Source organism: Cupressus sempervirens, chromosome 2 (genome assembly GCF_028749045.1).
Source record: "Cupressus sempervirens isolate cs-2001-9-10 chromosome 2, ASM2874904v1, whole genome shotgun sequence".
Lineage (NCBI taxonomy): Eukaryota > Viridiplantae > Streptophyta > Pinopsida > Cupressales > Cupressaceae > Cupressus > Cupressus sempervirens.
This window is the reverse complement of record NC_143119.1, coordinates 629,963,263-630,035,351: the sequence shown is the minus strand read 5'-3', so window position 1 is coordinate 630,035,351 and position 72,089 is coordinate 629,963,263. Positions and strand designations below refer to the sequence as shown.

The 72,089-nt window shown below is 33.7% G+C and overlaps 1 protein-coding gene across 1 annotated transcript; it reads left to right on the top strand.

The window, feature by feature from the left end:
* Window positions 1-27,636: 27,636 nt before the first annotated feature.
* LOC149574944 (cysteine-rich receptor-like protein kinase 15) lies at window positions 27,637-42,563 on the top strand. Its single transcript, XM_089814789.1, has 7 exons — window positions 27,637-28,760; window positions 29,564-29,716; window positions 29,921-30,057; window positions 39,875-40,085; window positions 40,550-40,784; window positions 40,860-41,010; window positions 41,730-42,563. The coding sequence occupies exons 1-7, from the start codon at window positions 27,956-27,958 to the stop codon at window positions 42,090-42,092; spliced, it is 2,055 nt and encodes a 684-aa protein (XP_089670915.1). The 5' UTR covers window positions 27,637-27,955; the 3' UTR covers window positions 42,093-42,563.
* Window positions 42,564-72,089: the final 29,526 nt, after the last annotated feature.

Here is a 72,089-nt window from a genome sequence, read left to right as displayed (position 1 = left end):
AAATAGAATTAATATTAAAATATCACTTATAAGGAAATAAGTAGTATGTATTTATTTAATTTTCAAAATAAATAAATAATATTTAAAATTTTTTTTAGTGAAATTAATAATTAATCATATTTAAAAATAAATCCAAAAATTAAATTATATTTGTATAAAATAAAAATAAACATGCAATTAGTATTTTCGCATGCTCTTGATCTCTCAAATCATACACCCATAATATACTTAGTTTTCTATCTTTAGTATATTTATTTTCACATGCACATACAAGTGCAACCTAAGTTGGCCTAGTGGTGAATCATTGTGCTCTCGAAAGAGAGGTCACAAGTTCAAATCCCATAGGGGGTAGGGTATGTAGACCTCATTTGTTTTGTAATTAGGTACCTTCCGCAAGGAGTATGAGGTTGTCCCATGCATTGTCACCTTATATTAACCCATACACTTATGACTGGTGTCGTAGACTATAAAAGCCCCCTTTCTCAATTAATCTTTTACCTTTTCCAATAAATTTTGCAACTAAATTATTTTAGATATAAGAAGAATATTTATCTTTATTTAAAAAATTCATGATAATCACATGGTTCTAATGGAAAATTTAAATTTGAAACCCTAACTGTTCAATTTGTTGTTTCCTTTCAAATTTCTATAATCAAAATTTCCCTAAATTAGAAAGGGTTTTAAAATAATACAATCATTATAATTTTCTAAATTTTTTTGTCAAATATTCTTGATTAATAAGTCTTCATTTACAAAATCTACAACATAATTCTACATCCAAAAATCAATTAAAAAAAAAAAGCATTATAAAAGCACCAAGGAAGACATGAAGTAGATTAGATCTTTCAATAAAATTCTACAATGAGTTTTCAAACCCTACTACAAACCTTCTAATAAAGAACCATAACCCTAACTAGAGTTTTTATTCCCCAATTACTAAAAGTCACAAACTTTATTAAACAATAATTACTTTAATTATTTAATCCTTTCATGTACACATAAATAACTTTTTAAATTAAAATATTCTTTTATTTTATTTTCCTTCACTTTATTAATTAGTGAAAGCACTATTTAAAGCGTAGTTTATTATTTAAATTAATAATAACAATTAAAGCTCATTATTTAAATGCAACTTGAATTCAATTATTATTAATTAACTAATTATAATGAGCAATATTAAATCTTTATCTTTTAATATTTTAACTTTTTGTTAGTCCAACTTCTAAGCACTATTTAAAGCATAGCTTATTAGTTAAATTAATAATAAAAATTAAAGCTCATTATTTAAATGCAACTCTAATTCAATTATTATTAATAACTAATTATAATGAGCAATATTAAATATTTATCTTTTAATATTTTAACTTTTTGTTAGTCCAACTTCTTAATTTAGACTTTTTAATTAAATATTTTAAACAGAAGCACATATTTAATTAATTAAATATCATCATATTTTAATTAATTAAATTTCTTCATATTTTAATATTTTATTTTTAATCAAATAATATTTAATAATTCTCAATATTATATGATTAACTCAAATATTATAATTAAATTATTTACCAAATAAATCACATAGCCAAATCTACATAAAAATAACATTACCAAAACCGACCAACACTCAAAATCAAACAATACATGCAAAGATAAACTCATGGGTTTAAAAAGGGTGGAAATCAAATACATGTCCTTCTCAGGACAAGTAATTAGGCTGTGGTTGGGATTGGACGTGAACATTATCTCCCCATTCTTACCATTGAGTTATTGTGACAGACAATACTCATCTTGGCAATTCAGGGAAGTCGATGCTCAATGTCTGCAAATCTTTATAAAAGATGAGCATGTACATGTGCATACATGCTTACACTAAATAGACAATGGCGGGTAGTGGTACATCATGTAGATCCCAACTAGCAGGTGACTACAACTCCCTCCCTCAACCATATCAGACAAATAATACATAAATATAAAATAGACACATGCCACACACATGCAAGCATGGGGTAAGTATAATAGTAAATCCTAAATATATATAACATCATATTCTAACATGAACATCTCATCATCACGAGAACATAATAAACATCATTCTAAGACACATCACATCACATCATCATAGAAGTAATTTCATTAACTAACTAAGAGCAATTAGAGCATCATCACTGCAAGTAGGAAATTGTTACAACTTGACATAATCAATTACTCAACATATCAAAGTATTGCATTTCAAATATTGAATAAGAGCTAACACATCTATAGAAGAGTCATACAGAACTTTAACAACTGTCTACAATGATAGCAAAGGAGGGGTATTACAATTTAATTCATGTTTTAATAAATAAATAAATTTATGTTCATATGAAACATTGACAACATGTTATTTCCACATAAAGATGAGCCATAACATGTTTATGTATGGGGTATCAAATGATTTTGACGGGATATTGAACAATTTTTTGGAAGATGTTGAATGATTTTATGAAAGTCACATCCTAATGCAATAGTAGCAAATTCAAAAGTTAAATTAACAGAGCTCACAAGTAATTAAAGGTGGAGTTTTTAAATATAATTTTTTTGAACAAATTAGATTATTAATAATATTTGATTTAAATAACATAATATTTTCTTTAAAAATTTAAATAGATAAATAATAATCATTTATTAATTCAATTAATCAAATATGGAAAAAATAATCATTTTAAGGAATCCCATCAAAAAATCTATTATGAAAAATTAAGAAGACAAATAAATAATAATAATATGAAAAAATACCAATGTCTATAATAAATATTGTATTGACTAAATAAATTATAGAAATTAAAAAATAATATTAAAAAAAAAAAGTAAACTAATATAAAATATAAAGTAAATTCATTTTAAAAGTGAAATCTAAATCAATTTAAAAAAAAAAAGTTGAATAATAGAGCTCACAAGTAATAAATGATGATATATATGATTCATTTAATAATTTAATGTTTTATGTTTGTAATTTAATACCAATATAAAATATAAATGTAAGTTCATTTTAAAAATGGAATCTAAATCAATTGAAAAAAAAAAAAACTTGAATAAATAGAGCTCACAAGTAATAAATGATGATATATACGATTCATTTAATAATTTAATGTTTAATGTTTGTAATTAGGAGGTTTTTTGGGTTATTTTATGAAAAGTTAATACCACAACCATCAAATTATTGTTCATATATTTGTATCCAATATGTACATTATTTAGAGCATACAAATTATACCATTTTTAATCAGTTGTTTTTTATTAAGTCAACAAAAAGAGGGCTTTGATCCTGCTCAAAGAGACACATTACATCACTATAACACCAAAGCGCAACAACATGTCATTACAACCTAAAATCTAGGAAGCTGACTACTAGTAAAATATAAAAAATAGTTATCTGAGAGAAATATCTAAAAATCTACATACTATCATTGGCAACCAAAATGTAATAAGTCGATCTTAATCTAACTAATAAAAGGTTGAGACTATTAGTATTACTATAAAAGTGAATTCTATCACTACCAAAGGCAAAGTTCATATTCCCTTGTATCAAGATAGTGAAATAATTTAAAAAACTTATCAAAAATATCACCGAAACTAATCCAAAATATATACCAAAAAATACATATCCTATAGAAAAATATATAACAAATCATTTGAGGGACTTCTTTTTAGAGACATGAGATGCTTTAAAATGGGTCATGTGGCAACCCAATGTGGGTTAGAGAGGGCTAAGACAAAATAGTTTGCTTCTTGGTGGAAGGGCACTTCTTCTAGATATTATATGATTTAAAAGAAAATTTCCTTGATTATTGTGCACGATTCTCCTATTGGTGAGAATCCTACTACTATTGGTGTATATTTTATTGGAAATATTTTAGTTGGGTTTGTTGGTAATGTTTCTTTCAAAGATGGGATTGTTGATATCACTTCTATTGAAAATGTTTCTATTGAGTCTGCTGATAAAGCTTCTATTAGATCCGTTGGTAATGCTCTAGTTAGTTCTCAGTTGGTTGTTTCTAATGCCACTTCAAACACTCCTTTGTTGACCATGGATAGTGTTTCTTCCAAATTTTCTATTTTTCATTAGTTTTATTGGGCTTGGTATTTTTCCTTTTCTAGAAAAAGATGGCCTTGGTTGTATTATCAGTGTTGGCCATGAGTTGGCTTGTCCTGAGCTACTTGTGACATCTTTAAGGGATGTTGGGCCTTTGGCCCTAGACTCTTTGTTTCTGCTAAAGTTGAGGATGGATGGATCACTGTAAAAAAATTGACATTTTGTTTGTCACATGTTTGATATGAACCTTAGGTCCCACGAGAAGGGGACTAAAGGTAAATCATAGTGGGGTTTTGTGGTTCTAGGATGTTGACTCTTCATTGTTTCATCCACGACAATGTTTAGTCACTTCTTTGATTCATTTGTACTTGGTTTTGGAAGGCATGTTGCACATTTTGGGGAAGCTTAATGCCTTATTTTCCAATTTAATCTTTGTACAAGGTTTTAGGTTCCCTTAAAACCTATTTTTGCATTAATAAAAACAAAATCATTTGAATTTAGTAATGGCCCCCCAATTCTTGGTGAGATGTTACAAGTCTTTCCATATTTTAGCTTCTTTCTCTTGTTTTGAGTCCTCCATCTCTTGCTAATGCTTTTTTTAGGTGCAACCAAACAAATATTAATAGTAGTTTTTAGATGGAATGAATTACCTTAAGTTTGCCTTCTAGTAGCAATCAAATCTCCTAAGCTTGCAAGTATCTTGTATACAACTCCATTGAATTCTAGGCGATATCATTTGTCATTCAAATGACCTATACCAACAAATTATGTTTCAAACCTTCTACTAAATAAACATTATATGCATTACTTTTTCCATTCAGAGAAATAGAACCTTTACCTTTTACCAAACAAGGTGAGTTATTTCTAAACTTGATCACACCCACATCAAAGTCTTCTAGCTTAATGAGCTTGCTTCTATCACTGGTCATATGATATGAGCATCCACTATCAATGGCCCAATCATTATTGTGATCCATTTGTAAAACTAATGCCTTCGCACCTTCTGAGATCTCTTCTTTTGTTGCACTAAATACCACCTCTTCTTCATTATCTTTAGACTCATTAATTACACCTTCATCCACTGCAACATAACATTTCTTCTATTGTTTTCCCTTGAATCATGTTATCTTTTCCTTTTGATCTTTATTAGGACACATGACAACAATATGTCTTATCTTATTGCATGAGAAATATTTTAGTGGTAACTTGACTTTGTACTTACCAATACCTCTACCTAGTCTTCTTGCAAGTAATTATTCGAGTGTTGGAAATGGAAATGAGTAATCGAGAGGGGAGGGGTGATCAATTACTAGAAAAAATAAATCCAAGTTCCTTTTAAGATGTCAACACAATATAAAACCAAATCCTATGTAACTCGGTTAACACTGAATACACTACTGTAACTCAGTTAACAATGAATACACTATTGTCACTCGGTTAGCACAGAGATAATTATATCTTAAGATATTAATGTGATTAGCCTTTATTAACTTAGCTGCAGAAACATAAAGAAAATAACATGAACACAAGAGACACTAAGATTTAACATGGAAAACGAATTTGGGAAAACCACCAGTTGCAACTAGTTACTTTTTTTCACTCTTCTGAAGTGAGCCCTATTAGGAGCAAACCTTGTTCAAGGTTACTAAACACACTGCTATGTGTGACCTTGTTAGAGGATTTAATTCACCATATTAGGAGTGGCCTTGTTAGAGGTCTTCAAACACTTCAATCTAGAAATGACACCTTGTTAAATGATTTGCTGAATAGTTGTTAGGCTAACTCTGTTAAGAGATTTGATTCACTACTACAATTATTAGAGAGTAATAATGACTTGACCTGATTTTTGATGCAATCGTCTTTGCTGATTTAGATCTCAATTTTGGCTTGATTACTTGATCCTTCTTGATGAGAATGTTCTTTCCATCTCAGTCAACTTGGATGCTTTGCTCTTTACAAATATCCTTCAAATTTACTTCCTTAATTCATCTTCTTCAATCCCACATTGCAATCCTCAACTCTACCTTTCATATATATGATTCACCTTGTCAAGTTAGCTTGAATACTATTTTAAACAAACAATTTATCATACCCTAAGTCAGCTTGTATTAACCAATAAATTTATCAAACTTAATATGGTGATAGTTGGTAATACATAATTGAGTACTTAGTCAAGACAAATGATCCCTTCATTATCGACCCAACTCAGTTAGAACAAGAGTTCTAATGTTAACCGACCCAACTTGGTCAATACTAAATTCATTTCATTAACCGATTGAGCTTGGTTAATATTGTCTCTAAACTTGGTTATAATTGAGCACTTGAGATGTATAGGAAATTGCCTTTGATGCTCAAGTGAGATCGACTATCACTGATTGCTCGATAAAGGCTTGACATTTTGTGTAACATCAAAGAAAACATACAATTGAATAATTATTTTCAACAATCTCCTTCTTTGGCTTTGATGGAAACACCACATGTCATAATATAAAGAAATTTTAGAGCAAAACATAAGTAAGGATGATATCCTTAGTTTCATTCTGATTCTCAACCATGAGAACTCCCTCTAATATCAATCTCTCCCTCTAACTTACTGATCTCTTCTTATGCAAAATGAACTTGCTGACACAAAATTTCTTTGAAATGAAAAAAAACTTTCCCTCTTTGACATCTCATGCCAAATATAACAATCAATGTATTTTCCATGTACTTGATGTACTAATTCATGTGCAATCTGCTTTGACAATACTACATCAACTTGACTGATCTTCAAAATGCTTGGTTGATGCATCACTAAACATTGTTTAGTAAGCTTCAAATAGGGGAATGACCCCTAGCTTACCTCTTAGATGCAAAAATGCATCCTTATGTAATGGATTGGTGAATATGTTTGCAATTTGTTCCTTTGTATTCACATATTCCAATCTAACCTCTTTGTCTTTCACTAATTCTCTTAGAAAATGACACTTTATTGTAATGTGCTTTATCTTGGTATGCATCACTATATTCTTGGATATATTAATTACATTGGTGTTATCACAGAAGATAACTATTGGATCCTTGATTTCTTCCTTCATACCTAAAAAGAGTTGTTTGAACCAAATGATGTTGGAACAATTAACTGCTGTTGCAACATATTCTGCTTCTTCTGTAGATTGAGAGATGCAATTATGTGTCTTTCTTGTCCAAGACACTAGCCTCTTTCCAAGAAAGAATGCTCCACCACTAGTGCTTTTTCTGTCATCAATACTTCATGCCCAATCAATGTCAGTGAAGGCTTTGAATTCAAAGTTGCCTCCTTTCTCATACCGCAAGCCATAATATTTAGTACCTTTTAGATACCTCATTATTCTTTTTATTGCCATCATATGATTTTCCTTTATATTAGCATAAAATCTTGCCACCATACCAATTGCTAATGCAATATCAAGTATTGTGCGTACCACATACTGAAGTATCCAATCATTGATCTATATGTAGTCTGATCTACCTCTTTGGAATCATCATTTTTGGAAAGCTTATGTCTAGTAGAAATAAGTGTTCTAACTAGTCTAGAATCCTCCATTCCAAATTTCTTCAATAACTTCTTTGATTGCAACTCGGCTTCTTTTGACTGAGACTCGGTTATAACTATTTCTAACTCGAATTGCACTAGCTCTAACTTGGGTTGCATTGGCTATAACTTGGTCTCCTCTATCACTGACTCAGTTCTCTCAGTTTGTGCTAGCAAACATGTAGATTTAGTGAAGTCTAGATGGAACAAATTATGTACCTTTTGTCTGACTGCCTGTTCCAACTAGATTTCCTTTTCCATCCAACAACTTGGACTTCCATTCATGAATTCTACCTTGAATCCAATGTTGTTCAACTATGCCACACTAAGTATATTGTGTTTAAGTCCTTCAAACCAATAAACATTGTCACATTTGAGTTCATTAGTCAATATAATGCAACCTTTTCCTTTTACATAACAAGGTTCATCATTTCCAAATCTGACACTCCCACCATCATAGTGTTCCAAGTGCTCAAATTTTGATTTATCACCATTCATGTGGTGAGAACAACCACTATCAATAATCCATGTGTCATTCTTGTTAATATGAGAAATGAGGGCCATCTTATCATTTTCATCATCTAATTCATCTTTAATAGCAATGTGAACCTTTTTATCTTCATCACTACTATCAAAGTCTTTTTCCATGTAACAAGATTTGTTACCTTTATCCTTTTAGTCTTTGTAGCTTTTGAAATCTTTCTTGCCTTTGTACTTGTAATGATTCTTTTCTTCTTTGCCTTCTTTGTTTGGACACCTTGCAGCAATGTGACCAACTTCTTCACAAGAAAAACATATTAGAGGTATTTTCCCTTTGTACTTTCCTTCACCTTTATGGATTCTTTTTGCAAGCAGGGCTTCAATGACTTCAAGGTCATCATCAAAATTATCTCCATCTTCACTATCATACTTTTTTCTTTTACATTTTCCACCTTTCTTCTTGAGTGATAGTTTAGCTTGAAATGCAGACTCAATGCTACCAGAGTTAGGAACATAGTTATCAAAGTTATCTAACTCAAAGGTTGTCAACCTTCTCACTAGTGCATCCAAAGTTATATCATTTTTGGGATCACATCTCATTTCTTGAATAGCTGAAACTCTAATTGCATAAATAATAAGAAGAGTTATGAGTACCTTACTAACCATTGTCACATCATCTATTTTCCCTCCTGAGGCTCGAATTGTACTCACACTTTCTTTGATTCTTTCATTGTAGTGTGCAATGTTTTCATCTTCTCTCATCTTCATCTGATCAAACTAACCTCTTAGAATTTTTTCCTAAGCTCTCCTCACATTGCCATCTCCTCCATAGATATCTTTCATCTTGATCCACATTTAATGAGAAGTAGGACAATCCTTGACTTCATCAAATTCAACATAATTGAGAGTAGAAGCAATGTCAATCACCATTATGTTGTGATTCATCTTTTCCATAATTTGATCTATAGAGAAAGGTCCAATAGGTGCCACATACTTGTTCTCTAAGTATTTTATACCTGTGTCTCCAATGGTTTCCAAATGCAACTTCATGAGTTCCTTCCATGCTTGGAAGTTATCTCTGTTCAACTTAGGAATTTCCCTTTTGTAAGACATCTCAATCTTTAGCTTAGGTCCTTGAAACCTTATCTGCAAGCACCAATAGCTCTGATACCAATTGTTAGAAATAGAAAGGAGTAGCTGAGAGGGGAGGGGTGAATCAGTTACTACAAAAACAAATTCAATGTCCCTTTTAAGATGTCTACACAATATAAAACCAAATCCTGTTGTAACTTGGTTAACACTGAATATTCTATTGTAACTCGGTTAACACCGAATATTTTGATATAACTCAGTTAACATTAAATACACTACTGCCACTCGAATAGCACATAGATAATTAGATCTTGAGATATTAATGTGATTAGCCTTTATTAAATTAGTTTCAAAAACATAAAGGAAATAACATGAACATAAGAGACACCAAGATTTAACCTAGAAACCCAATTTGGGAAAACCACCAATTGCAACTAGTTACTATTTTCACTCTTCTGAAGTGATCCCTGCTAGGAGCCAACACTATTAAAGGTTACAAAACACACTATTAGATGTGACCCTGTTAGAGGATTTAATTCACCCTGTTAGGAGTGACCTTGTTAGAGGTCTTCAGACACTTCAATTTAGAAATGCCACCTTGTTAAAGTATTTGCTAAATAACTGTTAGGCTAACTCTATTAAGAGATTTGATTCACTACTATAATTATTAGAGAGTAACAATGACTTGACCTAATTGCTGCAACAACAATAATTTTTGATTCAAATCTCAGTTTTGGCTTGATTACTTGATCCTCCTCAATCAGAATGTTCTTTTTAGCTCGGTCAACTCGGATGCTATTCCCTTAAAATATATCCTTCAAATTTGCTTCCTTAATTCATTTTCTTTAATTCCACATTTCAATCCTCAACTTGACCATTCATATATATGATTCACCTTGTCAAGTCGGCTTGAATACTCTTGATAAGTAGGAGATGATTTCCACAGCTAGTCAAATTGTGATGTGAATATCAGGATTTAACTGTATGATTTTGAGTCAAACTCGATGACCCATGTTTCATGAGTAGTGATTCAACATGAATCCATCTCTCATGACAATAAATGGAACACTTAGCACTCATTGGATCTAGGTGATGCTCACAGGGGTGAAGCACCGAGACTTCCCGGGAGGTCACCCATCCCAGTACTACTCCAGCCTGAGCGCGCTTAACTACGGAGTTTCCTCCACAGTTAAACCCAAAGCTTGCAACCCCATTTGCAAAACCTTCACCAAGTGTTGTGCCTTATGAACCATTCATTAGAAAGCCCCTTAAGCTCATCAATTGATAAGTAGGAGATGATTTCCACAGCTAGTCAAATTGTGATGTGAATATCAGGATTTAACTGTGTGATTTTGAGTCAAACTCGATGACCCATGTTTCATGAGTAGTGATTCAACATGAATCCATCTCTCATGACAATAAATGGAACACTTAGCACTCATTGGATCTAGGTGATGCTCACAGGGGTGAAGCACCGGGACTTCCCGGGAGGTCACCCATCCCAGTACTACTCCAGCCTGAGCGCGCTTAACTACGGAGTTTCCTCCACAGTTAAACCCAAAGCTTGCAACCCCATTTGCAAAACCTTCACCAAGTGTTGTGCCTTATGAACCATTCATTAGAAAGCCCCTTAAGCTCATCAATTGATAAGTAGGAGATGATTTCCACAGCTAGTCAAATTGTGATGTGAATATCAGGATTTAACTGTGTGATTTTGAGTCAAACTCGATGACCCATGTTTCATGAGTAGTGATTCAACATGAATCCATCTCTCATGACAATAAATGGAACACTTAGCACTCATTGGATCTAGGTGATGCTCATTGAATACTCTTTTAAACAAATTTTTTATCATCCCTTAAGTTAGCTTGTATTAACCAATAAATTTATCAAACTTAATATTCTGATAGTGAGCTAATATAGAATTGAGTACTCGGTCAACATAGAGGATCCCTTCATTAACTGACCCAACTCAATTAGAATGAAAGTTCTAATGTTAACCAACCCAACTCGATCAATATTGAATTCACTTCATTAACCGACTAAGCTTGGTCAATACTATCTCTAAACTTGGTTAAAACTGAATGCTCGACATATACAGGAAACTGCCTTTGATGCCCGAGTGAGATCGGCTATCATTGACTACTTGGTAAAGGCTTGACATTTTGTGCAACATCAAAGACAACATACAATTGAATAATTGTTTTCAACATCAAGTGCACTATAATAAGTGACAAAATCATGTCTTACTACCTTACCCTACTTCCCCATAACCATATACAAAGAGGCCTTGAAATTGGCTTCAACTTTAGGGATACTATTATCACAGTTACTTAATTCAAAAGTAGTGAACTTACCAATCAATTTATTAATAGAGACATTAAAAATTATTCTCAACTCATGAATGGTAGAAACACCTGATGGCATAACACTTTTGAGCAATATTGAGCAATGTTTTCTCTTTCCACCATTTTCATCTCATCGTATTTTCCCTTCAAACTGTCTAGCGTAGCTTTTTGCGCATGTTTGTTTCCACCATGGATTAGTTTCAAATTTTCCCAAACCTCATGAGTAGTCTCAAGTACATGTATATTGACACATCCAATATCATATAGAGTACTTGCTATGTTGTGCAAGAGCACCCTATTCTTCCAAGGGCCTTTAGGAGGTAAAATATGAAAAGTTTGTAATTTAATGGATCATGAATTTAAATAAGGTATATGAGGATTAGATATGATGTAATAAGGCCATTGAAATCCAACTAGTGTATTAGTAGAGTCTTTAGGTTCATAGGTCCTGAAAAGTTGTCCTATTACAAAAGTTGTCAAAATTGGTCATACAATCAAAATTGTAAGATCTAGGGTGGAATTGTGAATTTGATGAATTTCTTGATGTTAAAACACATAATGTAACATTTTGGAGTCATTTAGTTGGCAAAAATATCAAAATGTGTAAAAGTTACAAAATTTGCATGGAAGTAGTCAAAAAACTTTTCAAAGTTGCTTTACAACTTTTGTAACAGTTAGTTTTGGTAGTTTGGGGGGAGTTCCATCTATTGGAATAAGTTTGTATGACTATGCATATGTTATAAATTATCCCAATGATATTCAATGGCCAAGATTGAAAATTGTTGCAATAAAAGATCAAGTTCTAGTGTTCATATTGGTGTGGGTGCTAACACTAGCATGTTTGGTGGATCTTTGTCATATGCTACTAGGGTTGCAACTAGGCCTTCAATTCCTCAAAAAGGTGAAAGATATCCTTCTCATTTACAATCCTTTCTTTCTCTGATTGGAGGAGAATTTGGTGAATGACATTGTGGATGCTTTCGACAATCTTTGAGATCATGATGTGATTTGTTGCTTTCAGGGTCTATGGCCGAGTTACTTAGATTTTCACACTCAGATTTTCACATAGTGGGAACCTTTTTTATCAAGTATTGTCTACATTTTCCCCATGGACATTGTATTTTTATTTCCTAGTTTGATGATATTGATGATTGAAACAAGATCCTTTGCGGCCCTTCTTTCTCTTGATCGACTTAGTACCACCCATTGATGGTGAAACTGTGACATCCTAATGCTTCACCTACTACCAAAATCTTTTAATAAGTTCTGGATTTGGATTTGAATCCCTTACCTTTGTATTCATCTTTGGGTTGATTCCTTGTTGGAAGTTGTGGGAGAAGATATTGGAGATTTATTAATGGTTGATGAAAACTCATCAAATATTTTGCATTTCACTTATGCGAGAATCCTTGTTGAGGTGGATATTTTTGAGGGTTTTCTTGAGAAATTTAATGTTGTGCTTCCTAATGAGTGTAGTTGGATTCAAACTTTGGATTGTGAAGGGATTCCCTTTAAATGCTGAGAATTCTACAACACTGGGCATGTGGTGGCACAATGCAGTTTATAGAGGCCTAAGACTAAGAAGGTTTCTTCTTGGTGGAAGGGGGATGCTTCTGAACAATATATAGTTGCTAAGAAGCTTTCCTAGGTTTCCCCCATTGTTGATCCTATTTCTCTACTTGTTCTTATTCCAATTGATGCTACTTGTATTTTTGTGGGTAGTGAGGTGGTTGATTTAGATGCTGATGTTGTTGTTACTGCTGGCACTAGTTCTGGTTCCATTCTTGCAAAATCATCTAGTAACTCTTTTGATGACCTTTCTTCTTGTCCTTAGTCTTCAAATGATTTCCCTACTGCTCATATGGGTTCCCTTGTGTTGGAAGAGGTTTGTTCATATTGAGGTTTCTTCTAGTGCTAGATCTGCTCCTATTGTTTCCTCTTTTGCTAGTTCTGGTGTTGGTGGCACTGTCCGAGTTTCTACTACTGGATATGTTGCAAAAAATTTGGTTGATTTGGAATTGTATGAGGCTGATTCATTGGCTGGAGGCATGGATCCCACTTACTAGAAAACATCATAAGAATTCCTCTCCTCATTTTGGCACGAAGCTTCACTCCAAGAAAAAGGGAGGTAAATGGAAATCCTAGTAGTTTTCGTGTTTTTTCTAGTTGAGGGGTTCTTTCTTGGGCAGCTTGGGCATTCATTGATTTATTTTTTATTTGCGAATCTCTTTTGGTTCTATTTTTTGGGGCTCCTTCTTGGCCCTTATGTTGGGTTGCTGCAATACTCTTGGTAGTTGGTCTAGTTGATTATTCTTAGTTGAAAATGTTCTTGTTATGAAGTTGTAAAGGGTTTTGAGGTTCCTTTCAAACCCATTTTTATTTAAATCAAAATAAAGGAAAATCCAACCCCTCACCCCAAAAATTCAATGGACCCTATAGCCACTTGTTGTTTTCATTAGGGGTATGAACAACTTCCTAACCAAATGTAATGTCACTTGTTTTGATCTCTATGTTCTACATATCATCTTAGAAATTGATTTCATTTTCCTAACAATAGTAAAATTGTACTTTCATTTGGGAAGACTTAATGATGTTTTGTTGGTTTTGAGTGTTGGCTTGGGATTTAGGACGAGTGTCTATGAAAGGGAAAGTATGGGAAAACCCTTGGGAAGGGGTTTAAGGAAACATTACAAGAAGAAAGGTGTTGACAAATTTTTAGATTAGGATAATAATTCATTGTGGTGGTTAGGTTTTTGTAGATTCTCTACATCATTATGGATTGCAATGCTTGTATGTTCTCTTGTTTCTCCTTTAATTGATTTGCACTAAGAGTCCTGATGGGTACTGTGTACTTGTTCTCAACATGATTCCAAGGTCCCATCCCTTTGAGATAGATCTTCATCCCATTGTTCCATATTATGAATTTACCCCTTGTGAACTTAGAACCTCCTTCTTCATCATTGGATCTTTTCCTTAAGTTGTTGAGCTTACCAAAAAGAGGACCAAGACTTTGATACCAATTTTTAGTATTATAAGGTCCAACCTTACTAGGGGGATGAATCAATAATATATCAAATCCAATATTTTATTAACCATTTAATATAAATCAAATCTTTTTACTTACCATTCAACCATATTCATTGACTTATAACTTGTGAAGCAATACACAATGAAACAAATGAAACCATCTCCACATAAGTATCAAAATAAAACCACGATTTTATCATGGAAACTATTGATCAAAGGAAAAAATCATAATGGAAACTCGTGCCCACATGTATTTGTACTCTTCTAAAGTGCGTCTGGTTAAAGGACAATCCTTGTTAGGAGCTTTATAAATGCCATATTAGGAGAAGACCCTATTAGGAGTCACTTGATTAAGAGATTTATATCTAGTCCTATTAGGAGATTTACCCTATTAGGAGTAACCATGTTAAGGGATTTAGAACTCTAATTAAAGAGACACCTAGTTAAGATATTTCACCTTCATACCTGTTAAGATTCTTCTAACCCTATTAAGATTGACACAATTAGGGATTTTCTTGGAAAACTTGTTAGGGTTTAACAAGTGAAAGTGATATGAGAATAACACTAATCTTTTATTGTATAAATACAATTAAACACGATCCACATTTCTCTTGTAGACAATCCACATAATTCTTGATATTACCTGACAATCATAATCTACAACTTTTTAATTCATCAAACTAGACATAAATTCATTTTTCATTGGCTAGGGAAACTACTTCCTTAAAAAAATTGATTACATGTTTGAATTTCACTTCCCACTTCATCTTCATCACCAAACCTTAATTAATCCTTTACCAATCCTCGTCGGCCTTCAAATGTAATCGCACATTAATTTTATCAAAGAACAATCCAACCTTTTCACTCTTCCCAATAAGCTTTCATAACTTCAAGAAATTTGATCATTGCAATGGATGCAAAGCTATCATATAATTGCACAACATCCTACCACATCACTATGAAACATTGATCACAAAAAGATTCATTAGAACTAGCCAATGTTAGTGTAAATTATTATTATTTACACTTTACTTAAATTTACTTAGGATAAATACATTATTTTATTATTTATTAGGTTAGACACCTAGGAGTTTGTGTACTCATATGAGCTGTTATGTTGACAACACAAGAGTTAGCAATTCTATTTTAGCACATGGTGTCTACAACACCGAAGTTTGCATAATTAACTGAGTTGTCATGTAGACAACATAGTTATTTGCACTCTTAATTAAACACATGGTGTCTACAACATAATTTTATGTGACATGCCTTTGTAGGCTTATCCTCTCATCATCACACTAACTCCTGTGCTTAATGGAGGATAATCCACTCTTGGTGGACATGTGCTTAGTTGTGAGGCTTATCATATTGCTAACTCCTAGACATTCTATAAGCATTCCAGAGGCCTTTATATATAGGCACTCCTAGTGTACTTGTACATCAATACAACATCAATCATCTATCACTGAATAATCTGATATCCAAAGATAATCAGTTAGTCATTCTCATATTGTTATTTTGATCATACATTATTTGGTCAAAATTGTGCTATTCTTGTGCTTCTTGATCTTGGCTTCATTTTTCCCTAAGGCAAATTCTTCATGGTATCATAGCTATACCAAATTTTTACATGCTATCATAGCCATAGGAGTGTCATTTCATAGCCATTGGAGACCATTCTTGCTTCGCCTCTCTGAGGACACCTCGATTTAGATTTGGAGTATTTGTAGCTATTGGGAGCATTTAGAGCCAAAGCGGACCTCACCGTTGTGTCCAGAGCGTCGATTTGGTGAAAATTGACTATAAATTTTCCTATGTTGGCCTATAGTCAAATTTGAGGCAATTTTTTTTTCCAAACCGACACCCGAAGGCCCCAATTTGTAAATTTAGTATGATCATTTTTTAGATCCATGAAATTTATTTTCAGATCGGTATTTATTTTCTCTGCCATTTCCATCAGAAATTTTGGATTATTTAGCAATTTTTGGATTTGTATTTTTCGAAATATTTTTTAGGCCTCGCAGGCTTGTAGAGAAATTTTTATTTTTGCAAGAACTTGGTGCTCAAATCCCAGCCCCGCAGGATATTCTAGAATATTTCATTTTTATCAGCAGTCTCCATACCAAACTATGGCCGAATATTCCATCGACATCATAACAACGATGAACACAAATTCCACGGCCGAATATTCCATCAACATCATAACAATGGAAAACACAAATTCCAACGCATTCACAAATCACAATAGACATCAAAATTTAGTTCCTTTGGTTTGCTTTCTATCCGACAACTTTTTATTTTAAACACCTTTATTTTCGCAAGCCTTGCGAATGTGCGACTAAAGTCTCATCGGATTCCCTCCTCCAGCCACCTTGCTCCTCGACATTGGCACTCTCTTGCTGTCTCCCAACCACCGTTTGTTCAAAGTCCTTCGGCCAACAACATCCAATTTCTAGCCCACTATCAAACAACACTTCCTGGCTTGCGCCATGACAACCAGCTATCTAACTAAGTGCTAGCTCAAGCACTCGTACTCGCCATGTTTGCAATACAATTAGCTTACACGATGATACAATCAACACCAACTCACCTAGTGACTCAACACTTGGCACATGTACCACTACCACCTTAGCTCGAGCACAATCAACCTTTCGTACACTGCCACATTGGATCCACGTGTTATGTTCGTACAATTGACATCACTGCCATGTCACCCAGGTAGGACATTTTTGCTAACATCATCAAAACACTAGCTTAAAATTGACGGCCATTTGACTGTCATTAGTAGGCCAAATTACACTACCATGATAGCTGTTTGGACATCAAATTTAGCCTCACAGTTTGCTGGTCAAACCCCTCTCTAGATTTAGTTTTGATTTGATAGTTCAACTTTGGGAGGCCATATCTCAGTCATTCGAGCTCCCAATTAGGTGCAATTTTTTTTATTTTAGGTAGAATTTCTTAAACTTTTTAGTGGTGCTATTATTTTCTTGTTTTGGTGCATAGATTTGTTAGAAATTACAGTTTTTGGTGATTGTACTTGTCTAATCCTGCATTTTTCAACTTCAATTGCTTTGTACGGGTTCATCTAGACTCCAAATCAGGTTTCATTTTTTTAAAAAGTGAATAATTTTTTATCTACTTTCTAGATCTGCAATCATATTATAGGTTTGTGTGGAAAAAAATACCACTTTCAGAATTAAGTCTTCCTCTACATTGTAATGCTTTGATAAAACTTCAGAATTGTTGTATATCTGAGCTACATTGCAAAGTTCCAGATTTGAACTCTAAGAGGAGGTTGTAAAAAAAAAAAAATCAGAAGTCCACTTAGGCCAAAATTGGCAAGTGGCTATTATAATCGCACTAAGTTTAAAGTGCCAAAATCATACATTAGGGGGGGGGGGGGGGGTGATTGATTATTATTTCAATTTGGGGGGTGCATACATTTATTGATCTCATGGAGTTTTATTTCACATGTCAGTTTGGTGTAAGAACTAGGTTGACAAAGAGGAACTATCAGAAATGGAGTGCCTTGATAATTGATCATCTAAGAAGAGAGCATAAGGAAGTATTTCCTTATTTATGTTTCAAAGAAAGACTCTATGATGATCAGACACCCATTAAAATAATTATGGATTTCATTTATTTCAGTGTTAATAAATATTGCTTTGATGTCATTGACAAGTTCAATGATCCTTATGACATTTGGATGGCTCTTTGGAAAGCATATGGAGACCCCATAGTTCCTCCATTTCTAGAGGACATTCTATCTTCAATCACTCCAGTAATAGTACCTTCAACTCCAGATGAGATCACACATCTTGATACTCCTGCTGCTTCTACTGATCCAGTTCCAGCCACAGATGCTCTTGATTCAGTGCAACAGGATATACTGTGTCTTCCTATTTTACCTTCATGGGATGACTTCCTTCTAGACATTGCAGGGATGTTTGTGGAGTCTTACATTGAAGATGTGGGAGACATCATCGATGTCATCAATCTTCTCTTTGTTGAGGAAACTTCTTCACTTGTTGCGAGGGCACACTCTAACCCTCAACCACTTGAGCTTTCTTTTGAGACTGACTCGATTGTGGATACTTCTTTACAATAGATGGAGAAGGACTCTTTCACTTTTGAGGAGTCATATCAGTCTTTGGAGATTGTCTTCCGGTTTCCTCAGACATCATATCTTCTAAGGATTCTTCCTACTAGTTGGGGAGTATTCTCTACTACACCTATGGCACCATTTCTTCCTACAAGGAGGAACATCATTCAACTTTCATGGTGCAACTTCTTTACTCATCAAGGAGTTTCTTTCATGGGTGTGAATTCATCATTGAGGGGGGGATACATTGATTCTCTTCCCATATCTTCCTATTAGGATGCTTCATCATCTTTGGAGGTTGTTTCAATTTCATACATGGGCATGTTACCTTGTTTGCCACAATCTTTGGGGCATCCACCAAATTGGTTCGTGGCATCTACATTCATCAAGGACTTTTCGACATATGAGTAGAATTCAGAGGCAACATCCGTAGCATACTACATATGGATCCCTCTTTCATCTTCCCATCCATAGTGGGAAGCATACTTGCACCTACACTTGATGTATCTTCTTCCTACAGGGAGAAATGTAGTTTGTAGGCATTGGATTTGTTGGTGTAAATACGTATTTACTATTTACACTTTACTTAAGTTTACGTAGGTTAATGCATTATTTTATTATTTACTTAGGTGAGACACTTAGGAGTTTGCGTACTCTCATGAGTTGTCATGTTGACAACATTGGAGCAAACAACTCTAATTCAACACATGGTGTCTACAACACTGGAGTTTGCATAATTAACTAAGTTTTCATGTAGACAACACAGTTATTGGCACTCCTAATTTAGCACATGTTGTCTACAACATTATTTTGCGTGCTACACTATTGTAGGCTTATCCTCTCATCATTGTACTTACTCCCGTGCTTAATGGAGGATAACCCATATCTGGTGGACACGTGCCTAGTTGTATGACTTATCATGTTGCCGACTTCTATGCATTCTAGAAGCTTTCTAGAGGCCTTTATATATAGGCACTCCTAGTGTACTTTCAATCAAATATTGAATGAATATATCATCATTTTGATCATACTCTCTTTGGTCTACTGTTGTGCTTGTGTTTGAGTTCCTTGGTCTTGGGTGAATTTTTCTCTAAGGAAAATTCTTACATGGTATTAGAGCTATACCAAATTCTTACAGGATTCTCTTTTATCTTCAAGCACTTATCATTAGGAGATCCTTCACTAAGGGGGCAATTTCATGGAGGGATTCTGTATTGTATATGCATGATGTATGTCATAATGGGGGGGTCTTGATTACTCCATCCATACATGCATCTTTCTTTATTATACTTATCTCTCTTTTTGGGGGAGGGTTTTTCCCATGAGATTTTCCTCTTTCTCTGTTTTTAGAGAGGTTTCATTGCATTGCATCACATTGTAGAGCTTTACATTTGTACATGGGTACCTAACATGGCCTAGTAGCCGGGACCCATTATGCATTTCATCATAGCTTTTGTGAGCTTAAGTTCATTCCCCTAAGTTGCACTTAAGGAGGGGTGTTAGTGCAAATAATTATTATTTACACTTTACTTAAGTTTACTTAGGATAAATGCATTATTTTATTATTTATTACATTAGACACCTAGGAGTTTGCGTACTCATATGAGTTGTCATGTTGACAACACAAGAGTTAGCAACTCTATTTTAGCACATGGTGTGTACAACACTGGAGTTTGCATGATTAATTGAGTTCTCATGGAGACAACACAGTTATTTGCACTCTTAATTAAGCACATGGTATCTACAACATAATTTTACGTGACACACCTTTGTAGGCTTATCCTCTCATCATCGCACTAACTCCTATGCATAATGGAGGATAATCCATTCTTGGTGGACATGTGCTAAGCTGTGAGGCTTATCATATTGCTAACTCCTAAACATTCTAGAAGCATTCGAGAGGTCTTTATATACAGGCACTCCTAGTGTACTTGTACATCAATACAACATCAATAATCTATCATTGAATAATCTAATATCCAAAGATAATCAGTTAGTCATTCTCATATTGTTATTCTGATCATTCATTGTTTGGTCCATATTGTGCTAGTCTTGTGCTTCTTGATCTTGGCTTCATTTTTCCTTAAGGCAAATTCTTTGTGGTATCATAGCTATACCAAATTATTACAGCCAAATCATAATCATTTTAGGATCTAACATCAACTATTCTAAATACTCTACCACCTTTCACCAGAATGATCTTCAATCCATTAAAAGTATGTCTACTAGTACACCTATCATCTCTTGATCACAATAATAATCTCAAAGATCATTCAAGATAAATGAGACTAAATTGCTACTCCTAAATCCACACAAATTTGATTGACCAATCAAGTCATTCATCATATGTCACTAACTTTTCTCATAGTTTCTCTTTTAACCTTTAATTGATCATTCCTTTCTCCATACTTTTTTCTAGCCTATGTGATCCAACACCCAACATCACATAACATCTTCGAGTCTCCCATTCGAGTTGCATAGTCCAATCTATCTCCAACTCCTATCACAATAACAAACTCAATTACTTCTACACTTTATCAACTCTCCTGTAAACTGTCAACCAACATAATGCTAAGTTGCTATCAATGAAAAAAACAATAACCGGTCACCTTGACATCAAATTGTATCACAACACTTATCAATACAAATTTCATTTGTTATGCCAACATATTGATCTCTCTATTTGGTGGGTGTAGCTCAAGTTTGGGCAAAGCATACTAAACTCTCTATATTTTCTTGTGGTTTATTCCCCTATTTTATTGACCAATTCTATTTTTAACTGTTGGATATATGTCTTCTTACCTTAATAAAATGTCCCAATAAATAACTTATATGACTTTTGTAAGGTGGATTAATGGTGAGATAGGATCCACAAGTTAATGCATGCATACAAAGAACTCAATTCATGCTAATCTCAAATTATGTTGGAAGAAAGATAGTCCATTAGGCTTAAGCACTAAGTAGATGCAATAATCCTTTGTTTTAGTGGATTATAATATGCAATTATAATAAAGATCGAGGGCCACAAAGGATGAAGGAGGTGTTTTGAATTCCATGTACAGGGTGAGTGAGAACTAATAGAGATATTTGAGAAGCAAAATTTAATATGAGGCTAAAGTAGAAGGCCTACTGTGAGCTTCTTAGCTTGTTTTTGGACTAGAATAACCTATTCGACTTGTTCTTGATAATTTTTTATGAAACAATTTATAGACTATAGCTCTCCTCTTGATATATTTGTAACTCATTTTGCACGTTCCCCACCTATACTTGCACAAAAAAGAGAGAGTCCTATGTAGAGAGAGGTTTGCCTAACTTGAACCCAAATCTAGGAGTAACCTCAAGTTGGAATGTAATTAAGAGCATGTTAAAGTATCTATTAGAGACTAGATTTGAAAAATAGAGTGTTTATACCTTCATACACCTTTTTGACGTCAAAATGCTCATGAAGATACTTGACACTAACTTTAAGAGAGGAAGATGATGGATGCCTTCACAAATGTTTATATATACAAATTACTACTTCTCTTCAATGTCTTCAACTACTTAAAATCTTAATCTCTTTCTTTAGGACTTAAAATGTGAAATTGCAGTTGAGAGCTTGAATTGAAATTGAGTGATCATCAAAATGAGGGAGGATGCCTTGTTTATATACTCTCCCAACTATTGTAGGGTACGAAACTTGGAAAAAATTGATACATGTAAAAAATTCTTGCTAAAACCAAGTGACTATTGTATTGCTTCAATTTGGATGAAATAATTGGGAAATGAGGCAACTAGGTCAGCGTGTTCCCTCTTATATGGTCCAAAAATGTGACCAAAGGTCCTAATTGGAGAGAGGATACCCGCATTATATGTGAAATTAGGTTACATCAAGCATATCAAGCATGAAAGGATAATAACACTTATTAAATGGAGCCTAATAAAATTTAGAGGTTAATGTTCCCACTTTTATTGGCATAGTTCCCCCAGATTTCACAATGATATTGATTTGCAAGGAATTACATATTGTAATCGGTTTGGTGTACTAGATAAAATATTCACTCCCTATTTGTAGCCTGAGACTAGGTGAACCACGTTAAATTATTTGTGTTTTCTATCTTGTTTAATTTCCTTGTATTTTATTTCTCTTCTTTATTAGTAAAATCTACATTTAATTGCTAGAAACTTGTCTTTCTAACCGTAATAATGCCTAAACTATGACCTAATTGCGCTAGAAATTACTTCGAGATGTAATTTACAGTGCTACAACTTGCACAAATTTTCAACAAGTTTAAATGTCAGCTTCCAGTCCAAACCAATTGGGATGAACCATCTTCTTTCTAACATTTCATTTTGAAATATTTGAAAGTTTGACGTGATTAATATAAATATATTTATAAAACATAAAAATTAAAATTCAACACTTTCGTATCACCAAATAAAAAAAGATCCTAGTGTAATTAAAAAATAATAATCACTTTCTATATAAAATTCCAATATTATGATTTATAAATGTAAAATTCAAAAAAATTATACAATCAAAGAATTGTAGTTCAAGTGGTTGAGCTTGATTGGTGAAGGTGATTGTATGTTCATTGATTTAGTCATTGACCAAAACTTAAGGTCACAAAGGTATGGTATAAGAGATGAGCCTAGAATTATACCTTAAACAACTTTGATGAATGAATACCCCTCAATTGTTTTTTCTCTAGAACAAAAAGTATCAAATTAAACTTGTCCTTTCATATCACATAACAATCCAAATTCATAAATGCTATACTATCCTCCATAAACAAAAAAAATGTAAAAAATGTTAACTTCTAATTATGTTAAATATTGCAATAACCAGATTGGATGGGGAAAAAAAGCTACATCAAAGGGTTTTACTCAAATTGGAATCACAGTGAAAAATGATATTCAATGGTACTTAATAAAGAAAAAGTAAGGTTGTTAGCTGCACAATTAAGGAAGGGGTCACATTACCATAGATGTTAGAATGGTAGGTGGAAGATACTCAAAGACGTGAAGATAAAACTTGCATACTCTACAATCAAGGTATGATGGAGAGAAAATGACAATATCATGTAATGCACAACTTATGAAGGTATTTGTGCTTGTAATGAAAACAATTTGAAAGTAGACAACATAGACTATTTATTCACTAAAGACAAGATTAACTTGGCTGCTAGCTTCCTCGCTAAGATTTGCAGTAGAAGATCCAACATTGAAAAGAAGTATGAATATAAATTAAGATTGCTATTCTAGAGGAAGGCAATGAAGCATGAAACGAAGAAAACATGGAGATTTCTCAAGATGGAATCTAACTGTTACATTTCTTGATAAAATAATGCCTGCAATTTCTTTTTGTAACCATCACCTAATGGTATATAAGAAAGCTTTTGTACTTGAAAGGGAAAAAAAAGCTTGAGGGGGCATAGAGAAGGAAGTGAATTTTTGTAAAGAAAGACACTTATTTGGGTTTCATATCTATGATGAGAAAGACTACAATCTTTTCATTTTACATATTATATAACATAAATTTTGTGTTGCTAGTCTCCGGGCTTCTATTTCTATGTGTTCTATCGATTACTTTCAAATACTCAATTTTGTGTATTGCTTTTTCTTTGAATAAAGACTATATGCATTGTAATCCTACTCTCCCTTATTCATACTTTGGTTCTATTTTCTATGAGTGAATTGTGTTTCATTTATATCATTCTCCCACTTCCCTAGTAGTTAGTTTGTTTATTTTGCACACATAATCATTCACCTTCATTTTCTTGTTAAAAGGACATGGCTTTTCCATTCCTTTTATATCTTTCTAAGGGAGCTATACCTCTAAATTTAGAGATGGATTGGTGTAATTTGGCCCATCTATTTGTTGTGGGTGTTCTTTTGTATCTCTTTTTGGCTTCATTTAGTCAAGTGCACATTTGAAATTAAAGAAACAAAACATTCACCAACAAGTTGCAATAGATTGTAGATTGTAATTGGTTCGGTTTACTAGATAATAAGATTGGATTCTCTATTTGGTAGATGTAGCCTAAGATTGGGTGAACCCTGCTAAATTATTTGTTTCTTCTCGTTCTATTTCCTTGTGTTTTATTTCTCTTCTTTATTAGTTTAAATCTGCATTTAATTGTTAGAAATTTATCTTTCTAATTGTAACAACACTAGACTATGATCTAAATGAGATAGAAATTGCATATGAATATAATTTACGATGCTACAACTTGCACAATTTTTAACAATTTCAAATGTAAACTTCTCTTAACCAATATATTTATAGATAATTATACATCAATATTCAACAATTTTAGATCATCAAATTAAATAGACCTTAGTATAATTAAAAATGTTTTATTATTATTATTATTCTAATTATCACTTGCTATATGAAATTTTAATGTTATGATTCATAAGTGTAAAATTCAAAAATGTTATGCAACCAAAGAGTTATAGCTCAATTGGTTGAGCCTAATTGGTGAGGGTGATTGTATGTTCATCGATTTCATTATTAACCAAAATTTAAACTCCCAAAGACATGATATAAGGGGCGAACCTAGAATCGTATGGTACACAACTTTGATGAATGGGTACCCCTCAATTTTTGTCTCTAAAACAAAAAGCATCAAAATAAATTTTTCCTTTCATATCACATAACAATCCAAACTCATAAATGCTGGACAATCCTCCATGAAGTTTTTTTTGTATAAAATGCTAACTTCTAATTCGGTTAAATATAGCAATAAACAAATTAGATGGGAAAAAATACATCAAAGGGTTATACCCAGCTTGGAATCATGGTATAAAAGATATTTAGTGGTACTTAATAAAGGAAAAGTAAGGTTGTTAGTCATACAATTAAGGGATGGGTCACATTACCATATATGTCAGAATGGTAGGTGAAAGATACTTAAGGAAATGAAGAGAAAAAATGCATACTTTGCAAAAGGTACAATGGAGACAAAATGACAATATCATAGAATGCACAACTTATGAAGGTATTTGTGCTTATAATGAAAACAATTTGAAAGTAGACAATGTCCACTATTTATTCAACGGAGACAAGATTAACTAGACTTTTAGCTTCCTAGTCAAGATTCATAATATAAGATCCACCATTGAAAAGAAGTATGAAGATAAATTAAGACTGCCAATCTCCATCTAATAGACTATTCAATCCATGAATGTCATTAAAATCAACAATTCATTCATTTTCAAAATTTGAACCATCATCTTTTACAAACTTAAATGATGTATGAGCCAACCCATTCTAAATGCTTCCTAGTCAAGATTCATAATATAAGATCTACCATTGAAAAGAAGTATGGAGATAAATTAAGACTGCCATTCTCCATCTAATAGAGTATTCAATTCCATGAATGTCATTAAAATCAACAATTAATTTATATTCAAATTCCGAACCATCATCTTTTACAAACCTAAATGATTGATGAGCCCACCTATTCTAGATGAACTAAACAAACCCAAATGATTGATAAGCCCACCCATTCTAGATGAACCAAACATCTTGCCAAACTACTACAAGTCAACATGTTTCTATCCGTTTGGATAGAATGCTCTAGTTCAAGCCATCATTTGTTTAGGAATCATTTTTTTTGAAACACAATGTGGTGTTTTCATGGCCCATTCAGGAACATTATTTTAGTAGGACAACCATCTAGAAGGTATTGACAATGTGGGCACCTCGAGTACTTTACAACGAAGTTCTTATCAACTTTGACAATTTAGACACATATTCTCACTTTCATGTCAGAATCGGTGTAACAATCACATCCACCTTGCCTTCAATAGTAAGGCATACCGATTTTGCAGGACAATATTCTCTAGAGAGAACGGACAGTGTACGTTCGCTCCAAACATTTTGGAATGAATCTGCACCTTACAGTGCCCGGATCTGAATGTTCGCTTTCTGATTCATCTAGAGCTTTCATTGTCAGCCATCAGAAACAACGTGTTGTAGAGGCCTCTGTATCTAATGTCCATTCTTTATCACCATGTACGATTAATACCACACGAGCGTGATTAATATTTTTGTTTCTGGGTTTGGTGAGTTTGTGTGAAAGATATGGCTGATTTCTTATATTTAACAGACTTGTCTGAAAGATATAGCTGATTTCTTAAGTTTTTAAATAGTATTAGATCTTAATTATTGTTTTAGTTTTTAAATAGTATTAGATCTTAGTTATTGTTTTAGTTTTTTTCATGTGACATATTTCGTTTATAGCGATTGATTTCTAATTATAAAGATGAATGTTATGAGATCTATTATGCATGAGAAGGTAAAAGAGTGGTTATTCTAAAATATTGTTCTAGATATTCTTTGGTTGGCTTTGACAGCCAAAACAATTGTGCAATTAGTCCAATACACACAAATGCTCCAAGTATCATGCATTGTTGATAACACAAAAATGGACAATTGATATCAATTACTAACTTTTTATGTAAGTATTGGATATACCAGTGACAACTATTGGATCACTAAATGATTTCGTGACATACTTTCGATTGGTAAAATTGAAACATGATCAATAATTATATTCTTTCTGTTGGTACTTAAGATGTGATTCGAAAAATGCTTGTAAATTCTTGTTTTTCAATTAGTGAGTGAGTAAGACTGCATTTATTAATTTTTTTTAATAATATAGATGACAACTACTACTTAAAATACTACTTTACATGATTTATTATAATATCTCAACCTTGTCTAACTATAATTTTTAAAATCAAAATCTTTGTTACCAACAAGAAATGATATATTATAGAGCATACTCTAGAAGCTTTCAACTTCATGATGATGTTATCAAGCAAAAATAATAGACTATAACTTAACCATTCCAACTTCTCTTAACCAACATAGAAAAGAACGGTGTAGATCTTTGTTCCCAACAAGAAATGATTAATCATATTTGTTATTAAGAAAAAGTGAATATAATACACCAATCAAATCCTCAAATTTATGAAGATGCATTTGTTAGAACCTACAGTCTGGGCTGCAGGAAGAAGCAAATCTAAAATTCTTATCATTCCAAATAGAAAAGGATAACATACATCCACTTCAACTCTTCTTAAATGAGGCCGAACCTTTCACATTTATCCAAAAAAATTATTTTAGACTTCCGTTTCAAGAAGAAATGATAGAACATAGAATATGAATCCATGGATTCAAATCTAGAAACCCTCAATTTGATGACATAACAATGGATTGCAGAAGGAAGCAAATATAGGACTCTTTTCATTCCAAACAAGACCAAGGGCGACATCTAGATCATCCAACAATGGAGTTTAGCATTGCCCTGAGTACACTGCTTTTTTTTCTGTTATGGATGAATCAGGTCCCAACAAGAACAGATGGTGCTCTGGCACAGGTATGCAATCGCAACAAATACTCTTCTGGAAGTGAATTTGAGGTGAATCTGAAGAGGGTTTTGGACCATCTCGCAAGAAGTGCAAGTGAAAAATGGTTGGAGGAAGTTTCAGCAGGGATGAATGGAAGTCCAAACGAGGTGTTTGGTCTGATTCAATGCAGGGGAGATACATCAAGAACAGATTGTGAGAGTTGTACAAATGAAGCAGTTGTGGAGGCATACAGAACATGTCCCGGCTCAACGGGAGCCGTCATCTGGTTAGACCTCTGCTTCCTCCGCTACCAAGATTCAAACTTTACTTCTGATCTGAAATCTCAGGACATTGTGGGATCTGTATGTAACAATGTGGCCGTGCTCAACAATGGAGGAAGGTATAGTCTTGCTGTCGGGGCTTTGATGAAGAGTCTGGCTGTTAAGGCTTCCGTTCATGGTAACAGGGGTTTTGCCTCGGGAAATAGTGTTGATGCTTCAGGGGACACCATTTTTGGGCTCGTTCAGTGCTTAGACTTGCCCTTTGTTAATTGCTCTGAATGTGTGTCGGATGCCATTAATGGAATGCCCGAGAATTGTTTGAGTGATAGTGGTGGACAGATTTTGTTGAGCAGCTGCCATATTCGTTTTGGGAAAGATAGGTTCTACAGTTCTCCTGTTCCAGTGTCATCTCAACAAACGGCTTTGTTTCACCAGCCTTCCACTTCCCCAAGCTATTCAGATGGTATATAACTTTACTCTCCTTTGAGATTTTTGACATGATTTAACCTTCTTTTGTGTTCTATAAGTATAGTGGTTGTATCAGGTTGATTTTTCAGTGCAACATAGTTTGTACCAAGTGTTATTAGTGCTTGGTCATAAGTTTGAATCTCTTCAGATATAACAACATTGAGGGAGATTGTTGGATTAACCCTAACGTTATCTTTTGAGATTCGTGACATGGCTTAACCGTCTCCTTTGTTCTATAAGTCTAGAAACTTTTAGTGCAACATGGTCACAAGTTCAAATCTCTTTGGGTAACACGGAGAGGGATTGTCAGATTAACAGCCAATGTTCTCCTTCGAAATTTGTCACATGGCTTAACAGCCTTCTCTGTTAGTGATAATATCGGACATAGACAGACCGATCTTTTAGTGCAACGCAGTCACAAGTCCAAATCTCTTTTGAGATTAGTGACATGATTTAATTGCCTCTTGTGTAAGTCTAGTGATTGTATCAAACATTAACAAATCAATTTTTTAATACAATAACAACCCTAATTTGTAACATACTATCTGTGAACAAAATTTAATTCTTTTCTTCGGCCCATCTGAGGTTTCAGGTTAAAATAATCTAAAACAAGTTAGAAGTTTAGAGGGTGTTGTTTCTTTTGAAAGTTTGCAACGGTGGAAGAAACTGAAGTGATAATAAACATGGCAATTTGAGGAGGGCTGTTTTGTTTTCTGATTTTGAATAGGTTAAATTCAAGAACATGTTGTTTATCTCAATCTTTGAGATGATTCATTGAACATAACTTATTTGATACAGGGAAGACGTCGAAGAAACTGCCCATTAAACTGATAATAACGGTGGCTGTTCTTGGAGGACTGTTTTTGATACTGGTTTACTGCTTGACTAAGTTGAGTCTACTTAACAGAAGGGGTGAAGTAGCACTTTTCAAATCCATGAGGCATGATCAAGGTATATATATCATTGGGCTTCAATGATTTGAGCATTTTTTGGGTCTGGTGATTTTGTCTCTAAGATGTATCAATGTATAAGGTATTCTTATATTTCACAATTTAATACATTAGAAAGTCTTAGAAACAAGATAACTGTAACTGATTTTGTTAAGATTGATGTAATGGTAAAATAAGAATTATTTAGTTTTGGGTATTGTTACAGAGGCACGGGAAGACAACTCAGAGGAAGCACTTTCTCAGGATCAGATAGTCTTCAAGTTCAAGACACTGAAAATGGCCACCATGAATTTCCTTGACGACTTCAAGGTTGGGGAGGGTGGATTTGGTCCCGTTTATAAGGTAATTCTTTTCTTCCTTTGTGGATTGTCCTCTCACCAGGTTGGTGACCTGAACGAATTTTTATCCTTTCATCTTTCATAATTTTTCTTCAATCAATTTTCAATTTTCCTTTTTCTTTTCACTCCTTACTCGTGCCTGCATAAGGCCGGTTATATGGATCTCCATCTTCTATATGACCCAAACAAACATTGTATCAGAAGTCTTAGGTGAATATATATATAAAAGATTATTTTTGATAAGTAAGAGATATATTCTACAGCAAGTCAAATTGTGATATAGTTATTAGGATTTAACTATGTAGTCTTTAAGTTAAACTCATAGATTCATATTTCATGAGTTGTGGTTCACAAGAACACATCTCTCATGAGAATGAATGGAACACTTAGCACTCATTTGATCTAGGTAATGCTCACAAGGGTGAAGCATTAGGACTTCCTCGGAAGTCACCCATCCGAGTACTACTCTAGCTCGAGTGCAAGTTTAACAACAAAATTTCCTCCATGATTAAACCCACTCTTCTTGCAAACCCATTTGCAAAACTTTCATCTAATATTGTTCCTTATGAACCATTCATTAGAAAGACCCTTAAGCTCATCAATTGATAAGTAGGAGATATTTAATGTGATATTACTATTAGGATTTAACTGCGTAGATTTTTAGTCAAACTCATTGACCCATACAAAACACTTAGCACTCATTCGATATAGGTGATGCTCGCAAGGGTGAAACACTGGAACTTCCCAAGAAATCACCAATCCCACTACTACTGCAGCTCAAGCACACTTAACTATGAAGCTTCTTCCACGATTAAACCCACTCTTCTTGCAACCCATTTGCAAAACCTTCGCCAAGTATTGTGCCTTGTAACTCACTCATTAGAAAGCCCCTTAAGCTCATCATCCAAGGATACTTCCAACAGTTTCATTTAAAATCTTTAAATCCCTCAACAAATTGCTCGAAACATAATTTTTCACTTGATAGAAACTATTGTAATTTATCAATTGAATTCAATTAATTAAGCTTATTTAATTGAATGAAAACTAATATTATTGTTGTACATAAAATAATTTAAAAGATCTAAATAATATTGTCATTCTTAAATTTTCCTAAAATAACACTCAAAATATTTTTAGCCAATAATAAATCGTTTCTATAAACAACAAAGTAGAGTAAATGAGGTTTCAATATTCTAGATGCACAAAACATCTTTACAAGTGAATATGTCTTTTTGGATTGAATTCTTTTCAACTTTTATAAACCATGTTGTCTTCAAGAGTGAACGTCCCATATCCAATGATTTCCTCACTTCCAACAAATTAATACAAGTACATGCTACTATGTCATAAAAGCAGAAAAAAGACATACTTGATTTCCCACAATAAACCCAATTTCAAGAGCATTACAACATAAGATTTAATATTCTAGAATCGTGAAACTAGAAGAATGAGACATGATAGAAAGCACAAATATACATGGGAAAATCCTTCTTGAAAAGAACCCCACACTTCAAAACATCAAGCCAATATATTATTCAACAAGTTATAACATATTCTCAAGCTCTAAGCCTTCACATGGAGATTACATCTTGTTTCATTCTCGAGAGTCAAAAAAGGCACCAACATATATAGAGCTCAATACAAAAGGTAGGTGCCCATGGTTTCTAAAACCACCTTCAACATCTAAGAGGTTAGTTGTGTCATAATGTAAGAAACTTGCCTATAATTCCATCACATGTTGCTCATAACAACTTCCAAGTTGACAACACCTAGCTTATCCATAATGATCATCTTTCCAAATGCAACGCAAGTAAAACATAGAAATTACCATGAGCAAGAATAGGCACCTTCCTTACCTCACACTACTTGTCAAAAGTGAACTCCACAATAAATGTCAATTACTAAAATACAATTCCAATGCACAATATAAATTTCCAACCAAGACTCTTTAGTCAACATAGAAATTTGTCAAATCAATTTCCATACCAAATCGAAATATATGACAATATCTTCCCATAACTTTGAAGTGGGTGCCAACTTCTTAGAAAATAAGGAATATGTCATCTCATCACATGTCATGTGGGATGCTACATCACTAAGAGGCTTGACAAAGTAAATGACAACTTTAGGACTTTAATAACTTAAAATAACTTAATAAATTATACAAATAAACATGTTATGACTCTAAGGTTGAGATACATAAATCCCAACACTCTCCCACTTGTTGAAGACATGTCAAGAGTCTACAATGTCAACTTCCAAGGAGTCAAATTAATGAAACTATATCATCACAACCATCCATAAAAACACAAATCTCAACTCATGCTCTCCTACTCCATCTAGGCATTAGTAACACAAGCATAGGATACTAATGATAATAAGGTTACAAGATACTTCCATCACTCCACTATGCTCACGAGCTATACATAATCATCAACACCATCAAATTCAAATCTCAACACAACTATGAAATAATCTTCTAGGAAACAAGATAAAACATCAACTAGAACAACCACCAAACTAATTGCTCTAATCCAACTCATAAACCCACATAACTAGAACTAGCAACCACAACAAATACTAACTCATCTAATCACCCATACCTAAAATGCATCCAACATCAACAAACTCATGCCACCAAAATAACCAACCCATAAGTTACAACTTTAAGCTCCATGTGCAAACCAATAGATAAAGACCAAACACATACAAGAACTCCCACTACTTGGGCAATGTCGAACCCAAAAGATCAAAGGCATATCAAGTCTACTAATCACAACACAGTAAAAGTGTAACCATGTAGTACAAAGGACCACCCACAAAGATATGCAAGTCATACAACAAAAATATTGCAAGAAACGTCTCTCTCAACCAATCTTTGCAACTCTCCCATGTTCTTCACATCCGACAAATAAAAAAGATGAAATTACCACCATGACATTACCAAAAAAAACAATAAAGTACAAGTGATAACATATTGCCACAAAAGAGTAATCACCATAGCACCACCTAAGATCTAAAAAAACAATGTTATGTGAACCCAAACATTCATGATGATAACCAAGTCCAAAGAGATAATTTCCAAATCATAAGCATGTAGCATGTCCTTCCAAAAACACTTCTAAATGCTGGTTGTGCCAAGTATGATCTCCTTAACAATCCTAAGAGAAAAGACACAACAACATTCAAAATCATTCAACCTCAAGATATCAAGCATAAGATCAAGAATCTTCAAGGATGTCTGCTTCTCAAAGATGACTAAACCACTCCATTTCTCATTTTAGGAAATCATCCCACTACCATCTCCTATATCATCATTAATGAAAATTCACCTCAAGAAGATAACCATGATATACATCTCTCACAATAAACCCCCTAGAACCATTTGACTATAGCTCAAGACCCATGGATATGAAAGAAAAACATGAAGTGTTTAAAGAAAATGGGAAACACCTCTCAAGTGATAAATTGTCAAGTAGACCAAGAGTGGGGAATGAGAATGCTCCTCCAAGTTATTCAAGTCATCACAACTTGTCCAAGAACAATCTCCTCATAGGTCTCCCTTGCAGTCATGCCCAACTAAGGTGTTGGCTCCTCGAGCTTTTTGATGAAATCTCATTAAGAGTAACCATCTCAACAACATGTCTCTCTTCTTAAGATAATTTTAACCTCACCTAACTCTCTATGTATCCATGAGCAGTAAGAAATAATCAATTCATGCTAAATTTCAAAAGCCTCCTTGCACTCTCATGAAGCTTCTCAAGCATATCACTAATGCACCCCATACAAAGAGAACTCACCAGACTATTGTCAAAGATTTGATCAACTAAATCAAGAACCCATCATGATATCATGATTCAACCATACCCACCTAGGAGATCACATGTTCCAGGTGGTTTGATATCAAGAGAAATATATTATGCCAAAAATCTAATGTGCAATCAAGAGTGTACCATGACATAACACCAACATACTCTAAACCAACATCACTTGTCTAGCATCAACACTACCTCCACTAAATATCTCCATTTCTCTAATATGTTACACATCCTCAAAAAATGTACATGCAAAGTTGAAGGAACACATCTTTAAAAAATGTACATGCAAAGTTGAAGGAATCCTTCTACATCAACAATATGAATCTCTCCAAAAATATTTGCATCACTAAAGAAGATAGTCAATCACTATGTGATGAAAATAAAGTCACCTCTAAAGCTCTCACTAAATCATGATATTGATCTCTCCAAGAAAATGGTATGTCATCTCCCAAATATGAAAATAATCCAAGTCTACGCATCACACCAAGTAAAACCAAGATTTCCAAACTAAGAAAATATACCATGCTATAGGACCCCATGACCAACTATCTAGGTATTCACTTATCATCCATCTCCTCATCCCAAACTAACCAAACTAATGCACATGTGCCCATAGACAAGGATAGTTAACAAGTCTAGACTAACCTTAAATCAAATCACATGGATATAGACATTCCAAATCATGTTACCCGACTACAATGAAATGGGTTGCCTACCCACTTGACTGCATAACCTACAGATCCAATCATTGTAACATGCAAATCCACAATCACATTAGTGACATGCAAAAAAGAGATCTCAAAGAGAATAATCATCTAGACAACATGACTCAAGTACCAGATCAAGAACATTATTGATTCACCAATTATGTCCATATCAAGCGCTATAGTAGAAGAATCCAAAAAGAATCACCATATAAATGCTAAGTGACTAATCATGTACCAACATCCCCATGCATCTAAAAATTACACCTCCTCTCACCATGCACAAAGCATACATGTAGAACTACTATCTCATCCAAAAACAACTTGAAGGAACCAAGGTCTAAAAAATGGCTCTTTAGTAGATATTCAAAACCACAAGTTTTTCATTCACCGTGCAAAACTTACAAACCCACTTTGTTAAAAAACGCTCATGTACATGCATGCCCACTTCTCCTTTAGAAGAGTCAAAAGAATGAAAATACCTAACAACCGATCCCAGAACAATGGATTATCATTGATGAGTATCACTATATATTTTAAAGAAAAAAATCTATAAAACCCTCAAATCCAACAAACAAGAATTGGAGCCATACAAGTACAATCATGCAAGAGGAGAAAAACAATACAAAAACTCTAGGCCCACTTGTAGACCTACTCCACAACCACAATCAACACATGCATCTAAGAGAGATAGGCTATCCAAAAGCTTCTAGATCATCCAATGATTAACTCCATAGCCTCCATGCATTCAAGGCAACAAAAGAAACACATTTAAATGTCCATGCAAAAATAGTTATTCAATTAACAACCAAGAGCTCTAGATCAATAATATTTCAACACGTTCAATTCCATTATCCTTGTCTCCACCACCCTTCAAAAACCATTTTTGTCTACTAAAAAGGTAAATCAATTGCAAGAGCTTCCCTCATCAAAGGATTAATCATTACTCTGTTCCTTCAAGATAAAATTCCTTCAAGTCCTTTAGGCTAAGAAATCTTAACAAATGAAATACCCAAACTAGAAACACCATGGATTCTCACATGCAAGTAGAATGCAAATCACAAAACTGAGCTCTAATATCAATTGAAAGAAAACATGGACATCATAAAAAGTCATATGAGATCAGTATGAACATCATGTACCCAAAAATTTCTTCACTTCCAACAAACTAATACAAGTACATACTGCTACGTCCACGATTAAACCTTAAAGGAAAGTGATTGCAATATTCAAATCTATCAAATTTCAACATCATTACAACATACACAATTAATATTCTACAACCATGAAACTAGAAGAATGAGATAGAATAGAAAACATAAATATACATGGAGAAAACCAATATGGGTTGAAAGCCTCACACTCCAAAACATTGAGCCAATGTATTATTAAGCAACAAGTTACAATACATTTTCAAGCTCTAAGCCTTCACATGGAAATTTACATCTTGTTCCATTCTAGAACCAATATGGGTAGAAAACCTCACACTCCAAAACATTGAGCTAATGTATTATTAAGCAACGATTTAGAATACATTTTCGGGCTCTAAGCCTTCACATGGAAATTTACATATTGTTCCATTCTAGAGAATGTTTGATAGCATAACCCTATGAAATGAACTCCTCTACTCTCTCATACCGTAAATAAAAAAAGGAAACAACATACATAGAGTTCAACAAATAAGCTAGATGTGCATGGTTTCCAAAAATATCTTCAACACTAAGAGGTAAGTTGTATCATAATGTAAGAAACTTGCTAATTTCATGACATGTTGATAGAAACTTCCAAGGCAACAAAACCTATCTCATCCATAGTGGTCATCTTTCCAAATACAATGCAAGTACAACATAGAAATTACTATAACCTAGAATAGGTACATTCCTTCCCTCATGTACCAATTGTTAAAAGTAAACTCCATAATAAATATCAATTGCTAAATTAAAACCTCAATGCACAATAGAAATTTCCATCCAAGACTCTTTAGTCAACATAGGAAATTCTCAAATTAGTTTCCACACCAAATAGATTTATATGACAATATTTTCCCATAACTTGACATCTTCCAAGTGGTTGTCAACTTCCTAAGAAATAAGGAATATGTCATCTCATCAACTACCATGTAGAATGCAACTTCACCAAGAAGTCCCACAAAGTGAATGAAAAATTAAGAAGTTAATAACTTAAAATGAATCAATTAATTATATAAAACAAAGGGTTGAGACACATAAATCCCAACAAGGAGGCAATCTAGAAGTAATTGACAATTTGGGCTTCTTATACTCCATATCATCAATCATCATCAACTTTGGCTATATAAACACTATCATTTACACTTTCATATCACAACCACATCTTCTAAATCAACAATGACACTATTCCTCTACAATAATGTTAAATGAGGACGTCGTTCATGCAATATACACATTTTGTTGTAAATAACAATGTTGAACATTTTTAACTATTGGATTTGCATGTTAGTATTTTGATGTGTAAAAGGACTTGTGTAGAAGTGCCTTTTAAATAGGTTTTTTTCATTTCTCAATTTTACTTTTTAATATCTCTTGAGCATACAATTTGGAATTATTTTGAGTTAATATTTCAATTATAATAGATTATTATATTCAAATAATTATAACTAAAATTGATTCACTAGTATTTACATATTCATTTAACTAGTTTTATTTAAGTCTTGTAAATCATTGTCTTAATAATTTTCATTTGGAAAATAACTCATATGTTGTGTATAATTAGACAAATTTCTACAAGGAAGTTGATTAGTTTTGTAATAATATTTTAGACTTTTTTTCAAATCAATTTTGTTGAATTCAAGATAATGGTATTAAAGAATGAATTCCTATAAAATATCTTGAACATATCGAACTATTTTCTTTGATGTGTACAACCAATATATCTTAATTTCTTTGTGAACTAGAGCAACTTTCTTCTTTTATAAATCCTAATATTTTATATTTAGTCTATAAATAGTTTGATTTTATTAAAATTTAATGAGAGCACTATGGGTACTATCATCATGAAAAAGAGTAACAAACTAGTACTATAATGGAAGTCACCATTGTCTCATTTGAAACTAGAAGCCTGCATTTCTCTCCACCCTCTAGAGTTGTAGCACCAATATTTGGTTATACATGCCATTCACTCCAGCTAGCATAGTAGATTTGTTGTGTGCAATTACTTACACTTCATTCACTGTAGTCACTATAGATTTTTGTGTCTACCCTCAACAACCTAGGAAAAGCTCTTTTGCTTCTCCCCTATATTTTCCACCATATAATGTTGATAAGCAACACATTTCCACCAAGATGAAATTTTTTTTGTAGCTAAAAGCTGCAAAAAATAGATCTAGCTAAAAAGAAGAAGCACAATTTGCAAACAAAATAAGGGCATGTTTGATGGAAAAAATAATAATTAAATCTTTTCATTCCATGATTTATATTGAACACTTGGCACATAGATTTATAATAAAATTTCTAATGAAGAGCCACTGTTAACAATAGAAAATTACGGTGGAGAGAGGAATTAGGAATTAAACAATAGTTCTCCAAGTTAGACTTAATGTATAATTGGTAATCAACTTTCCTTTACACAACAATTAGAGGACAAATGGAAATACGAAATAGTTACCTCCCACAAATTAAAAATCAAACTATGGCGCTTTGAAGGGTGACAATGGTTGAACAATAATGAACACAAACATGCCCCCCTTAAGGCTAACTACGGAAAATAAAAAACTAAGTAATAATCAAGATGCAAAAGAAAATCTCTTGTGGTAAGAAAGTTGTGAGCATTTGCCAAATAATACTGCCATAGTGATGAATGAAGAACCTTCTTTGAAACCAAGATGATGATTAGAATCAGTCTGCATGAGTGCCGCGAAAGACACTAATTGAATAATGAGCACATGACAAACAAAGACAAAACCTTTGTCAATTGAAGATACATGAGACAATAACTTGCGTAGCTCCCCCAATCAATGAATAGATGGCAAACAAAGGTAAAATATTTATCAATCAAGGATGCAAATAACATGAGTACAAGTGACCCCAATGACACTAATCAACCATTCAAGAACAAAATGCTAATTGAAAATATAGGTGTCAATTATCTATAAATTTGATCAACTATAGAACCAAGGAAGCATCAACATAAATGATAGAAACCCCTCCACAATGTTGAAAAGAGAAGCATGCTAGATCCATAAAAGAAATGTATCACTAAAGAGCAAATAAAGGCAAGATTCATGCAAAGAGAGCGTGACCTTAGCCTATATGTGGTGTAGAATTCAATTCAACCTTTGTTGCCATAGCTATTTGATGCAAGCCTCTACTTGTGGGATGGAGTAGAATCATAGGCTTCCATTCGAAATAACTAAATGGCATGAGAACAACAGACATAAAAATTTCCATTCCTGAAAACTTCGATCTTCAGTTCCTCCAAACAAGCAAAAAATTATTCTTTTTCCTAGCAGCCTTAGCTCTAATACCATGTAAACTTTTCTGAGTAGTTGTGACTGCATAGATCTAGCTTTAAAAAGATAAAACTTGTAGGAAAAATAAGCAGAACACAAAGTTAGACAAGATTTCAAAGAGGGAGGTCTTGAAACATTAATACTCCTAAGACAAGATTTTCACACAAAATTATGTTTCTATATTAAAACTTTTCACAAATCACACAACCAATGTACAAGTTGTTCGATATCCAATATGCAATGGAGGTCCCCACTTATTAAGCCCAACTTGAAAAAAACAACTAAATTATACACTATAAACCTTAATATTTTTTTATATGAAATTTTATTCTTTTATAAGTCTATATATAATAACTATTAAATCCAAATTATTTTGAAATATATTTTTTACATAAGTAAATTTTTATTTTTTAAAACTATATTCCATTTTTGAAGATCTATTTTTTTATAATAATATTTTTTATAATGTATTTTATCTACACTAAATATATCTTGCTCTTAGATTTTCCCTTTTCACTATAAAAAATGACAATTTAAAAAAAAATTAAAATATTATTTCTTTATTCTTCATCTATTAATTTGAACTTTAAAAATTAAAAAATTCAATTTACTTCAATGAGATAGTCATGTTTCTATGAGTTAATCCAACTTCAAAATCTCCAAATTCTTTCTTAAATCATTAACAGAAGTACCGAATTCCATTTAAAGCTATAGATTGTTGGATGCAGCAAAATATATTAAGCTCTCTCTTTTTCTCATACTGAAAGGAAAAAGATTCAAGAAGCAAATCCTGATAGTCTTGTTATTGCTCAGGGTATTCTGCTGGATGGAAGACAAATAGCAGTGAAGAAACTATCCTTGAACTCCAAACAAGGCAAAAATGAGTTCTTGAACGAAGTCAAGATCGTGGCCAAAATTCAACACAGAAATCTTGTGAGATTACTGGGCTGCTGTGCATTCAGAACAGAGAAACTGCTGGTTTATGAGTACATGCCAAATAGCAGCTTAGAAAAGATATTATTCGGTTAGTAGTAACTTTTAACTGTTAAATGCTTCAGTTTTTCGCAATTCTACCTGAATTTGATTGTGTATTAATTTTCTTATTATGATTTCAGATCATTTTCTTGAATTTGATTGTATATTGATTTTCTAAATTCTTTCTAAATTTGGTTGTGTATTAATTTTCTTATTACGATTTCACATCATTTTCTTCAATTTGATTTTGCTTGTGTACTAATTTTCTTATTATGATCTCAGATCATTTTTCCTTAATTGTGCTCGGATCATTGATATTGTTGTTTCTTAATTTGAACGAGTATACGTTTCTGTAGTCACACTCTTACTCTGACTGCAATCGTCGGCAGAGCTATTCAGAACGTTGATAAAACTACTAATATACAGTCAGATCCAGAATAAATAATTCTCAATGGTTCAAACTCCATATGTCCAGTCAATCCTAAACATTTATCTGTCAAATCTGCAACACAGATGCGAAGAAACGCCAGATGCTGGATTGGAGAAAGCGCCACAATATCATAATTGGCGTAGCCAGGGGACTTCTATACCTTCACGAGGATTCTCAACCTCGCATCATCCATCGAGATATCAAGGCCAGCAATATTTTGCTCGATGAAAATCTCAACCCTAAAATCTCAGACTTTGGAATGGCCAGGCTTGTGGGGGAAAACACCTCTCATATTAACGCAAGAATTGCAGGAACATAGTGAGTACAATGCTCTGTAACATTTAAAATTCATGAATTTGGCAACATACTGACTGAAGATTTTACCTATTGTAGCGGATATATGGCTCCAGAGTACGCTTTGCGAGGTGAACTATCAATAAAGGTCGACATCTTCAGCTTTGGTGTTTTGCTGCTTGAAATTCTGAGCGGGAGGAAGAACACAGATATCAGTTTACCCTCAAGCAAGCAAATTCTGTTACATTGGGTAAATAAAAGAAAACCTTTGTTTTTCTTTTTCTGAAGGGATAAAGTGAAACGAAACCCTAACAGACACCGGTATAAACCCTGTTTATATGATCTGTCCTGATAATGTGAAGCGAAACCCTAATCGACACCATTAGAACCTCTGTTTATAAGATCTGTCCTCCATCCATAAGAAATAAATTCAGATAAATTGAATATGCTTTTATCCAACAATTAACCCAAAAATATGGCAGATTCTAATGGACAAATCTAATGCCAACACAACTTTCAATCAGTATCATTTATTGAAAAAGCCTTAACAGACGCCATTATAACCTCTGTTTATATGATCTGTCCTCCATTCAGATGAAATAAACTCAAATAAGTTAAGTATATTTTTATCGAACATTTTACCACAGAATATAGTAGATTCTAATGGACAGATCTCAAAAACCAACACAACTTTCAATATCCATATCATTTATTGAACATATTCTCGCACACACCATTATAACCTCTGTTTTATATGATCTGTCCTCCATCCAGATGAAACGAAATCAAATAAATTGAATCTTCTTTTATCCAACACTTAACCACACAACACATGGACAGATCTAAAAATCAACACAACTTTCAACATCAATACCATTTATTGAGCCAACCCTAAGCATGAACAAACCCTAATTGCTGTAAAACCCTAATTATGAGCAAACCCTAATTGTTGACTGTGCTTTGATACAGGCATGGGGGCTGTACATTAGAGGAAAAGGAGTAGATATACTGGATCCAGAGCTTGGTGAGGTAGAACAGGGGGAGGTGGAGAGATGCATTCACATTGGGCTGTTGTGTGCACAGGCCGATGAAAATGCGCGCCCGTCAATGTCGACTGTATTTCTGATGCTTTCCTCGGATTCGATCGCCTTACCTCTCCCCACCGTACCCGGATTCGTGCATGTTGCTCAGTCGGTAGAGAATTCCGCTATTATTCCAAGGGATAATGAAGCCGATCTCTCCAAGATATCTATAGCGTCCTCCTCCCCGCAAAGCCCTTTGGTTGTTTATTCCAGAAACGATATCTCCATTACTGTGATTGAAGGCAGATAAAATTAGTGTCTCTACAGGATGCTCTGCGCTTCCTTTTCCACACTGAATTGAATGTAAAATATTTATCTTCTGAATGCAATCCTAGGTAACAGCCTGAATGGAAATGCTATCTTGGTTGTTTAGTATGAAATGATCGGAATTTCATCTACTGTTGTACTATATGTACCTTTGCCAATTGTTTGAAAATAAACAAAACAAATATGCCCAGATCATTGCTTGTGCAAGTGAGTTCTTGAGATTTGTCATCGTCAAGTGGATTCTGGAGATTTTGTCATATAGATAGAATCTGGATCGCGGTTGAAGGGAAAAGAATAATGGCTTTGCTAATGAAGCGCTGGTTTCAAGCAAAAGTTTTCCTTCTGATCTATCGTCTCTCCATGGCATTTTTATGGTACATTCTATTGATGATATGGATTCTTGGGCCCTGCAAACTTATTGAAGGTTTCATAATTATACTCGATATTTTTTTAATTGAAATATTATAATGGGTCAATTTCAATTAAACAATTATTATATATAGGACATTTCACACAAAATAGATCATTGTACAGGCCATTCCACACAAAATAGATCACTGTACATTGCATAATGATCATATATTTCATGTTATTTTTACTAGGTCAATCTTTATAATCATTTTTTACAATGTTGTAAAAATGTAGAAAAAGAGATAAAAGTGTTTTTCATTATAGCAATCAATCTTTGTTACAATGTGATTAGAGAGGTTTTTAAGTTCTTTGTAAGTTCATAGTAAAATAACAATATTAACACCCTGGTTACAATATGATAAATGAGCTTATTTTAGTTCTTTTTTGAGCTAATAGTAGAAGTAATATTCATATTGTTCTTTTCGTTTGATTCTCATATCTAGTATCGTTATGCCAATTATCATTGCTTACCTTTTTTTATCCTTCTTTTGTGAAAAGAGTATCGTTGATTATGAAGCTGAAAGAAGTGCATATGAATACATACCTCATCCATATCTTGAAGCTTGGTAATATGAAATTTTCACTTCTAATAACCAAATGGTCACCCAACATATGTTACGATGACTTCTTCATTCTTGATATCTATTCCAAACACCCTATTTCAAAACTACTTGTCATAAACTTGCATGGTTTGCCCTTGCATTTGTTTTTACTCTTGATGGCATATGGAATAGAATTGTTTGATGAAGCAAGCTCTTGAACTTGTTCCATTTTACGATTGGTAATAATTTCCTTATTTCTAACTATAAAATATGAAATAATGACAATACTATAATGAAGATTCCTCATCATTGTGTGTGATACATTACGAAGAATCCCAAAGGATCACCCTCAAACCATAATAGACTAGCACAACCTAAAAAGGATAGAGGGATGCTAATGCAAGATCTAGATTCAAGAATGAGAATTTGGGGTGAATTCATTTAATGATAGGGTTATGATATGTAAATGTATGAACTGAATTGATGTTATGACAAAGGAAATGACAACTAACAAGGTATGATATCAAAGATCTAATGTACAAAAACAAATGCAAGCAAAAGAATAACAAGAATGAGCTCACCTTGGGGAGAGAAGAAACATATTGACTTTCAGATTTGACTTTGACTATCATAGAATTGTCAAAATTTAGAAATATCTTGGATCTAGGGTTTGATGCATGTAACTTCTATTTTTTTAAAATCCTAGGTCCAATGGATGAGGTCAACTAGGGCATCCTAGTCTCAGAACATGTTCAAATGATTCGACCTAGTCTTTTCAACTCATAATCTGATGAAACTTTTAGAGGACCTATAACTATAAGTGATATTCCTGATTCCAAATCAATAACTCCCAAATTTGTTCCTACACACAGAGAAGAAGGGAAAAGGTTGTGGAACGGGGTTGCCTTGGTCAAACCTCTATATAGGAATCAACCTTGAAATAAAATAAAAATTGCATAAGGAAAGTAATGTAAACAAGATAAATGGTAGAGTTCACCTTGCATGATGAAGCCTCATGGATGGATGTTGTGATTTGATGAATTCATGAAGATCTATGCTTAAAATGTGTTGTAGGAACAATGATGCCTTCACAAATGCATGAATCTACACTTGCCAATCCTAGATTTTGAATGAGTAATTGTTTTTTAGTCTCAACAGTGAAAGAGAGAAAAAGAGTGACTATGTACTTTTTGCTTTCTTGTGAATTTCTCTACTTATCCACCATGGGAGAGAGAAATTTGCATAAATGGGAGAAATTTATCTTTTCTTGAATGGAACTTAAAGAAATGGAGACTTGGAGATCTTGAATCAAATGTTTATCTTCAATCTTGAATCCAAATCCTCAATCAACACAACTTGAATTGCTTGACCTGTTTGCACTTGATAGATTGCATGTGGATTGCTTGGATATCTTGTGGATTGATAATCGATTATCATGGATTTCAAAAATGAGAGGATTAGATCCCCTTTTATACTTATTTCAAGACTCAATATTGCATAGATTGACCACAATTAAAGTTCTATAAGAAACAAGCCTACAACGAGCCTAAAGCTCACTCAATCACAATATTCTAAGACTAGGCTGACTTGGTTGTACTACTCCAAGACTAGGCTAACATGACCAACCTAGCTTAGACTTTATTTTCTAAAAGCTACCTTGGGGCCTAGGGAAGTGTGGTAAGTTTCAGAGGGAGAAAATGAATGTTGCTTGAATCAAGAATAAAATATATTCAAATCTAAAAATCACAAAAATGGGATCTAATAGGTCCTAGAGCCTCCAATAATGGGTGCTAAAATTCTAGGACAATATATTAATAATTACAACTACAATATTACTTGAGAACATGCTACAAAATTCTTAGTATTGTAAAAAAAGATAACGGTCTAGGGGAGAATCAATGAAGATTATACATCCATTTGAAAAACTCATAGTTCTAACTTTTTGCAGCAATATCCCCACATTACGGCTAGATATTAGTTTTTCCCTTTTCCTGAGTTGTGTTCCCCTAGAGGACTCATGTTGTCCCATCTTTGATCTTTTTAGTTCACTTTTTTCTATGTTTCCTTGTGAGATTCCTATTTCACTAATGATGACAAGTTCATAATAACTTCCAATACTTCCAACTTCTTGAACTTTGAAGACCAAGTAACATTTTTTCAAGCTCTTAGAACCTAGATATCTAATCTTTCTTTGTTATCATTCCAACTCTTCAAAAATGAAAACGATAGAAAATATTTATTTCCACTTGATGTAGTTGTGGTATATACTTGCATAACTCACACAACCAAATCTCCTCATGGAAATTATCTCTTTCATGCCATTTGATCTATAAACCTACAAATTAGTATATTTTTTATTAGGAGCAATAAGAGTTTTTGAAGGGACCTTGAAACCCTTTACATAGACATGTTAAACTTAGTAGTGTTAAACTTGCATCAACAATGGATTTATTGAGTTATGCACTACATTTAATCATTTGTCCTAATAGATTTAATCAATTTACATTAGTATTAAATATTTGAAATTATTTAGAGATAAACAAATGGTAGGGCACACAATGAGAACAAACATGAGGTTAATTTGTATAGAGAAAACCTAAATGGGTGAATTTTATATATATAGAAATGATATGCAAGTTAGCATCAAATTCATTACAATAAGGTCACTACGCGGATTTTAATAATTTAAAGGTTTAAATAGTGTTTTAATATATCCTTATATAGTCTCCTTCCACTTTTCTCTATGTAACTTATTGAAACCCTAATCACTCTTCTCTTTGACTCATAAATCTATAATTATATTTTTTAGTTGAGTAACCTTTGGGGTATCTTCCTTTTAGTATTATGTGCTTATGTTCTTCTAACATGGAAGAAAAATAATTTTCCTACGATTGTAGTGGCTTCCCTTGGTAACTAAATGGTTGTGCAAGAAAATTATTGGGATAAGACAAAATGGTCTCCTTCTCAATGGTTATTCATAGAGTAAAATATATATCAATCATCAATTTAAGTTATTGGCATTGAATTTTAGAGTGTCCAAATCGTGCTTGAACCAAATCTCTTTTATTCATTTTGGTCTTGTTTTTTCCATTAAAGGTAATTGATTTAAGATCATTCAAAAGAGGTCTCCTTTGGTGAAAGTTTGCATTACAAATGCAGAGGATCAATCCTTATAAAAGGAGATTGTTAATTTTAGAGAGAATGAAATAAAAATTACATGAAAATATATCCAATGTCAGAAAATAATAAAGCACATAGAAGAGAACACAAGACACAAAGATTTAATGCAGTTCACCCAATACTTAGGCTACTTCAACCAAACAATGAATCCAATATTCTTATTATCTTTTTGTCAATTAGAAAACTAGGGCTAAAATATGTCGACCAATAGAAAAATAGCTCCTAAAACCTTTTACAACAATAAAGTCATTTGAAATTTTGGGGGCGTTGCCCTCGAAAACCCCTCAGGGGCGCTGCTCCTTGATCCCACCCTATATTGTGATTGTGAATGCACCTAGGGGTGTGTTGTAGGACCTTACAAGGGGTGTTTCCCCTTGACCCTATCTTGGGGTTGTCCCAAACTTGTGTATAAAAATATGGCGGTAAACCATGTCAAATGAAGTGGGGAAAAAATTAACCTTTGAGTCCAATTAGGATCCACAAAACAACAATCTCCCACTTGGAGACTAATCAGATTCCATAACAATAATCTTTCACTTGGAGATTAACCATAGCTCTACTAAACTTGTAGTTCCCACTGGAATGTAAAACCACCCTGGACTCTACTATTCTTTTATTTTGTTTAGCCTAGAAGAGAAACCAAAGTTCAAAAGGAGTTCACCTTCTCCCTTGTCACTACCTTTGTAAACATATATGCTATCTTATCATCTCTATGTATCTTTTCTAACTTTAGTTGTCCATCATATAAAAGTGACCAAATGAAATGGTACAATAAATATATGTGTTTTGGCTTTGAGTGTAAAATAGAATTCTTGGCAAGATGAATGGCGCGTTGGATACTTATAAACAAATAATTTTCCCCTTGTGGGTGTTCCAATTCTTCCATGAAGAATTGAAGCCATATCATCTCCTCTGCCTCTATAGTGGATAAAAAATTCACCTTTTGTAATTGAGAAACTCAACTCACTATTGTCCCACCAATAGTAAATACATATCTTGTAGTATTTCACCTGATATCTAGATCCCTTACTAAATCTGAGTCAATATAGCCTTGTAAATCAATAATAGAGCCCCCAAAATGTAAAAAATTAGTCGATATTCCTCTCAAATATTTGAGAATCAAATTTATTTTATTCTAATGCTCAATCGTAGAATGATTCATTTACTTGCTAAAGACTCCCACTACATGTGCTACATTTGGCCTAATACATACCATAGCATACATCAAACTTCCTCTTTAGGAGGAAAATGACATCAATGATAACAACACAAACTAGACAAAATAAGTTCAACACTTTCTCCCTAGGTCATTCAATACAAGAGAAAGAGGGGATTCCAAACATAACTCTTAACAAGCCCTAAATTTGATTAGCATAAATCAGGGGTGTAATAGGTGTTCTGAACTATCAACTGGAGATCCAATCCATGATTTGAAATCCAGAGAGAAGAGGATACTCATGAGTTAAGTCAAATAATTTAGTGGATATGTGAGAGGTAAGGGGAATTGAGGAGGATAGTTTAGGTCCTACCTCAAATTCACCTAGGAAAAAGAGAATAAATGAAGAAAATTGTGTGATCATGAAATGAAAACACACCAAAGAGGAGCTAAAAGGTCATAAATTAAAGTGCTTCCAATTTTAGACACTACATTTAGCCCCCACTTAGTCAGATATTACACTATGTGCATAAGCAAGCTAAAGTAAGAAAGCATAATTATAATTCATAAAAAGGATATAACAAAGTCCATATGTGCAAATCCTACAAGAAAACATTAGTAACTACATCCTGCAAAAACACAAGTCAATGATGATCCAAAATAGTCTAGGACTTACTATAGAAGGGTGGTGAAGTTCGTGGATAGTCATGCCCCACCCCACGTTTAGACTTTCTTATTTAAGAAAGGTGAAACAAGGGATCATGCTAATCACAATGAACTATAAATAGAAGATGGTGATAATTATCCCTCAAAATACTTCTAGATAAACTCAAAATTCTTTGAAAGTAACTTAGAAGGCTAGATAATTGAATCTCGATTCCAACACCCATCACGGGGAAGAAATCAGAGTTACTGAACTCAATATATGACAAAAATAGTGAGGAAAGGTATAACTTGAAAATTAGGGTTTTGTGAAACATATTCAAAGTGTAAACTAGAATAATGTTATATAAGCCCATGTTACCTTTTAAAAATTCCTTTTTACCTTGCTCTTGAAGGAGAGAATAAGAAAGAAGAAATATGTCAAAGAAAAAGCCACTACAACCCAAAGGGATGGAGGTTCTTTGACACTATGTATAGATGGTTTCATGCTTGAGGAGGTAAGTATTAGATCCATACTTTCTACTATTTCATGTCTTTTTCACTTTTTTTCTTTTTGTAAGTGTATAATATTTCCATATAGGTGATTTTTAGTGTCTCTAGTAGGAGGTCGACCTAGTCCTTGGTGCATCTAGGGTATCATAGGGTGATGTTGACCTTGACCATAGGGAATTTGACCTAGTCTTTGGGAAGTTGACCTAGTTCTAGGGGAGTTTATCTAGTCCCTAGGAGGTATCCTAGTTTAGAGATAGACTAGAAGACTTACAAATGTTGATATGTTTGATTGATGTCCCTTGATTGATTATTTAATTGATGACTTACCAATGGTGAAGGAGCATTATACTTCAGATATGATTGTATATGTCTAAGAGCATACTAGAGATCTAGGGGTAGTAGATATCCAATAATAGCCTCTATTGGGTAGGACAAAAGAAACATGTGATATTCCATGAAGGGATGCTACTAGCTTTGATGGAGAGATGAGATGAGCATGTTCATTCCATCTATCATTGGGAGAGATGATAGTGATCTTAGAGGATGCATATTAGATCCTATGCCTACCAGTCTATGGATTGATAGTGAGATGACAAGAACACCAATCACATACATAAATCACGATAGATTTCAAGTACTATGTAGGTATGCCATACAAAGAGAGATAAATACAATACTAGGTGTATTTGAAGGGCATCATCCTTGGGAAAAAACCTCTACTTAGGAAGATCATACTATGTGGCACCACCACAACCATCATACCTGTCACAAAGTGTACATTGTTCTTGAATCCTTTAGCACATGTAGTTAGGTGTATGGAGAGAGATTCAACAGTCTATGCCTAGGGATGGAGCATACTGACACATTTTTACTATGATCTAGGGAAGTTTGTGAGGTACCAACTGTCAAGCCATCATTTTGCATGATGTTGAATGATATGAATTCTTTCAAACTCCTCTCTTGAAAAGCTGATTGAGGATCAACTCCAAGGTTTTGGGTGATCTTGTGACCTACTGAAATCTACTCAATCGAAGATAAATGTGTATGTTCATGAGGAGGCCTTTTTTGGTTCAAACCAATTTCAGATAAGTTGTTTGATCTGTTGCTGTTTGAAAAATAACCACAAAAGAGATACATTTTTGGTATTTTCAATTTTATAATGAATGCAATTTATTGATGCAACTATATGAATTCCCATTTTAACCAAGTGTTAGAAAATAAAATAACAAAGATAGGGCAATGAGAGATTAAAGAAAATAACTTAAAAGGGAAATTCCTAATAGACATAAACCACAGTAACAATACTTCTGCAAATTAAATCATCAAAAAGATTGAGTAAGAAATCAATGAAAATAGGAGCAACACTTTCTCAATTCCACTGATGCAATTGCCAATGAGAACTCAATAATAACTGAAAGATGTTTCACATCTCATCAAATTGCAAGGCCACAGAAAGTATGCTCATGCAAGATAAAACACTATGCAAGAATGATGGGTGATCCTTTCTCCAATTCATTACATCAAAAAAATTTGTTAACATGAGGAAAACACCATAACTAAAATATCACACAATCATACCAACACATTAAAACCATTGGCTCCATTATTATTCATGAACATGCATTCATGAAAATAACACACTTTGGCAAGGATAACTATACTTAGAATGAGAGCACCAATAACACATATTATTGCATCAAAATAACGGCTCAGAGTACATATAACATCCATGTATTTATAAGAAATCATCTCCTCCTTTTTTGTTAGGAGTGAGAGATCTTAAAATGCAAACACATGCTACAAACTAATAAAACAAATTTAATTATATACAAACTGACTCTCTAAATGGTGCTAAGTAGGTCTCCACCCTTGTATATATCAATTAATGGGTGCATGAGCCTTTACATGACACAAAAAAATAAAAATAATGAGAAGATAAGAAGAATATAGCTGCAAGATGATCTAGGAGTCTCTAGAAGCTCTAAAAATGGAAGCTCAACCTTCTCTAGGCGTTTCTTGATGTTGAACTATTGTCAAAATGAGTTTCTAATGCATGGAATGCTCTAAATTAGGAACTGATAGTTAACTATTGGTGCACTACTAATTCTTCAAAACCATCAACACACCTCTGTAAAAAGTGCACCTATGCACCTTGATGATAGGTTCCAACATTCCAAAAAAGAAGAAGTATCAAAGCTGAATTTCCAACATCTCAATTTTCTTCCTCTTTATTCCCAAATGATGTCTGGATGTTTTCTCTTGAATTTCTCTATAATCTCCGCTACTTGTGTACTTTCTAGAAAATCCAAGGCCCCATATTTTTCCTTTACTAAATTTTGGTAGTTACTGACTTCTATTTGTGTCACCACAAAATCCTCAAGCTCAGTGTCCAGTTCCAACAATACCTCTTCAGTCTTGAATTCTTGTCTTATGTCTTCATCTAAAGAAGAATCTTTGGATGTTCCTTATAATTGTTGGATCACTTATTGCATCATAGTGAGCTTGGTTTTCAACTCATCTTCAAACATATCAAGGAAAGCGATGTTGTAGTACCTTTCTGCATTGAAAAATTGCTCTTGAGTTTGATCCTTAATCCTCTGGATCTCTGCATGTAATCTTTCCATGACTTTATTTCCGACTGATATCTTCTCAATCCAATCATCAAGCTTATCTACCTCTTCAACAATGTATACTTCCATCAGTGTATGGTATCTTTGACCTTTTATTGATTTTAGTTCCTATAGGTCTCTAGCCTAGGTATGCACTTCATCCATTTGCCAAAAATCTTGGTTTACTATGGAAACCAACTTGTCAACACTCAACTAGATGTGATGCAATAGGTTCAAGTTACCCTATATTATCTGCACACTTCTCTCTTCAAAATTGTTCCACCATTACTCACATGCTTCCAAAAATGTGCCCAAATGTATCGTTTTCATGCCTTTCCTCTCTATTGCTTTTGTAAGAGTGATCTCTAGATTATCCAGGTTAATAGGGCCCACAATTTCATGCAAGTAGCCTCTTAATAGATCATTTTTTTCCCATAGTGCTATCAATTAGGACTCATCTTGGTCCATGTGTCTAAACACTTCTTTCATTCCCATAGTGATAATCACTTTTGCAGTGTCTATTATGGGTCTCCCCAACATCACCTCCTTGGTTTGGTAGATCTTATGAGTCATTTGTTCAATGTAAGCATGTGGAGGAGGAGTGGCTATATGTGCAAGTAAGTTCCATTTTTGGTTCTTCATTATGAAGGCCAATATTTGTGCATCACCTGTAGGTGGCTCAAGCTTCTTGATTTCTTTCACTAATTCTCTCATTCCCATCTCAGGTGTTAGATCCAACTACCTGTTATGGTGAAACACGACCTCCCTCTTCACCCATGTTGGTGTGGTGCCCATGGGAGACATGTATTTGGCCAAAGAGATTATTTCTACTATAGACTCCTTTCCCTTATCAGTCCTCTCTAGAGTCTTTTCTTGTTGAGAAAGATCTATAGTTGGAGTCTTTGTATCTAGTTGGGCTAAGGTCCTAGCATCTGTATCCTATGGAGTTTTCTGAGGCTCTTCAAGTATTTTCCTTTCCTTAGATACTTCATCGGCATGTAATTTCTGGGGCTCCCCTTCCTCTGTCGTTTGTTCTTAATTTGTAGCTTGAGGAAGTGGAGTCACTAATCCCTTGTCCAAACATGCCAACTCCTAAGATGGTGGTGGTGGAATGCCCAGAGGTCCTTAAGGTAGAGGTGGTAATTGATTCTAGTCCTCTCCTAGGGATTCACTCATGGGAGTATCTCTTATTTTGTCTCCCACCATCTCGGTACCCACTAGCATAAAGTCAAAGTTAGAGAGGTCGAAGACATTAGTTTCTTAACCCTCCATATCAGCTATCCATTTTTTATGCTCATCGTTGGATGTTGATACTTGGATAGGCTCCCTTAGAGCAATGGAGGTGTCAATGTTGAAATTCTTCTCCTCTCTTCCTCTATTTCCCTAGCCAAGTGGGTTCTTTGGCTTAAGGGGACATATTCAAGCTGCTCCCCCTTTGCCTTCACTTCTAGGATTATCTCAAGCACTTGTGGGGGTGGAGTGTTCTTCTTATTTAATCTTCTCCTCTATGTTCCTGCCATAGTTGATTCAATCCTTCCATTTTTGGGAACCAAGGGGGAGGCTTCTTCCTCTTGTGTAGCCATTGGTGATACCCTCTTCTCTTCTTCTTGTTCTTCCTCTAGTTGTTCTTACTATTCTTGCTCTTGTGCTAGCTCTTATGCTTCAGGCTCAATTTTTTTAGCTTGTACCTTTCCTTTTGGAGGGGCTTGTACTTAAGTTTACTTCTTGGGCCTAGAAGGTATTATTTCCCTCTTTATACCCCTACCAGCTTCAAAGTACTCAATCTCCCTCTCATGGTAGTGTACCGTGTCTGACTTTACTGGGGATTGAGCAGGGAAGGTTGGTACTATGACTTTAGCACCTTTTCCTTTGATTGGTTGTGCAGTAGCCTACAGGAGTATAGCCCAAAGAATTAGATCCATTCTAAATGGCTTCTTGATTCATTCCTTTGTTAGCTGGACTATATGCCTAGTCCAATGATTTATATTTGTATTCTCATCCCTCCTTATTTTGGCATTCATTATTGGTCGGTCATAGATTTTATCCCTATTTCATAGTGGATCCATGACATCTTGAGTATCCTTCTCCATGGCTTTGAGGGGGATCTTCATCTTTAAGACTTTTTCTGCTAAGTATAGATTCATTCTATAATAGTCCCTTATATGGACATCATAGTCATCTACAACGTTCATCCAATGATCTTCCAATGCTTATTCATGTACAAACTCTTTCCTTTCTAGGTGTTGTACCATGCCAATGTTGTTGAAGTATGGGTGAGGGGAGTTGTATTCTTCCAAGGGATATTGATCCCACTCAAATGGAAGATGAAAATATCTTGATTTTGTTTCACCTCAAAAGCACCAATTGTGATGAGCCGTACCAATGTCTTCTTGTGTTGTCTTCTCACTCCATCATATACAGAGGTGAGTTGGCATGCAATCTCCAATAGAATAAGCCTATCAGATGGGTATCTTGGGAGTTTATTTGGGCATAATAGAGTACCAAATACCCTAAGATAGGTGAACATTTTGAACTAAATGTAGTAGGTGTCAATTTTAGTGATTCTGATAGCCGCTTCTATTGACATTCTTTTGGTATAATCACCCTTTATGAACCTGATAATTGTAAAGATGAACTAGTCAGTCACCACACTATATTTCACACTTTGCAGTGGGAGTTTCTTCTTCACCAATTGTGGATATACCACATAGGGCCAAGCATTTGCATCTTTCATGCTTCCCCTTTTGTAGAGGCCTAGATAGTTTGTGGTTCTTGCCGTTAGTAAATACAACATATATGATGTCATATAGAATCATGGATTGACTTTGACGACTACAAGTTGTTCATCCAAATTATCACTTAGGATGGTAGCCCAATCAATTGGTATCTTTTCCATTATGATAGTTTTTAGAAAGTGGAACATCTAGATTTGAAGGCATCCTGCTATAGGAAGTCCCATAACTCTGCTCAAAAGAACAATTATGTATTCAATGTCATCCTTCATATGCCCCCTTGGCATATCAACTTTAATGACTTTGCGACCCACGAGTGTTCTGCCTATCAAGGAGGACTGCACTATTTCTTGTGCTTCTTTCAAATTATCCTTATATCACCTTTCTGACCCATGATAGGAAACTTGTAAATACTGATCTACCCTTGGGAGATGGAATACGTTCTCAATGTTCCTAGGTCAGAGTTCCATGACTATCTCTCCTATCACACTCTCAAGAACCTTCTCTTTGGTCACATAATGTTTTGAAAGAGTCATTATGAGTTTTGAGGATTGGACTGATGTTGGATATGATGTCACATTAACAAGGCTTGATTGGATGAGTACTGACACTATTGTAGATATTTCTTTAGGTTTTTTACAGATTGTGAGGAATACATTCCAATCTATATGCTTGAGTTCTATATCTCTAATCTCAAGATGCCCATCTTGAAACCAAGATTTCCTTAGTACCCCTTGGTACTTGAATTCTATTGGTTTTGGAGCTATCTTCTCCACACTTGAAGAGGATGATGATGCCATCTTATTTGCACAAGAGAAAGGTAACATTAGTCATAAAACTAAAATTTGACCTAAAACAAGACCCTATTTGAGTCCACGATAGGTCAAAATCAGTTAGAATACAATCAAAATAGTCAAATCCCCCCAAAATTCCCTACTATGCACTTTTGTACAACTAGTACACCCTTATAGGTGCATAGGTGCACTGCTTTATCCTCTAAATGCCCATTTTTGTATAGTTGCACACGTGCACACCTAAGTGAGGTGTGCACATACACATGTGCACACTATGTAGTGCAACTAGAGAGAGATTAAATCTTTAGTTATTTTTAAACTTGTTTTGTGAGCACAGAGGTGCACAAATCCACACCTTATGGAGGTGTGCATGTGCACACCTCTATCATGCCTTTGGAGTTTTTTGAATTAGAAGCCATGTCTTAAAGTCTTGAGGGGGAACATGCACACATGCACACCTTGGGGAGGTGCACATGTATACACCTTCCTTAAGTCTATGTTGCTTTCTTTTTAAGTTTTTTAGATTTTGCATGCCCAAATTTTGGAAGTCTAAGCGGAGATACACAAGTGTGTACCTTTGTTTAGTGTTGACCTTCTATTTTGATGCCTTGGTGTTATGCAGGAAGCGAGCAGTAGAGAGCACACTTGTAGAAGGTGCTGAGGTAGGAACAACAAAGGGAGCAGAGAGCAAGTGAGAGGGAGAAGGGGGTTTGGGGTCTTATATAGACCTTGAGCCTAGTGCGTATCTTCGTGGGTGTGCACCTTCATGGGTGGACACCCATCAAAGGTGTGCACATGCATAGGTGCACATCTCTAGAAGGAGATGCAGTGCACACATTTACACTAAGCACACATGTGTAGGTGTTCATGTGCACACTTAAAGAAATTTTAAGCATAAAAACTCACTTTTCTCTAGACTCTTATTCTCTGGACTTCTGTAGTCAGACATTAGAGCTTGACCTAGACTCTTGGGGGAGTCCAAAAGTGACCCAGACTTTGGAATAGGAGCCTCATAAGCAAAAATTTACTAGGGGGTCCCCCATTTCTAGGAGAAATGGGGCATGCATTGTGAGACAACAACACTAACAACATATTCCTATGACATGTACACTATTATAGGTGTGGCCCTTTGAGCACTTCACAGGCATGAGACCATCAAGGTTCTCGAACAAGATACCAGCTAATTCACTAAGAGTGTATGTGTACAAAATGATCCATCCCTGGTAGCTTGGAGATATACTATACTGGAGGATCAGGTTTGACTTATCATAGTCTACTAATGTTACATGGAGACCCTATCATATCATGATAACATGACTAGACTTTGAAGTGCAGCTGAGGTGGAGGGTTTTAGAGGGCATGCATGAGTACATAGTGGCTCCCTACTATTATGATAAAGTGTTATGGAAATTTGGTTTTTAGCAGAGTCCTCCTCCATCCATGTCTTGATAGTCATATGGAGCTAGATACAAGGATATTCCTAGTACTAGACATTTATTGACAATGGATGATTTAGAGGTAACAAATATCAAGAGACCTAATGAAATAAGAGAGCCCCATACATTAGAGGATGCATGAGTACCAAGAGACTATCTATGGTACTTAAGTGTTTAGGCCATGACACTTGTGTTCCCAAATGATTGCCCTATGGGTGATCTAGGTCCATATTCAAGAGTGACACAAGGAGAGGATGATACAAATGAGGATGATGATGATGATAATAAGCCTCTACTAGATGGATATATGATGGAGGTCAAGGGTGAGGAGGATACACCAATAGCAGGTGGAAGAGCACAAGAGAGAGCACCATCTCCTATATAATAATGGTATAGAATAGATGAATAATGTAATGTGATATCTGTAGGTAGTATAGAGGAGTGGATAACCTTTGTGAGGGACATCCTGAAATACATGGCCACAAAGACAAGGATTTCTTCCACTTCTTAGATCTAATATGTGACGAGATGAGATCCCATATGCCACTTAGATGTCTTCACACCTATAGAGCTATAGTTGTTGCGAGAGAAGCTGGATCAACAAGGCCAGGAGCTATAAGAGTTACATGAGCAAGAACATAGATCTCAGAGCTGATCAAAGAGGATTTCCTCTAGAAGTCATACATATGTGTCAATTTCCCTAAGAATAACTCCATCATCACATTATAGATCATAGAGATATAGATCTCAACATCCTATAGATGAGAGTTGATTGTACTATTTTGATATTGGACACATTTTGTATCTAGTGCTTACTATGTGTTGCATTTGTATTATTTCCTTACTCTTTTGGTCCACCTTCGAAACTTTACTCATTCCTGAGTCAAAGTTGAACTTGAACCTTCAGTTCAAGTTTAGTTTCAAGTTGTCCATGAGAAGGTTGAAATCCTTATTCCTTTAGTTTTTAGTTGGTGGTCCACCAAACTTAGATCTTGAACTTGAAATTTTGAACCTCCCAATTTCAAGTTCAAGTTCAATGTCGAGATTTCATTAATTGACAATTCTATTCAGATGACTTTTCTTTGTAGGTATTTACTTCCTAATAATATATCAACCTCAAATAATTGCAAGTACTTCCCAAATTTGGGATGTCATACGTGATGGAACTGTTGGATAGAAAAGTATTATGATAAAGAAAATTGATGATTGCATGGAAGAGTATGGGTCATCATTAGATGAAGTTTGATAGTAAGATGAGGTCATTGAGAACTGAAGATGTGTGTTGATTTGACATGAGGAGTTAATTAAAAGGCCATAAATTTCTTTCCAAATAAATCTTTGCATGAATGTATTTATTATTCCACATTCTCATATTTGTTTATAATCTTTCTCAAATTCTTACCATAAATGTGGGTCTTTTCACTATTATTTCTTCATCGGCTATCCTGGAGTTAGAGATGACGAAGCTAGTAAGAAATTGTAGGAGTGTTTTTACATGAGAAATTGATTAAAATGTCTCTTTTGTGACCAAAGCTCCCCAAACCTGAAAAAGAGACCCGTTTGCTAAGTTCTCTCCCCAAAATCCATTATACATCCCTAGTGAATGTAAGCTTGATGAAGATTGATTTTTGAAAAGCTAACCAATAGTGGATTATTAGAAGCCACAACTTTTCCTCTTGCTTTGGCATGCCTTGGATTAATGATAAAATTTTCAAATAGATATGACTCCAAAAATAAGTGCACTAGAAACATTTAAGGAGAAATCTTGACAAGCATTGATAGGGTTACCATTATAACATCTTTGAAAAGTCCCCATAAAGAACCCTACGATCCTTAGAACTTTGAGGAAGCAACATTGATATATGACAAAAAGAAGAAAGAATATAATTCCCTCGTCGCATAGAGCTGAATTTTGAACTAGTGAAAGGGGATCATGATTTCCTAATCCCTTAGCTATTGAAAATTTTATAAAGGATATTGCAGATATAGTTTTCCTCTTAAATAGGGTGAAAGGAATTGAACATTATTTTCATTGGTAGGAGTAGATGTATTTATTTATATAGAAAATTGTGGGAGGTGAAAATATTATTGATTGGGAAGAGCTAATAGCTGAAAGATTGCACAAAGAGCTATTGGGATTGGCCAATTTGACCCCTTTCTTCATACCATCCTACTTGTTCTATATTTTAGTTGTTTCAAAATACTAGGAAGGGATTCCCCATGAACTATGAACTAAAGACATGAAAATTTATGAGTATTACAAATATTTGCAAGCTAGGAAATCCTCCCAAGAGTACAAGAGGGTTAATGAAATATTTTTGGGGAGATTAGTCTTTGAGCTAAAGGGTAGATAAAATAGATGGATCTCTCTAATGAAGCTAGACAGGTGATTGATACCCATGGCTGTCATTTTATCCAATTCCCAAAGTTTACCTACATCAGATTTGTGGCTTTTGAAAGTTAACCTCTTAAATTATCTCAATATTACCTAGATAATGTTAGACTATTGGAGGTATGCAGACAGTTGGTCATTGTTGAAAAATAATTGAAAAGTTCCAAATAGGCATTAGGAGTCTTATTTCCTATAGAGTTGGGTCATTAAAGATGTAAAATTTTCAAAGATGCCATGACAATAGCAGATGAAATCTAGAACCTGAATCTGAAGCTCTATGTCCCAAGGAAATATATTGATTATGTAAGGTTTCCCAGAGAAAATGTGGATGTCCCACCCACAATCAGGCACATTTTGCATATGGAAGATTATTGGGCTAATTGCCAAGATGAATTCGAAGTCAAAAGAAGGTTGTTGTCCAAAATGACTTTGAGGTAGGTTGTAACCTTTAGAATTGACCTAAACATAAATGGAGTCAAAGACAATGAGAAAGAAGATGTGTCAAACCCATGGTACACTAGTACATTTGCACTAACATTTTGACCAAGCCTTGAATCGGTTTCTTGAATACTTTTTTTTTTGCCCAAGTTGGTTCAAATTTTGACCAACTTAGGGTTTCCCAATTTGATCCAAATTTGGTCCAAATTTTGACCAAATTGGGCCCATAAAAAAAAGTGTTATTTTGTTATTTGGGCATTGTGTGTTTTTTGTGGTGGTTTGGAGCATTGTGGGAGCCATTTTTAGGTTAGTGCAAGATAATCATATATAATAAAGGCTTGATCCATTTGACCTGCTATTCATGCATGTTTGAAACTCCATGTTTCTTGTTTGAATTTATTTTTTAAATTTGTAAGTTTGAAACTACACATTTCCACATTCAAATTTGTTTTAAATCTCTAGTTTTCCATTGATAAATGATATGAATCATTTTATTATTGCTTGTTCCCAATATATTTAATAATCCTTATTTCCTCTACAAAATTAGATTATGTAGACATCTACAAATTTTGAAATAAAGTTTTTTTTTACTAATTTCATAAGATGGAGGTTTGCTAATAGAAAAAATTTTCTATTAGTTCATAGCATCAAACAAATTAGATGGTGATTAAGATTTGTGTACACGATACTTCCCATACCAGTAAACAAAATAGATTCTGAAGAATGAAGGAGAATCACTAAAATGAATAGCAATACATGAGTTGGAAATTATGCTATCAATGCTTTATTATTTCTAGAGTGGCGTAGGTAGCAGTATTATTTGTTTTTTGTGTTTGAAGCATGCTGTGTGGTTTCTATTGTTATCATATATATTAGGGTGCATTCAAAAAATAAAAATGATCTTTATAACCCAATAAAAGACAAAAGTTTGGCTGTCTTGTTTGTTAACTAGAGAAAAACTATCGAGTAATGCTCATATACAAAATTCCTTTGGAAATTAAGGATTATTAAGGATATCATTGGAAGAAGACAATAATAAAAGTTGATATCTATTATGTTTTTGATATGGAGATATATGATTGCAAAGATTAAAATGTTTGGCATTAAGGATAGTAACAATTTACAATGACAAGAGCAATGAAAAATTGAAGTGGTGTGTATAGGGAAGAGAAACAATGATGAATAGTCATAAATCATCACTCCAAATACACCACACAAGAAGATGCTAGAAATCACTTCAATTGAGAGGAGATTCATTGTGAAGGATTTATAAAACTTCAAATGTAGATTGCAAATGTCACAGTCCCAAACACCTTATTGTTATAAAAGAGAATACATAATATTACAAAAAAAAAAAAAGTAAATTTGCAATACTAGTAGGTTCCTCTATAATTGGGAGGGAACACAATTCTATTGATTAAATAAGCACAATCTAAACAGAGAGGGAATCTAATCTTTGGCTCTTCGAGCACAAAATTGGAAAACTCCACCATGTCATTCAATCTCATTATTGCACGACCTTTTACAACCTAATCCCCTACCATAATATCCACAATAATCTCTATAGAATTTTAGATCCTGACAATTGACCTCCCATTTTGACGTCGACAAAGCCTGCCTTGCTAAGACTAGTTACTTGAAATTACCACCTATCATTGGGATAATAAAATGTCTATATATATTATTGTAATTGGTAACCCAAATTTTGTAGTGTATCTTGGAGATGTTATCACAACTAACAATATTCTCATCAAGAGTGCAACAAAATATTGGGAGCAACCCATTTTGCATACATGTGAAGATTTGAATGCAACTAAATATTCCCAAAGAGAAATCTCCAGTGGTGTTTTCTTTTGTTAGATGTTGCAATGGAAGTAAACATCTTCATGACTACCTCTTTCTTCAAATCTTTAATGCTTCTTCGAAATCCTGATCTCCTCTTCTCTGTCTTGCATGTATAACTATAAATGATCCAGGAGTGACAACATAATCTGACATTAATCCTGACACAACATAGATCCATATATTGGGTTTAGCACTAAATTTTGAAACCTTACAAAAAAATACATACAAAAACATCAGAGAAACCTTGTAGAAAATGATGGGAAAAAAGACAATAATTAAATAGTCAAAAATGAATTCCATATACCATGATAATTTATGGTTGCCGGGTGTGAAAGAAATTCACCCATCCTTTTCTAACTTTGTCTAAACTTTTGCAATTCTCTCATTATGGCATTTGATTGCTTCCTCACCATAGTCATGTTGTTTAACTAAAGTTCCAAGCTGCAGCTAAAACTTACACAACAGGTTGGCAGGAAAACCCTCCTTAAAATAAACTAACATGCAATCACAAGTACTAAGGTGCAAAAACTAGTATCACACATGCTGCCACTAAGCATAATCATTCTTTAGTGACTCCCAACATGTAGCAATCATTAGAAGGCTAAGGTGTGAGCTTTCTTAAGCTTTGTCATAGTTGTAATAGCAAATGCAATTTTTTGAACAATGATTGGAATTGTAGGTTGTTGGTCTATCTTTTTCTATCTTGTCTATCTTTGTTCTTTTGTGTGCTTGGGATATTTTATAAGAATGGGGACAGTGACTTTACATGTTGAAGAACTGAAATATATACTTTAATTTAAAATTTATATCAAATTAAAAGAATTGTGTACAAATCTATATAAGAAGAATAAGTCTATTGTAGTTTGAATCATAAAAAATAAGACAAAACCCTAAGCAAGCTCACAAAAGGATGTCATATAGCCAAAGTTTAGAGAGCCCAAAGCTATATAAAAAGTACCTTGGCAAAGTGGAGATGAATCTATGCATCCATGATTAAGATACATCTTGGGGATATAAAATCTTATCCATGTGAAAATATAATCAAGGTTCTACTAAAGTCACTTGGGAGTGTTAGTCTTGTCAATAATATGAAGAAACAATGATATGCTATTATAATAAATGCTTCCTAGAATGTATAACTAGGTAGAAGATTAAAGGTAGATGATATGGATGATTGTAACCTTGATGATCCTCTATAAGTTGTTATCTGAATACAAAAGTATGAATACATTATGAAGAAACTCGTTGATATCATTCATTCCATGTTATGAGTATCCTATCTATATTATGTTAGTTATTGGGACTTTCTGATTGGTTTCTTGCATGCTTAGACTAGTCTAGTTGAATTCTTGGCATTTTGACACCTTTCTTTCCTAGTAAATTATGTCTCTCTTTGCTAACACACATAACAAAGGTACCCTCCTTGGAAATTATTACATCTCAAGTGAGCTACTGGATCCTATTGGTTTAGGTGATAAGTTAGAGTAGAAAAATCTCTTTTATTGGAAAGTAATGATCTACATAGGACTTGAAGGTGACATGAAACTAGTCCCAAGGATCAAATATCCTACCAAAAGATCTATGGAATTCCATATGTAGGAATCTATCCATTGGAAGTTGGTTATACAAGTATCCTATGGAATTTGGATATTTGCAAGTGTATATCAATAAAGATATGTCTTTTTTCTCTCCAAAATGTATGTATCCATGCAATGAATACCTATCCTATGCTCTGGGATGTTGAAACTAATCCTCATAACATCTATTGTAAGTAGAACTCCAATGCTTACCTTTGGTGTGACAACTTGTCTAGTAGTTGGATTGTAGTTTCTTGCCTTCCCCAAGACTAATTATGTCTGTTGATGTGTAGGTTGGAAGATTGCTACTCACAAAATACCATTCTAATTATCTTCTTGATTTCTTTGGATTTGAGGACTCCATACATTTTTCCCTTTACTGTATTCATGTCAAATGGGACAATATTGTTATTGCCAATGTGCTCCCATTTGGAGGTGAAGGTAGATTCAGGAGTCATATCTTGTTTATTAGATTTCAGTTGTACCAACCTTCATGCTTTAGAACTTTCAACATTTTTGGCTCCTTAACCCTTTGTCTGTTTTCTCATTTCCTCCCTTCTCCCTTGTTGATGGGTCTTTCTTTTACTTGGCTATGACTTTGGATATCCACCACCTTTTTCCATGATTTCTCTATGTTTTTATTAGACTTAAATTAAATTCTAAAGTTAATAGTTACCAGCGTTCTAAAATTAAACTTTAAAACTTTAACAACAAACTTTGCAATTAGCAAATGTAGTACTTTAACGACATGAAAAACTTAGAAGTTTGATCATTTTAAAATCATAGACCTCATCCCACTTCTCTCTATTCAATTTTACTATGTTGCTAGGAAAATTTTTGAGTGAGCTCTGAGAAACAGAGGTTGTTGCAGAACTATATTGTTCTAAAAATGGTTGTAGATCCCTGTCCACAATACCAACATTTTTGTGAGAAGAACAAAATTGGAGGAATGGGACTAGTTTAATTAAACTCAAGCCCTATATATGTCTAAGATGAATGAAATCAGACCCTAATTTGCTGGTAAATGCTTGTTATCCTATTCCTCTTGCTAGTAAATGTTGATAGGGATTGAAATTAGAGCTTAATTTGTTGATAAGTGGTTAAAATTAGACCCAATTCCTGGTAAATGTCCAAGATTTGTCCAACTTTAGCATGAAATCTTGGGGAAAAAATTGTGTAGGTTGAATTGCATCATATCCTATATGTAGTTGTGTAATAAAATAGTCAATAAAATAAAAAATATCTTCCCTATTGGTTTGAACTTCAGATGTTCCTACAATTAGCTTATGTTCATTAGTGTGCATGCAAATGAAATTTATTTTGTTTATTTGTTTCTTCCTATCAATTAATTTTATCTTCATATACATTTATTTTTGGTCAAATAACAAACTCCAATCGAAGTGATAAAAAGGAAGCCAATGAAGAAAACCATTGGTTGACATTAAATAGAGTAACATGATCCTATATGATCAACAAAGAGTTACTAGGTTAATAAATGTACAGGTCAGTGCTCTGAATACTTGTTGATATTGCAGTTAACTGTTCTGAGTACTTGCTAATATTATAGTTAGTTCCATCCATGGGAGTAGTAAATTTAGTTCTACAATCACTTTTTTATTCTTAGAATATTTTACTTGTCAAAATCACAATTTAGTCTCTCTGATGAAATCAAGTTAGCTCATAGATTGCTTTAGTAGGTACCTATTTTCTTCTATTTTTGCAATTGATATTAATTTTTATTGAGAATTTAGACCCTCTCCTCTTTTATTTAATGAAAACATCACTATTAAATGTATTATTTTCTCATCTCATTTAGGGGAACAAATTTTGGTGTACATGTACATACCCAATGGCTCTCTATTGGAACATATTGCAAGTACATATATTTTTGCGAAATCTTCACATCTAGTTTATTATGCCTTCAACAATAATTGAGGGATGTTTATACAGGTCAAAAGAATATGCAATTCACATGGATACAATGGGTTCAAATAGAAATTGGTGTAGCAAAAGGTATAGAAAGTTCCTCTCCATTCCTATTTTATTTGACAGACCACTTAAACATCACACACTAAGGCTTGATTCCTAGGCTAAAATGTTGACTTATTTTTATAAGTTTAAATTATTCCTTAGCATGTGATGTTTAAAGGTAGCCTTCATTTGATAACATCTTAAATTGCTTTTAATTTGAACAATGAGTATATTAACCCATAATTGGGTGACAAAATGTTTACTAATGTTGTTCTTAAAACTAGCTTTATATGACACATTTTAGATTTTGATTTGTTTAAATGATTATGTAAAATTATACTAATAAATACGTTTTGTTAGAGAAACTATTACAATTTCATATGAATCACTTAAACAAATTAGCTTAAATTTGTGTAGTTCTAATAGGAACTATTGTTTCCAATCTTACCATTAGAAAAGAATGAATATTTGCTAGCATTTGGTCAAGTGCAGGGATTAATCACTTACATGAAGAGTGCAAGACTACCATCATCCATAGAGACATTAAGCCTAGAAATATCTTGATGGACAATGAAAGTGGACAATGAAATGGAAGCAAAAGTATCTAATTTTGGGCTTGTGAGGGTAGGCCCATTAGGCGGTGAGTCACATGTGAGCAAACCTATTAAAGGGACACCTGATTATGTGAATCCTGACTACTCTTCAAGTTACCATCTTACACTATTTAGTGATGTCTCTAGTTTTTGTGTCATTCTCTTATAGTTGGTTGTTGCAAAACCAGCCATTGATCTTACCAAAAGGAAACCTCGCTATAACATCATTGACTAGGTGAGTTATATGTTAATTCCATACACATCATTCTCTTCTCATGGACTAACACTCACTTTTTTTTCCTACTAGTATTGAAATTCAATTATATTTTTCTTTCTTGCTTGTGTTGGTAGGCTAGGCCAAGCCTTGTATAAGGTGATTTAGAGAGCATTTTGGACCCTTTTCTTATGATACAAACATATAACAGAGATATGATGTTGTTTATGGGTCAAATTGGGCTGAGCTATGTTGAAAGAAGTCCTAAAGATAGACCCATCATGAGGTAGATATGTGGGGAATTAGAGTTCCATCTATACTCTCAAATACTGCAACCTAGTAGATCCTTAGTTCATAGACAAGGAGAAAATGTTAGCGGTGAGGGGTATGAGAATGAGAGTTCTATACATAAGCTAAACTAATATTAGTTTTCTTTCACTATTAGATCCTTAGTTAAAAGACAACCATATCAATTTTCTTTCTTTAAGACAAAGACAACTATCTTTAGTGATTTAGATATATTTAATATTTTATATAAAATTTTGTAGAAAGAAAATTGTTTGTACATAAAATTAGTGAGAATGGATATATTACGTATAGAAAAATTTAAAAGTTGTCTATCTTAGAAGGTGCAACAAAAAATTTGTTAAGATGAACATTATTATGTTTGATATGGTTCACTTTCAGGGCATGTTGATATAGAGAGAGATGGTAAACAATTGTATTAGTGGAATATTGGTAAAGAATTAAGCTATTGAAGTGGGATGAATAAAAAAAATTGATGAAAATAGTAAATATATTTGTCAAGTCATAATACTTCATCAAATCTTCAACATCATCTCTTAAATGGAGGCCATAATTTTTTGCCAAAATATAGGACTCCATCACTACTAACTCTTCAATATCCTTTTAAGAAAGGTGACATTATATTATCAGTCAACTAAAATTCTAGTCCACAAAACCATTCTTTGCTGCATTTTCCATTCAATGTGTTCATAAAATGAATGAAAATGATGATCACATCACATTTTAGGGGTTTATTCACCTTTTACATGTTTGGAAGAGTAGAAAAAGGTCATAATATGTGTGGATGGTTTTAATTAAGATCCAATTTGGAACATTTCATACTTGGGTTCAGTAGGTAAAACATTTGATTTGGCAACATAGGATACTTGTAGTCATTTACGAATATTTAGAAATTGCTTGAACTTGGGGCAATATACTTTTGTCCTAAATTTAACTAAAAGGTGGGCAAAAGGTAAAGAAGGGAAGCTTTATTTGCATCATAGGGGAATAACTATGGAAATCATTTTCTAATAAATAGAAATTTGTCTAGTTTTTGTCTTTGGCAATATACTAATGAAACAAAACTTTCAGTCAGAATAATTTTTAGGAGCTAAGTAAAGACTTGATTGGTGGGTGGAAAAAGAGTAATAAAAGAGGGGATGAATGTGGAGAACAAATTTTTAATACATAGAAATTGGTCAAGTTTTGGGCTATATTCCATTTGTCTAATATACTCATTCATATGCATCAATAAATTAATTATAAACTATTTAATTTTGTCTACTTCTTGCCTTACCTCTTAATTCCATAAAATTTTATTATTGTTTTCAAGTTTGATGTATAATTGATCAAAATTCAAAAGGTTTTCAAGTTTTTGATTAGTTTTCACATCAGATCTTATGTTGGTTAAAGTTTATTATACATTAATCCTTATGTAGCTTTTTTGTTATCCTTAGCTGAAGAAGTTTGAAATGACAATTTTTGTTGCAACGCTTTACATGATCACCACTTCCCACCTATAAAAGTTAGGGAAATACCATACTTGAAATGCATTATGTCTACACTAATAGATTATGAGCCTACAACCAATTATCTAGACTGGGAGGTGCATTTCTTGATACATTACTCTTCATTCATTTGGACAATTTCATTCTCTTCTTGATTCGATCATGTGTGTGGACATTTTTAAAGTTGAATTATCCAACTAAGATACTTGGTTTGAGAAACCATAAAACTACTTTATCCAAGCCTTATGAATGGATTGACTTTTTTGAGAAAATGGACTGGTATTCTGGTCTTTTGTTGAGTATTGATGATTATTTTGAAGATAGTTTTATATTTTCTACCTGTATTAATCTTGTTTATGATGCTTATAGGTTGGGAAGCATGGTATGATTCTAGAGTTTACTGATCTAGATAATACAAGGGGCAGTGCAACATATTTTCCTAAGTTGGCTTCACAAGAAGGTGCATGATTATTTATGCTATCATTTATTAATAGTGACTAGAAATTTACATTTAAGTCATAAGAAAATATTACATCTATTTTGGCTAATTGCAGTATGGATCATGCAATCATATTAACATTACTCATATTAAAAATCAAATCAAGGTAATAGTCAATGTGGAAACCCATAATTATCTCATTAGGAATTCATTGGAACATTTACAAACTGCAGTCTCAAGGATTATCGCCCTTGTGCTATGAAAGCATGGATGGTGGGTCTCCTTCCATCCCTTAGATTGCCTTGGAGGCTCTCCACCCTTGGTCAAGTTCAATATTATGGAAGGCCAGTCTTCCATTCATCCTCTTGGTCCATGAGCATGGAAGGCCTGTTGTTTATTCCATTACATCTTGGGTTGGTGTCCTCAATAAGAACATGAAGATCTGTCTTCCTTCACCTCTTGTGAAGGCTGGCTATCCTTTCCTTTTTCAATCCACTTCCTCTAAATTTAGAATTGATTATCATGTGAATCTTCCTTTACATGTGTGCGATAAAAAAACATTTAGACTAGTCATAAAGATCAATAATTTATGCAAGTATATCTGTGGCATAAACATATAAATTATGCCTATAATTCTACTATAATCACCAATTTATCTTTTGGTCTAGTTGTTGCTATACTATAATTACTTGTGCATACTTTTTTATAATTTTAAAAAGGGATGAAATTACACAAATTTACAACTCTTAAATAGGGATACAAATCCTTCAAGGGAAGAGTCCCTCCTTAATTAATCATTCCTCTTCAAAACCAGTTGATGCATTTGTCCTCCTTTATGCTTCCTAGTCTAGCCATGTGAGTAAGTTCCACTTTTCATATTTGGGATAGTTCCAAATCATTTCATATCACTGGGTCACATTCTGAAGCAAATTTTTTGGTTGGATGTAATGAGCATCTTAAGAGAATTCTAACTAAAATGGACACAGAGCTTTCTAGAAACTTGAATTGCCATAGTCTTTTGACAGAAGAATTCACGTCAAACAAATTTTATTATATAAGATTTATCATGGATGAACTACGACTTGTGTTTGAGAAAGGGTGTGAAAATCCCCATTCTCTATACCAAGAAAGCCTTTTTAAAACTATGAATGTTGATTATCAAGAGAGTTTCTCTCTTTTTGATGCAAGCTATATTCCCTTTTTGTGAATTGAGAGATCACTAGTTCACACATTCCTTAAATTTAGTTTAGAACAAGCATGGTGTGGAAGATACAAGTTAGAGACTATTATATCAGAAATAAAGCAATTTATGTTCACAATCATCAGGGAAGGGTGTGAGTTAATAAAACTCACTAGCAATCTAGAAGAAGATGATAATCTAGGAAATAGAAAATGTGTAATGGTGTCTAGTTGTTGTGGGTTATTCTCAAGATTTTTGAAGTTCTTGGACCTTTATATGAACTTTGATGTTTGGACTTCTCTTCTATTTTCAATAGAAAATGGTAGGAATAGGTTTCCATAAGATCCCACCCACTCTTTCATGAAATTATGTTTCAAGAATATTGTGCACGAAAGCTCTTGGAATTTATGATAAAAATCTAGAAGGCTACGTAACAATGTTTTGGAATGAGTGTCCCACTATCAAATTTATTGAGCAATCAAGGAAAGAGTAGATCTTTGACTTCATACCCTTTTGTTACTTATGGACTCAAGGAAACACTTGTGCTAAGATCTATTCTGAGTTTTATAAAATGTGTAGTTTTCACCCACATACAATTTTAATTTGTGCCCTTCAGCTCATTTGAAGAATCAGGTACACATATATATTTTACTGTTGCTTAAGGGTCCAATTTATTTTTGTTTACAAACACATTAATGTCTACTTTTAGGGAAGGAGATCATAAATAATTAAGTTAGTTTGTGTTTATGCATTCATAGGCTGAACTTAGATTAATAAGCTCTCTTTACTCAATTTCAATGCCTGCTAACATCATACCAAGGCATTTTCTTACTGTAGGACCTATTCAAGGAATAATTTGGCTGGCTGATTTAACATTGTAATTTATGTTTCAATTTCATAATGTTCTGCCTTATTTTCTTTTGTGCCACCCGTAAGCACAATTTCTTATCTGCAATGCTTTGCCTGAGCCCTTGTTTGGTATTTCACATTTTATCTCAACTTTATTTAGGTTTCTTTGAGTTACTGATACAACATTAGACACATTTATAAATGCCTTGTGGTGTTACATTGGTGGTCTTATTATCCAAGTACTCTTCCATGTCGAGTTTTTGTCTGGTTATCATGGTCTCAAGTAGATATAAGTCAGACTCTATCTTCATACATTGATAGTAATAATACTATGTTAAATCATATTTTTGTGTAGTTTCTTTCCAATTTCATATTTTATTTAGTGTTTATGTCAAAAAATAATTAGGGATATGCCATTGTTTCTTTCTTTAGGTACTAGAAGAGAAAAGAAAAATGCTACAATCTTACTTGAGCATTCATTGACAAAATTTGATAATAAATTCCATGCAATTTGTGAGAATATGTATGCTCTTACTTCCCTATGATAAGTTCTCTATTTCATGTAGATGTTGTGTCACTATAATGTACAAATTGGAATTGACATGTTCTTAATGACTCTATCTATAACTTCATGTAGATGTGTGACACAGTTGGTCAAAGGGAAGTTGTTGACAAATTGATTTATTTTAAATCAAAGTGAAATCATTGGAAAATTGATATATTATTAATAATTGACTACATCTATCAAATGTATGTAGATGTTTTCTGTAATTGGTCAAAGATAATTTTTAGTTTATATTGTTGACTGGAGAAAAAAGATTTTATGCACAAATTTTTTAATAACATTTGGCAAGAACTTATAGAAGATCTCTATCTTAATTGCTAAACTATGATACTACACCTTAAGGTAGCCAAAATGAATCTCAAGATCAAGAATGCTTGTGATTTTTTCTAGGCCTATGAAATTGGAGGAAATGGTTTTAAGCTAAAGGGATGTGTTTGGAAATTGTTGATAGGAATAAAGAGGAGAAACAAGAAATTGCTTGTGATATTCATGTAATTTGAGATTGCTCCATATGGATGTAGATGGTTGTCCCATAATTAAATATCAGTGGACATATAAATGAGTAGCATGTGTGTATGTATTCATGTGTTTCTCTACATACATGGGATAAATACTTGGGTTAATGATTTTTTTAAGAAGTATTATATTCAATACAAATATATTTGATGTCTCTTAAGTAAAATTTAGTCCAAGAAGCTTTCAACTCTAATTTATCTAATAGGTGTCAAAAGTGCTATTGAATTCAATTATATGAAATCCTTTGAGCCTTTTGAGAATGTCATGCTATCTTCAACACATGCCAGGTTATTGCATTTATGCCGAAACCTTGTTGTCATTAAAGATCTTCATGTGCATCCTCATGGTGGTTGATTCTTTGAAGGGCCTCCCTGAGAAGGTCAAACATGGTGCCCCTAATAGTTCATGGATTCATACTCTACTCTTAAGGATTCGTCTATGGTTGCTAATGGTGCCAATAAATTTTCTCTTTTTGACCAAACTTGCAAAATAGAAGCTCCCTTACTTGCTTGCACAAACATGCCAAGTGCTAGATGCAAGCTTTTCCTTGAGCATCACTTTCTAGATCACCACAATGACACATTGGAATGATAACCTTTGTCAAACCACACTCCCAAATTTGTGCCAATAGAGTGAGAAAGAAAAGCAACTTTAGGGTGCCACACATAGCAAAAAATTTGTTGTTTCATTCCAGTCTTATAGATATGATGTCATTGATTTCATTTGGAATCCAAGACTGCATTCATCCTTTGATCACGCAAACAATGGCTCTGTTCAATGGCCATGGAGAGGTTCTGATAAGAAAAGCTCCCTCATCACTTGTGATAAGCATCCTAACTACTAGACGATGACTCATCCTTTAGATCACTTTCCAGGCAACCACAATGTCATGTTTGAATGATAACTATTTTTGAACCATTTCAAAAATTGTGCCAATGAAGTTTCATAGAGATAACTTTGGGGAGCCCTCGCATAGCAATTGGGATGCTTCACAACCCCCAATAGAAGGATGCTAAAGTCAATATTTGAAATTCAAAAAAAATTTCTATCTTGAACACCATCACTGATTCTATTGGAGGGTCATTGGAAGATTTCATTATCAAATCTCCCATTAGCCACAATGGGTACATAACAAATTACTAGAGCACTAAGCAGCCACCCAATGCTAGATGAGGGCTCACCATTAGATCAACTTTAAAATCACTGAACACACACACTATAGAATGGTAACCATTGCCAAGCCTCTTCCAAAATTGCACTAGTCAAGTGATCAGAGAAGATGATCTAAGAGAGAGTCCATGAGTAGGCATTCATTGGCAGATTCATGCACATAGAATATTTCTATAGTTTCTACATAGCATATTGATGGTAATCAATATCAACTACAACTCGCTATATTTAAAAAATAAATAAATTAGATTGGTGAAAATTTTGACCAATTCTTGAAGGTTTTCCACCAAGATTTGGTCAAAATTTTGAACAACCCTTTGGTCATGACCATGGCATCCTGCTTGTGGGATAGACCAGAATTGGTTGAGATTTCAACCAATTCTTGAAAGTTTTCCACCAAGATTTGCGCAAAAGTTTGACTAA

Bases quoted from the DNA above. Each gene is read 5' to 3' on its own strand.
- LOC149574944 (XM_089814789.1), top strand. From the start codon at position 27,956: ATGGAGTTTAGCATTGCCCTGAGTACACTGCTTTTTTTTCTGTTATGG. The intron at 29,717-29,920 runs GTATATATATCA...GTATTGTTACAG, and splicing joins ATCCATGAGGCATGATCAAG to AGGCACGGGAAGACAACTCA. The intron at 41,011-41,729 runs GTAAATAAAAGA...GCTTTGATACAG, and splicing joins AGCAAATTCTGTTACATTGG to GCATGGGGGCTGTACATTAG.